This window comes from Trachurus trachurus (genome assembly GCF_905171665.1).
Source record: "Trachurus trachurus genome assembly, chromosome: 10".
Classification (NCBI taxonomy): domain Eukaryota; kingdom Metazoa; phylum Chordata; class Actinopteri; order Carangiformes; family Carangidae; genus Trachurus; species Trachurus trachurus.
In genome coordinates, this window is record NC_139894.1 from 17,227,187 (window position 1) to 17,299,275 (window position 72,089).

Genomic DNA, 72,089 nt, shown 5'->3' on the forward strand with positions numbered 1-72,089 from the left:
AGCACTCGGTGTGTGTTCTCTTCTTCTTTTTGTTTTGAAAGTGTAACCTACCATGCCTTGCCACACGAAATAAATAATTAGAATTAAAAGTGAAGACAAATGTTACATGTTGTGGGAGATAACACCATTTTGCGAAAAACTATCAAACATCTTCTAGGTTTCATTGCACAGATTTACAGAGACAGTGTCTGTATCACAAAATAGCATTTTCCAAGGATGTTAGTGTTCCCTTGTCGAGGGGAAATGCAGCATGAAATAGCCAGTGCAGATCTTTTCATCTCTGGTGGTCCATCTTGTTTACAAGCTGTAACCAGAATGAGTTTTTCTTTTCTTTCTTTTCTTTCTAATGGTTACATAGTTGAGGACTTTGCTGAGGCACTGGGCTTAGTGTTGGTCACTCTATATTTGGTCTTGAACGAGGAGAGCAAAAAAGAAAAAGAATATCTTTCCCATGCGTCTCATAGCAGGCGTAAATGGAATTCAGATTCTTATGTAAGACAGGCAGCCATTTCATTTTTGACTTGTCACGCACTGGAAGTGCAGTTCCCTCCTATATTTGATTACACTACTGAGAGCAGAAGCCAGGGGAAGATTTGATGGTTTAGCATCAAGTTTCTTCCCCTTGTTTTCTTCTTTCAGTTCAATCAGTTCAATCCCTCCCAAAAGACTTAAGAACCATGCATTGCTTAATATCTTATTTGTGTCCAACTGCTTTTGGAAAGATGTTTTTTTTTTTTTTTTTTCATCATTATGGATGTTTTAAAATGGAATACAGTCATCCATTCAAAACAGACCTGCACTCAGTCAGTTGAACTCTAGACACAAACTGTTTTGGGGATGGGCATTCAAATCGGTTGCCTCCGTGAAGCCAATCAGAATTCAGCATGTGGTGTGGCCAAGCCTGTGTTGCATAACCTCCGAGGCAGACAGAGCCTACAGCAGAGACCGTCTCGCTCTGCAGACTCAACAGTCTTCACACGCAACACTCCCCAACCAAGTGTGTGTGCTTAAGTCTTGCTTACTTTGCTTTGTTTGCATTGATTCCCAGATTTAACTGTGCCAGAACATAACGTCTCTGGGACACACTCGACCTAAATTTTACTTAGCTGTGTTGAGAATGTGCTGGCGTCCTGCAAAAAATGAAATCAACATGCTTTTCGTGTTAAAGTCTGCAGGAAAAGAAGTGTCAGTGGTGATTATCATACCGCTAGATCACAAAAACTACAAAGCCAAGAACCTTGTGTGCAGATCAAGAAAACTGCGACACAATTTCTGCATGAACAAACACTGACAGACAAAGAAAGCAAATAAACACCTAACAATTTAACCAATTTTGCCACTGTAAGTATATAATAGATATGTTTTTGTATTGTATTGTAACTTTGTTCTTTCCAATTCCTTTGAATGTGTTATTTACAGACACACACAGTGCAAACATACAGTGTGTTATGTTTATATTCTTGGTGAAAGGACAAAGTTCTAAGAATATTCTTTAGGGAAATTGTATTAAAATGTATCCCTAACTGATTCTTTCTGCTAAATACATGTGATACAGACAAGTTTGTTCAAATGAGACTGAGTTAATCAGTCCCACTCTCCGCTCCATTTTCTCTGCTTCTGCTGGTCAGGACAAAGAGCCACTAGATTCTGCATGTGTCCAATTCATTTACGTGCTTCACCTAATGCTGGGACTCGATCCATGATCTCCCTGTGACTAAAGGAATAAGCAGATAAAGACAAATTAATATAGGATAAATTGTACCACCAATGTAATTGTGCACCATGGCTGACCTAATTCTTGGACCTTGAAGGAAAAGAACTAATGGTGACACTAAAAGAATGAACACAGTTAAGTTTTATCCCAAAATGGCAGGAAAGGAAATTTCCATTCACAATCAATGCACTGAACAGTAATGATGTTTTCATTGGAGGAGACAGTGTGAGGCATCCTTTTTTTGTGATTTCCTGGAGGCGACATTGTGGGTCTAAACTGCTTTTCACACGAAAAATAGAACTTAGGAAAGTCAGGCTGACATTGTTTGTTTGGCATTAAAAACAGAGGAAGCGGTTGGCTGTGCAGCAAAGAAACAATACACGGAAAAATACAACGGCAGTTCATATTCCCTGAGGCACAGTGTTTGTCTGGCCAGAGTCAAGGAAAAGACACTCTTTTTTTTGTCCCAGTGACCACACATACTCTAGTGCACTTCATAGAGGATGGAAGGAGCAAGCACCCAGGAGCAAGGACCTATTTCTTTTGTAGGCTATAGTGATGAATTGAATTTCGGGACCCATGTGCTTGGTGAATGTTAGCACCAGTGGCCTTGATCAGAGCAGTAACAGTGAGGAAAGTATATCATTGTCGCTCTGGTTTAATTATAAATTGGGGTTTTTACTGAATGAATCTACTTGTGTGTCATGGGTAGAGCAATTACACAAGGACAGCTTTCTTTGGGCTACTTGATCCACTTTAATGTCTCTACCAACAGTTACACACAAGTTAAGTGGATGATGTAGTTTTATATCCAAGGCGACTGAATTTCTATATTTTGATTCAATTCTAACAAATATATACAATATATCACTGTACATTATGTTGTGAGTGAAAGAACCAGGACGAATAGCACGCGACTGAAACCTCAGTGCAAGACAATCAGGTTTCACTTGCTCAATAGTGGTATTTCCTGCTATCTGAGCTCTCTATTAACAATAGGTTCTCACAGTGTCACATAGATGAAAATAAACCAAGGAAAGATTCAAAGTCTTCCTGGGTTTTCCTGGTGCTGCCTCAGCAGCGGTGTGGGACTCACAAAGTCCAGTTCAGGTCTGACTTTGCGTTTTCAAGAGGAGTTTCCTCAGGGAAAGCTATTCTGGCTCGGTGACAACACAAACACGCTCTTTCCCTCTCTCTCTCTCTCTTTTCTGCAGCCACGGGGACATGTGGGCTGTGAGCTGGACAGGAAGGATCACCAGCCCACTCCAGAATCATTTCCCCTCAGCTGTCAAAGCACCGGTGGCCACTGAGGAGTGGGTTATCTCCCTTATAGTGAAGAGGATCTGTGCAACTTCTGCCTCTGGGAGTGACATCACCTCTCTTCAGTAGATATGAAGAGCCTTGCTGACAGTGCAAACATTCAAACAATTATAGAAAAAAAAAGCTTTTAGTTACTTCATATCTTTGAAGAAAACCTTTGTTTATTCAAGGCAAATTGTATCGTTTTCGACAGATTCAGAATATAACATTTTCGGATTATATGATGTAGGTGGGTTGTTTTATTTTAAATTTCAGACAACTTGGAATCATGGATTTTTTGGCTTATATTTAGCTGCATTTCATATACAGCCTCTCTTGAGGTATTGTTTTAAAATCCTAAGTAGATATAAAGGAACACTTCAGCATATTGACAGAATGCTTTTATACGCTTTTACACTTGCTGAGAGTTAGATGAAAAGATTGATTCCCTCTCATGTCTGTCTGTTAAATATGAGAGCACAGCCGGAAGGAAGCTCACTTTGCTTGACATAAATAATGGAAAGAGGCAGAAACAACTCGTCTGACTGTTTAAAGTGAAAAGGAAATCTCTTGAGGTCCCTCAATTACAATGTTACGGAGTTGCCCTCTGCCCTTACTGTTGTGTCACCTACCAACATTATTTTAACATTATTCTACAAAATCTTAAAAATCTATAAATGCTGTGCAGTTAGCTGTGGAAAGGAGCTGGAACCTAGTATGTTCATTTAAAAGAGTGGTTCTCTGACTCTTTGTTGGTGTTGTTTTCTACTGTGCAATGAATCTTGGGATACCTTGGGACCACAAAGGACCCCCTAGTTAGCACAGAAAAAGTAGGCCTAATTTGGGTCTTCAAAATAGGACAGCCCATAGGCGCTATCTGCTGTGATGCAATGGGTCTTCCAGTGCGCCCCCCCCCCCCCCCCCCCCCCCCCCCCCCGAGATGGGACACAGGTCACCTCTTGACCGTAAGGAACAACCTCCTGGAGTTTGCACTGGATTCCTGGAGACCTCTAGATTATAATGCATTTATAATGTTTAATGGAATATTAAATGCTTCCATATTTTCTTTTGCCTTTTTCTGACACTACTGTATGTGAAAAGGAGAAGAGAGCCATGACATGCAACTAAAGGTTTTCCAACTCTGAAGTGTCTATCTCCCTCTTTCCATGTTTAAAATAATACATCATTCAACCACAGTTGTTTAAATGCTCTATCAGCGTTTGTTTTTCTTTTTTTCTTTGTCTTGCCCAGTTTGACGTGTTGTTTTCCTCTAGCTGGAGTGTCACAACACAATCCATCAATCAGGGCGATTGTGAACTTGTCCATGTGAGCTACATACCAGCTAGATGTTAATTCTGGAAAGCATGAATCCAGACAGGAGCCCATGATAAACTTTTACCCTCCCACTTAAAGGTTTGGCATGTGATCAACTGACCTACATCCATTCACACATTGCATACTAACCTACAAACTAATCTCTGGCTCAGTTGCTTTGTTTTTGGGTCATGTGGATTCAGAGATGAGAGAACATTCCTGCTGACCATCGCTGGGTCAAACGTGTCAAACGAAAGGCGCCAATGCAGGGTCGACTGTGTGAGTGTATTTCTTCTGTATAGCACAAATACAATAGACAGATTAAGGTCATGGTTTTATAACTTTTTGTCTTCCTCCAGTGTCTCTGCACTAGTTCTTCACCCCGTGGCTCTGGTCAAACTTTATCAGTAATTGGATTTAGAATTGGTGCTTGTTCACTATTGGCCCCTAGACTATAATAATCCATTTACTGGAGCAGAGGTCAGTTTATCTGGTATCACTACACTTTATGTGAAGACTTTAGCGTGGCTGGACAACTCTCTCACTCACGAGTCATACAGAAAGCCGTGTAACTCACGTCTGTCATGTGTCATCAGATTTACTGGCCTTTCCATGCTTGAAACAACTTTATATAAGTCACCTTGTTCTGCCAATACAACACAGTTATACGGGTCATAGATATCGCGCATTGCTGCAACAAACTGAGAACAGGATTTGACTAGAATTATAGATAATCAAGTAAAGCAAACATTTTGACTACAGATTTGGGCTTCTCTGCTACAGGGCACCAGTAGTACGGTACATGTTGCCATACTAAAGAGTTCATCCCTGATATTCTGTGCTCCTGTGCATAATCTGATCCAAAACTTGAAAGCGGATCACCTCTTTCTAAGATGCTCAAATGCTTATGACCATAAATATGTGCATTTGTAAATAACTCTGAAACTTTCCCAGGGTGCTGAAGGATAAGTCCTACACAGCTCTTATTAGTCTTTGTAGTGCACTTCAAACATTCAAGCATTCAAACCTGAATTGACATGAACACATACGTATATACTGCATTAATGTGTACACTGATTACTATGGTTGAGTACTTGGCTCTGTATATATTTATATCTTGGTTGTTTTGTTTTTAAGGATTAGTAAAAAAAAAAAAAAAAAAAAAAAAAAAACATCCTGATGGTAGCTGTGCTGTAAATGTTTCTTTTAAAAGCATGTCCCGAAGACTGCTGCAGTTAATGGACTCTGGTTATATGCATACCAAATGTCATAATGAAAGGGAGAGACATTATAGTTTAATTTGGCATAGAATGCATGGGGAGTTTTATACCTCCATTAAAAACATTTTGTTGTTGGTGGAGAGTAACACAACAGATGTTAGAAGATGACGCCATGCCTCCTGGATTGAACTCAAACAACCTCAAAGTTTGAAAGTTCTAAAGACACTGACATGCATCGCATTTATATTCCTATAAAGCCAGTCAATGAAAGCAACTGCTGAACTGGCAAAAAAGCTTATTTCCCTCCCTTTTTTTTAATGGGTCTTTGATTCAACACGTGCACAGTAAAGTGTATGTGTGCAACCTGAGTCTGAGCAGTAGTGAAATTGTAATTTCTCATCAACTTTACAGCTCTTTTACTATCCACCATATAACTAATTGCCAAATCTAAACTAAGATGCAGAATCTAACACTCGGAGCTGCGGTGAAAACAATGCCCATGAAAACTGCTCTGCTTGTGACCTACATCGAAGATGCTGATGGGATTTGATACAAGCTTGTCACGCTACAGACCAAACATGTTCACATTGCGTATAGATGGAGAATGTCATCCTTGTTGAAAATGACATTGCATGTTGTTGAGACTCTTCCCATGTAGGAGTCCCTTCATACCCCAACAGTGGAAGTTCTTGTTCTCTACTGACTGCGACTACATCATTGGGAGGTACTGCTGGTTGTCTGATAATGTCAAACACTGGCTAAAGACTCCCATTGCGTAAGTGTCGATGAGTCACTGGCTGACTACGCATGAAATGCAGCTTTGTCCCACGAACAAATAAACAAACAAACAAAAAGGCAACAAATTGAACAAGTGGAGCATTTGCTTTGGTCACAACATCAACAAATAAGATTTTGTCGCAAGAATGCTGTGGGTATCTAACTGGTCAGAGAAAGTGGGAGATAAACAAATGTTACTCAGCTGCCCTTGTGGCCTGACTGAAACACTGAAATGCCATTTTGTAGCATTCTTTTTTACATTCATGTGAAAAATCATCTGTACAAACTGCATACCCTATTTCGCAATGATGTTTCACATAAAAATGGCTTCAATTTCCTTAAAAATAGAATTGAATCGTAGATTTTAATTTCCCCCTCACAAATGAAGTCAGTTTGTGCAGGTATGTTTTAGTTTGAAATGTGTCTCAGTGCAGTGTTTAACCTTGTTTGATTATATAATAGCTTCTATTTCTACCCCTGAAGCTGTAAGGATTAGTCAAATGAACAAGTCTTTTGGCTTCCATACTAAGCAGGGTGCTTGTCACAGACTGGTGGTGTGGGGGTTTTAGTGTTAGTTGGTCTATAGCCACTGAAAGTACAACTTGCACCACTACCAGCTGTGGATAAGCTTAACCTGCGTGGCACAAAGGTGTGAGCGCCAGTGTGAAGATTACATGACTGTTTGTTTGTCTTGAGTAAATGATGTCAAACCAGAAACGTGAAGTGAAAGCATACAAAAGATTATGATAATTTAAAGAAATATGTTAATGCAACAGAACACTACTTTTCCAGGCTGTGGCCTCTGCACCATAGACCTTTAAAATAACCTCAGGTAACACTTTGTCTTGAAAGCTCATGTTGCGTGTCGGGTTGCAAACTTCATAGTACTCTTAAACTATTATGACTGAAACCCAAACAAACACAATATAAATTTCAGAGCTCTCGTGGTTTTCTCAACTATTTTCACTCCAGGAGGCTTCAGGAGTCAGAATGAGTAGAGAAAATCAACAACTATGAAGGGGGAAAGACGAAACCTTGCCTCTGTAGCTCTGCTGATCTTTTCATATGTACGCCACAGCATGGCAACGTGTTATTTTTGGTTCATGTGTTCCCAAACAAAATCTTTTCAAAACAATTATACAGTGCCGTGTGCCATCGCATCCCCACACCACAAAGAGCACAGTCGACACACGTCTGCCGCTGATGTAACATCTGGTGGCCTGGCGCTGAGGGAAATCCCATAATTCCACGGAGGAGAGCATCCAGTGCTTCTTCCTCCAGGGCTTTGGTATGTTGATCTATCAAGGATTAATGTTCACTTAAGAGAGGCAGTGATCTGTAATTTAGAAAATGCTATAGGTTAATTTTAGACCCGACTGGTGTTTTGCATGTTGGTGGCCCAAAAACAAGAGTGGCAGGTTAATTGTTTGAAATTTAAGGCCTCTAAAACCCCAAAATCATGTACTGTGACACCAGTACAGTAAATTACACACTGCACACTCATGTTTACCAACCTGCTAGTCTTTGATCATTGTATTCCAGGACACCACGGTGATGTAACACCCTAAAATTCAGCTTTCCCCCGGACATAGCTCTCACTCCTTTTCGGGAAGCGAGTTTTATGATCAAGTTTTAATTTCTCACAGACTCCAGGAAACGGACATACCTGGCACACGAGCTTTGTTTATGCTAATGTGGAAAACTGTGGCATCTTAATTACTGTTTTCTTGTGCAGTTGTATAACACAAAAGCGGAGCTCAATGATGCACCCAAGGGATTTGCGGTCGTATCGTCGTGTGTGGATTTTATTTATGGTCGATGGTTGATGGTGTGGGCTTCTTACTGCAGAAAGGGTGTTACATTTAAGTTCAGTCCTGTTACGTATCTTTTTTCCCATGGACTGCAGCTTTGTAGATCCTCCTGGTGTGGCACACAGAGGGAGACTGCCCTCCCTCACTGCTTGGAGGCCTCGCTTGCTATTTAGACAGCTGCACACATCAGCCTGGTCTTAACTATACTCTAAGGTTATGGTAGATAAATCCACTTCAACTGCATAGCTTATTGCATAACAGGCACCTGATCGTGAACACAAATTGCCAGGTTTTATTTATCGTAGGTTCATTGCAGTAATGGAGATAATCCATCTGCTTGTTCCAATGAGCCTAAGTGGAATTCAACTGGTTTCTGGCCACCAGCACAGGGCTCACCGACACACTTTGGACAATAGCCACCAGGCACTGAGTGTGTATCAACTTTGTCCAGCTTTCCTATTGAAAGAAGCCGTGCCAGAACTCCTGGTGACACACATCTGTGCTGAGTTAGATTTCCACAGCTGACCAGGGCGTGACCCACTTCCCTCTCTCTCTCTTTTTTTTTTTTTTTTTTTTTACTTCTCCCTCTGTTCAAGGCCTGGGGAAAAAAGTATTTGATAGAATTACATCCATGTTACTGTTAAGTACAGTTGACAACAGCTCAACACTTCCCCTTTCCCTTTTCTCAATTCAATTCAATTCAATTCAATTCAATTCAATTCAATTCAATTCAATTCAATTCAATTCAATTCAATTCAATTCAATTCAATTCAATTCATAACGTGGGAGCGAGAAACCGTTCTCCCTGTCATGTTGTTTGCAAAATAATAAGGAGTTACATTTAAAACAAGACAATAGTTATAAAGAAGAGACAGCAGCAGTTTTGTTAATTAAAATAAAATAAAAGAATAGATAAGATTACATTGAAAAATAAAGTGGGCCAGTTGCAGTTAGTTGGAGAAAGTGCATAGAACATTCAGTGTGTTATCCCATGGTGTTGTTGTTGTTGGGGGTGGGGGGCATTCAGTGATTCAGTACATGAGAGAACAAACCAAACCTTGGGGCTCAACAAATTCTATTCTTAAAATGCTGCTGCTCTTTGCAGTCGTGAGCTGTGGAGGAATTTCTGAGTCAGATTTGGTCCGTTGATTATGGTTCTCCCTCCACCGCAGTTACCATGGAGATGAACGCAATTTGAGACACACAAACACAGTTGGTGACAGAGAGATGTGACAAATGAAAGGAAACAAGGACTCATCCCCCAGTTTCAGTCATTAGTCTTAAAATAGCCCGCTCCCAGAACCAGTTACGTTTTTGATGTCGCACGGCATAGTGAGGCGTGGATTGTGCAAAGGAATCCAAACACTGGGATACTTGTTAGTGCTTGTCGTCCCTGGATGATTCCTCTTTTCCCGGGGTGTGAGTCATCCACAACTGGGCGCTGTTTTGCTTCACCTTTTTTGCATTAAAGTGCAGAGTCATGTGGAGATGGGCTATTGGGTGACATCTACTCACATTCTGTACCGAGCACCCGCTGAAAATACCACAGATGTCCTTACATTGTACACTCTTAGATGTACAGACTCTATTTTAACAGCCCAAAGCATATGGGCTGAAGGGCAGGGCAAAGTACATTTAGCACATACTGTATCTTCTTTTGGTATTTTAACAGTGAAAAAATGGGCAGGTGTTTCGAGAGGGTTGTAGGCTACTAGATCTCTTAATTATTCATGGGGATGTTTGAGTGTAACATAGAGTAAATTACCTTTTAAAAGTCAGGCATGCTTGCATCTTGCCAAATGTATGTTTTAATTAGTAGTATCTATTATAATTGTGTAGTATTTCCCTAGGAATTACATATTCTGACTGACCAGTGAACATCATCCTGTGGGCACCGGACGCAAAAATGACAACTGGGTTAGTTTGAAACAAGTAAAGACACTTGTTTTTGTTTCCCATTGTGTCACTTTGTGCAGGGTGTAGAATTGGGCCCATAAATTCAGAATAACATTTCACCAGAAGTCTGACATGCAACTAATTGGTCAGGTTCAAGCACAGACCCACTCTATAAATAGCATTAAGTCATGAAACTGCATTGAGCAAAAAACTACAAGCTCTGCTTCTCTGTCTATAAAAGTCACCTCACGCCATTGGGTCATGGATAAAAGAAACAAGGCAGAGTATCAGTTTCACGTGGGAAATGAACAGTGATCTCCCGTGCGAAGGTCCTGTGTTTTGTCGACACATCCCTTCACCTCAATCTCCTCCGCTTAATGTGGACTTTGTCACTCTATACACTACATAACTTCCTCATTTGCTCTACTAGAAATCGTCTGTGGAGGTCATGACCACTGGCACAGATGACCTATGGGTTACTTTTCCTTCTACAAAAGGACAGTGTCTTGTTGGCACACACACACACACACACACACACACACACACACACACACACACACACACACACACACACACACACACACACACACACACACACACACACACACACACACACACACACACACACACACACACACACACACACACACACACACACACACAACAGAGGACAGAATGTTTCAAATGAAATTGCGTCCATGCCTCAAAACATAATTTGAATGTACAAACCACCACATGCAGTAACTTCCAGGAATCACAATTCAGGTCACTTACTTCCTCAAGCCTCCACATCCAATGATCAACATTCAAAGCGCTGTGCTCTTCAACAACCAAATTAGTGCAACAATAAAGCTAATTCTGCTGTCTGTGGAGTCTGAGTGCATGTTTACTGTCTGCACTTGGCAGTTTTTTTTTTTTTTTTTGACAAGGCAGCAGCAGTAATATCATGGTATGGGACTGACCCACATATCAAAGCTATTAGTAACATGATGCTTTATGTCTACTCAGGCAGAATACAGCTGTTCTAAAGTTACCAGGAAGTCAGGCATCACTGGGAATTGCAGGATGTCTCCCTGTGTGTGTTTTTCTCAGAAAATAACATTTTATATAACATTCCCCACTAAGACTAAAGGTTATGTTCGGAATCATTGAGGATATATCTCCCCTTTTATCAGTTGACCATCATGTTGTCAGGTTTCTGTCTGTGTATGGTCCTGATAAGAGACAATAAACAATTAGACTCAACTCCATACTGTTTTCTTCCCTTGTGTATCAACTTACACAGGTTGTCACATTACCTTACATTTGCAGTGTGCAGGCAACAGCACAAAAGACCTTAAATGATGCAGAAAGGCATTTTCTTAACTGAATACACCTGCTGCAGTAAGATGATCATGAATGTGTGTGACAGCTTCTTGGCATACCATTTAGTTATGCAACAGACAGACTTGACAAAGTGCATGGCCTTGAGCAGTCCTGAGTCTGAGTGTGGCGTGCCTGACTGCAAACAGATGGGAATGTAAACACACAAGGTTAATGTCTGGCGCTAAACACACAATGGGATTAGTGTATCTGGCTTGAAAAAAACACAGGTAGGAATAATGGTTGCAATTGCAGTCTTTGCACTTTCAGAGGAATGGATGGGTAATTAGGTAATGACACAAACACATAGCTGCATAGCCTGCGGTCACTAAGGTGGATCCTGTGCATGTCCCACCCTGTCAACCAAGATAGAACTGTATTTTTTTCCTCTTCTTCTGTTTCATTCATCAAACTCCATTTCCTGTTTCAGTTGTGCTGAACCTTTCCTTGGCCTTCCAAAACCAGCAGTTTCCTGACAGTAAAGAGGACCAATAGAAGGGCAAATACCCCATGCCAAAAGCATAATGAACTACAGAGACAGTTCCAAAATGTAAATTGAATTTGACAAATGCAAACATACATGGCGCAGATACAGTGTTATGTAACTGCTCCAGATAGTAAATAGTTCAGTTTCTTCTGTGGTCTGTGAGACAGAATTAAAGATTTCTTTCCATTTGTGGTTTACTCGACAACATAAGCACTGGATTTGTTTTTCTCTTCTTTGACTATACAGCTGCTTATGTAAGCTTGCCACATTGTGGCTCAGCAGACCACAACCTAGAAGCACTCCACCAAGCTTGAAGTGAGCAGGTTGTGTAACAGATATTGTGGATATTCTGTTATACACCTCGAGGGTGTGATTGCAAGTATTATAGGTGTGACTGCACCATATGGCTCCTCATTTCTACATGATGCATGATGCCTCTCCTGACTGATTCCCACTAAACAGACTCCTGGAAGAAAAGAGGACACATTCTGGCCGAGCTTAGCAGCATGTGTTGAAGTCTTGTGGATGCAGCTTTGCAGCAGCAGTAACACAGTGTGACAAGTTGACCTATGCGTTTAAGAGCCTGTTTCCCGGTCACGTCTCATTTTGTTTTGAGTGTTCTCGGTGCAAGTCGCTGCCCATGGCCGTGGTGTGTTGTCAGTGCCATCTGGCCCTGTTTACTCTTTTCAGCATTGGTGGCTGACATTTACAAGTGTGTTATGTTTTGTCGACCTTTCATAAGTGTCTATTCCTGTTTGATTGTGCAGCTTCAAGTTTGACAAATTGCTTTGAGTAATAAGAGGTAAAGTGTGTTGTTGACTCATTTCAGATGTTGCTTGTTGGTCAGTTGTTTGATCACTTGTAAATTAGGTTTAAGGCAGGTTTACGCATGATTACTCATTATGGAATTCGTACAGTTAGTCAAGACATTGTGATGCTTTGAACAAACCACAAAATTTCCATATCGAACCACAATGTTGTAATTGCAACGGTTACTATGGCAACCCTGGCTTTATGTCACAGTAGAAATTGTGATGTGCACACTAATACGAGGAATTGTGCATCATTTCATCATCCCTACCGTCGGTCGTCAACCTACAGGCGGTGAAGGAGGGGCAGGCCGCTTTGTTTCTGAGTCATATAGCCTGTGTTGTGGTCTCCTCTCCATGCTTGGTTACCATTACTAACACAACAGCACCATGCTGCTCCATAGCAACTGTGTGTGCCAAGGGTGGGTTGAGTTTACAATGCAAATGAACTGAGTTTCTATTGTTTCTGAGAACTCAGACACGGAACATTGGCGGGATCATCCACTTATCGTCCTCCACTCTGTATCCTCAGACTAAATTCTCAGGGCTCTCATCCTAACACTTATCTCTCTCCCACAACTCCACCCTTCTTCAACTCATCCCCCCCCCAGCCCCCCCGCCCCCTCACTTGCCCTGATTGTTTGTTTTTCAAGTGCGTTCTCGCGAGCCCCACTCCTCCCTGCTCTCAGCCTCTCTAGTAATTTCTGAATTTCTCCAACATGTTCCATGTAATCTTTCTAAATGTCTTTAATTAAAATTGAATTCTGATTTTTTTGCCGACAGCAAGTCCTGATTACTTATCACTCCAACACAACGGGAGAACACTTTCAAATAGAGAAGGTGACTTGAATTCAAAAGATGCTTGCAGGGATGAGCAGCAGACGCTTCACTGATCGATCAATGATTTTGAAAGTTCATCAGAAGCTAAACCTACTACTACTACTACTTTTACTACATTTAGTAACAGTGCTACTCCTATGACAGTGACACAATGACAATCCTTTTATCTTTCATCTGGAAGATCTTTAAGTAAAAGCCACATATCTGGTTTTGACGTCACAAAATAAACTAACATGAATGTAAGGCATCCCTCTGGAGGGTTATCAGCTGTCTGTGATGTTGCCATTGTTACGCCCCGTTGCCGGGGAAAAGATAATGTAAAAAAGGTGGGAAAACTACACAAGCACGACACGTTAACAGCCAGTGTGTATTCTCATCAGTCAGCCATACTGCTTCTTCGACAACACGGAAACAGGCATCAACAATCGATCACTGTGCAGCACATTCGCCACAGACTTGATAAAGAAAATAAATACAATTTAAGTTCCAAAAATATAACTTATGCAAGTGAATTTTGATAAAAGGTAAGTAAAATGTTGTAAACAAAATGTGATATAAAATAAACTATTTTTATCTGTAAGTGCTGTTACTGTCTCTGTTGTCGTCTTCCATACCTGCCAGGCAAAAGCAGTTGAACACCGAATAGATGATCAATCATCATTTTAACCTTTTTAACTCAAGACACATGAAAACAATGAATTCTTCTTCTTCTTTAACTCACTCTTTGTAATGAATTGCTATTTTAACATATGAAAATCATGAACTATCTTATTAATCAGGTCTTTCCATGAATTATTATTATTAATATTTTCTATGCTTATATCCTGTTTTAAACAACATTCAACATTATAATCATGACACAGTCCTTTTAACCACATTTTACCATGAACTATTATTATTCTTCTCAGCCATTAGCTCTTGTTTTAAACTTAGCTTTTTATCCTGTTCACTATTATGTTCACTATTATAACCATGACACCATCACATCTAGGTCGTTCTCTTTCACGTGAGAAGGTCAAATCCTCTGTGTGGATTCTCCATTTATTACATTAGATTAGGACCTCCTTTCATCCTCTTTACTTTGCACGCCGTGCTACCTTGAGGTAAGAGATGAAAGATAATTAAGAGGAATCAAGGGATTTCCCAGCGGCTCTTACACTTGGATATCTGGCAATATTCATTACATGGTGAGACACATGTGCCTGGTTCAGATGAGTCTAGGTCTGACTCTAATCTCTTCATAGAGGTTCCACTCCCTATTATTCCAATGGAAACAGTATTTCTGTATACAATTTCCTTTTTTTAAATGCTCAAAACTCAAATTGCAGGTCAGCACGAACACCAGCGATAATCCAAACAGACGCATTAAATGTAGTTTTGCTTCAGGGAAATATTGCATTATAAATATCTTACTTCTTAATCTTACTTTTTAATGCTTTAATTGGCTCTATAAGGGCTTCTTAAACAAAGTGAACTGAAACTAAAGAGATATAGCTGAGATGGAGAGAAAGAGAAACTCCTTTCCCTAATGTAGCTTTAAGTCACTATTCTGGAAGAATTTATTAGACAGTTTCCCTCCTCAGCACCTAATGGAAATCTGAGGAATGTAGCTTTGCAGAGTTAGGCCGGACAAAAATGGTAGCATCCCATCCAGCCTGAGAAAATGCCAGATTTTTTTGATTCCAGTCTAAAGTTCTTTGAAGATGAATAGCTACAGAGACACAAAGTCAAAGAAAAAAAAAGCAAGGGTGAGACCACTGAGTTGAAAACCACAGAGGCATCACAGGCCCATTCTGCAGAGCGAGACAACTTTTTTTTGTTTAACAAGCGTCTTCCTCCAGACTGCTGCAAAAGAGGAAACATCTCCAAACCCCCATTAACTTTAGAAAAGAGTTGAAAAAACAGATGATGATGTCAGGCCCGGGAGCGCAGCAACATTTTTTTTTTATCTTCTTCCTGTTTACCTTCTTCTGTGTCTGTGTCTGTCAGCGGGAGCATCGGGAAGCACCCACAGCTCATGCTCCCTAGGAGAGGCAGGGCACAGGAGGCCTATTGTCACCAGACCCCATTACCAGGCCAAATAAGGACAGACCCCTGTTGGCTCTGATGTGCGAGTGAAACCAGAGGGAGGACGGCCACAGAGGGTTGGAGGAAGAGAAAAAAATAGAAACTGAAAGGCTAGTGATGAAAGGGTTAAAGAATGACAGAAGAAAGTAACATAAAGGGGGGAAATCAACAACATAGAGGGTAGACTGGGGAAACCCCACCCCCACCCCCCCACCCCCCAGTCTAGTCTGAGTCACCATCAGGAAGAGAGCCAGACCCAAACAGTCTTCCCACCTACAATCCAGCAGGCCCCCTCCCCCTCACTCCTAAAACTGCTACTGCTGTCTGGCCTACAAAAAAAAAATAAAAAATCAAACTACCTTTTGTTTCTTAGAAGAGACAAACAACTGTATTAAACATTCTTCCACTTTCTGTAGGGATAGTGGTTTGCATGAGTTGGGATATTTCTACTCTTTACGCCATTATTTGTTGTAATTTCTGGTTTGTTTTTGTTCTTTACGTTGTTGTTACATGGTTACTATGGCAGCAGCCAAAGGTTACAAACAATGATATGAGAAGAGGAAGTGAAACAGCACTCTGGGAACATTGTGTACCCTTGTGGACCGCAGGCAAACCAGATGGCACTTGTTAAGAAAAAAAAGAACTGATTAAAAGAGTAGAATTATATTATTTGTGTTGATTTCTGTTATGTAATGTAATGTAACAGCTTATATTTGTAGCTACAGTGTTGAGTTGACATCGCCACCAAGTGATCTGTTTTTTTGCAAGAATTGTGGCGGGTTGCTAAGGCGACAAAGTTCCCCTTTCCACCATTGACTGTGTTTATGAAATCTGCTGAAACAGTAGTGCAGTGATATCATCAGTTTCTCAGCCCTTCCCCTCGTGTTCACCACTGGCCATATTGGGTAAGAAAAAAAAGAGCCCATAGAAAATAATTGGCTGTGGAAGATGTCATACCACCATGACGTCACAGGCGTAAGCTCACGCTGCAGTTTTCTAAAGCGGGTACATTACATAGTGCACCGCTTCTATATTTGGAGTTAAGATCAACACAACTGGTTGTCAATGATGCTGTTGATACAGAGGTGGTGGTGGTACAAGAGATTCATTCATCCGCTCACACTCCTGTACCCCGCCTCTCTCAACCAAAATGGCCATTTCATCGTCATTGGGTGTGTGTGTGTGTATTAGTCTAAACACGCAGAGTGGATGTTAGCTGATAAACTTTCCCTGCAGAGGAGTTCACCTCCATGTTTGCTTTTAGACTCTAATTATAGTGATGCCAGGTCCACAAAATGCCCCCTTATGTGAGTGTGAAATATTATGTCACACATGGCTCTTTAAGCAAAAAGTCTATAATGATTAAGCAGCATATCTTTATACTCTAATAAAGGAAATATTAAAGAAAGGTTGCGTGATGCCGTTTGAAACCAAAGCAATCCGGGCACAGGACGACGTCTCTCTTTCTCTCTCATTAAAATGATTCTCATCTCCAGCAGCAGCTGTTGGTTTTCCTTCAGGGAGGGGAAGAAGCACCCATTATTTGCCTCGCAAGAGGTTTGGGGGCCCCATAATTTCTTTTTCCAGTATTGACCTCACCTCAACAATATGGCCCTTTCCTGGCCTCAACCCCAACTTTTCCCCAGTATCTGAGTCAGCCACTTCTCAGATTCATGTGCTTCTATTTTGGGGCTCTAATTTCCATCATTCCACTGGTAGTCAGACATATATAACTGTGTTTTTTTAATATGGAAAAGGAAAATGTCTGGACCTTAAGTGCAACAGTTTTGGTGCTCCAGTTGGACTAAAGTACAGTTGACCTAAGGAGATCTGATGCTGTGACACCAGGATTAAGTGCACAAAGATGTTAGAAGTGTCACCAGGTCAGCAGCTTGGGCTCAAGTCACCTAGTGTAGCTGGCAGGGTGTTTAGGAGACAAGCCTTGACTGAAAATGTGGGTCAGACCCAACACCTTATAAATCCACTTGCCTGAAAATGGACTGAGAGGAACAGTGAACACACACACACACACACAGACACGTATAATGATCCTGACTAGTTTTTAAAAGAGCATTAGTGGCTGTGTAATTGCATATAATGTATGCAATGCATTAATATGTTTCACTGAATCAACATTTTTGTCACTGACTCAGAAAAAGAAAAGTGCAATTTATTCTACCCTTGGGTCTGGCTGACTTATTGATTCCTGACCAGTGAGGCAATGAAACAAGATGACCAGTGTCCCCCTCCATGAAGCCAGCTCCAAGGTTCCAGAGTTTTTGCTTGACATGACAGCCTGGCAGGTAAAAAGTCCGGCCCTTGACAGATGGTTGCTAACAGCCAAAACAAGAGCTGGACGAGTCCCAATCCCATTAACAAGCCATGAATGGATGCTGCACAATATAAATAGAGCAGTTGTTTTTTTTCCAGAACAGGCACGGACGTTCAGAATTACAGACAAACACATTAACTCATATCCTTATTTTAGAGGAATGGAGGGGTGGTGCAGACATACAGCGCTTATGACAATACACACCTGCTCCCTGAAAGCATTACCTATGGATTTTTCCCAGCTTATAAAAGACGGCTCTGAAAGTTATGTTTATATCACATTTAAGCTGGGAGCACAGATAAAGTTGGCCCAGGAAGAACACTACAGTATGTGGGGTTTGAGAGGCCATATGGGTTCAATTATTGTTGCTCTGTGTTTTCAAGGAAGCCTCATAAACCAGTGTTGTTTTAATTTTGTTCACATATAGGTCACATATAGAGAGTTTGCTTCAAAGCATTTCTTTTTCTTTGAGATTGAACTAGACTCATTCCAAGAAAGCAAACGTCACAGTTAGGTAAACTGTGGGGAAAAAATGAATTGAATTAGCTGATTGCTTGCCAACGTGTGCAGTCAATTAACTGCTCAAGTGGTAAATTAAATGCAATTTATCTAAATTAAAGTCTTACTCATTCATATAAAAAAAGAGCACCCCGCGCTTCCTCTTAGCTTTGAATTAGCTGTCAAATTTGATTCTACGCCACAGACGGTACTAAACGCCCTAAATGGATTACTTGGGATCAGTGTCCCACACTGGTGTCTGTCAACACAGTTTCACGTGAAGCTCCTCCAAGTGATGCACCAGTGTAATGTTCAGTGTTGTAAATAAAGTCTAAAATAGCAACTAATACACACAGAGACACAAACACATCACATCAGGAATTAATGGCAGATTGAAGAACATGGCCTAACTGAAGGAATGTTGACATTTGACGAGTATTAAATTGTAACTCGCATGACTAGGTCATCAATCTGTGCCATCAGTTATTATGTTAAACATCATGCTAAGCTTTACCACTAAATTAGATTATGAAAACTTTTATGTCTGCGCTCCCACCCCCCAAACACCGAACAGGAGACATTTATATCACCCAAGATAGCATCCTAGCATGTAATTTAACTACGCCTTGATTTGTACTTGTATCTTCATATAGTGCCATCTTGTGCTTGGATAACAAGTTAATGATAAGTGGAAATGCTACCACCACCCTCCTAGCCACCAAACGCTCTTCCTTTAACTTCAAGGGTTAAACTCCACTCCACATACACTGAAGCTATATGTAAGCGTGCGATGATAAAAAAAAACAAAAAAAACCCCAACAACAACCAAAAGACGGATGGCCACAGTTGTCCACCTTTTCATGACTAATCTACAAAAGTCAAATGATTCAATGTCTATGGGTGAGCTCAATTATGTCAGTCAGTGTTTTCATCGATGAGCCTTCAACTTTCATGACAAGGCTGTGAAACAAAGCCTGTGAATATCACAGCAGTCCACCGCTTCCATCCTCTGTTGGTCTGATCAAAAGGGCTTTGATCCTGCAGCAGGACCTCTATTCTTTTACTGTGGCCCTTCTATAATAAGTTCAATAGAAAGCTTGTAACATCTCACATTAGCAGCCTTTGGTGGAAGAATGGGCATAAGGCCTCTTACTTCTCCTTAAATAAATGGCAAATGCAGCTGTGCATGGCTGTGGCGCCTCCCTCTGCCTGACTCAGCGAGATTTTAAGCACAAAACAGGCGGTGAGCAACACGTAAGCGTGGCGGGAGGAGAGGAAAGCTGTTGTCTATTAGTGACGGTCTTTTTCGGGGGTAAAAGCAAAAAGCTATTATTAGAACAAGAGCCTGGGAGAAACGACAACAACAAAAAAACAACAGCGTGTTTTACAGGCACACAACAAAAACAGGCATAAACATGACATAACGCCCTCTATAAATATTGTGCGGGTGCTTCCGCTCTTTCCCTTGCAGTTATTTTTGTTGTGTATTGTTCCCATTTGTACTGTTAAGGATGACTATCTTCTCTCTTTTGTGTTTATATCCTAGAAACAGCTGATTGGAAGATGGGCGCTGTGATGCCCTTGAGACTGACAAGAAAAAGCAGCTTAATAAGGCAAATATGAACGGGAATGGGAGAGTGAATAAAAATAAAGAGGAAGCAGAGAAGAGGGAAGACTAAGAGAAAGAGGTGGGGCAGAGGATATCCAAACATTTCCAGCACTAGCATTACAGAAAGTGGCCACCCTGCCGGCTGCTCTTTGGAAATACCTGTAAGTGGAGTGTGTGGGGAACCAGTGAGTCACTCCTGCAAGAGAAAAACCACAACATGGATGTTTTAGAGAGGAGTTCAAAGGAAACTCTGAAATGATTGACAGACCAATTTTGCCCGCGGTGACTGGTCAGAGTCTGGAATCGGTGTTGGTTTAATACTAAGAAATTAGGTCACTGTGTTTGGCAGGGTGGCATCACAGGTCTGTGTGTCCGAGAGATGAAAAGCTGCTGGAAAAAGGAAGGCGTTTACCATTGTTTCTTCTTCTTCGTCCTTATTTTATCTTTTTTTTGTGGGGCGTGGGGATGGGGGGTTAGGTGTCCTGGCAGAGGTAGTTCAGTGACATGGGAAGAGGATGCAAGGAAGGCGAAGGAGTTTGATGAGTGGTGAGAGACAGACAGAGACAAACAGAGAGAGAGAGAGAGAGGCTGGTCTTTGCTTCTCTGTTCCAGCTAGCCATCTATCTTTGGCTTTGCTCACGCCCCAGCTGCTGCTGGTTCAAAGTACGGTCATTGGCAGGGAACCAGCCACAAGGCTGCGAAAAACACCCACACAGCCACTTCACATACAGAGGGAAGCAAAAGAAACAGAATGTCTTTGGAACAAATGAAGTCTCAAACTCCAGCCCACTGTCACGTAACTTTTGCAGCAAAATCACCAGAACCTCAGACTTTGGAAGGATGAATTTTGCATGTGTGCATGTGTTCAATAAGTTAATGATTGATCAGCCGGTTAAATAGCACACTTAAAAATGCCAGAGATATCCAATGTAACACTTTATATTTGTCCAGTCCTGCAGCGATGGGTGCAGGATTGGCACTAAAACATAAACTATGAGTCACATTTGCAGCAAATCCAGGCAAAGGTTTAACAGCATGGTTTGCACTAGTGCATAAGGTTATTGAGAAACATGGTGTGGATTAAAGTGAGGTTAATCAAAGTGGGAAGCTTATATGCAGAAGTCATGCTTCAGTAAATTTACTTAAGTTAATTCAGTTAGGCAATGGTGAGCTGGGGCATGGGGATTTAAACGATCTCTTCTGTCTTTAAACTACTCGAAATAATATGTGATAAACAATCCTGCAGTGATTGAGGAAAAAAAAGTGACTCTAATATATATTTTTATCATTTTGTAGTCATAAACGTTCAATCTGACTTTATATTTGTTGTTGGATCCTCTGCTGCAGTCCTTGTCCCGTGCCAAACTATCTGGGCCAAGGTTAAGTAAATGTGCAGTGGAGTCGGGTGTGCAACGGTGAGTGTGAAGATGAGTGTGTGCTTATTCTACAGAAGTGTGACACTGTATTCGTATTACTGTACATGTGCAAGTGCCCTTGGTGTGTGTGTGTGTGTGTTGCCTCATGCACGTGGTCCAACCAAGGCAGGTGAGCAGACTTGTTCATCAGCCATCCAGAACCTTATACTGACAGGTCAGACAGCTAGTTCAATGATATAAACACACACACATACACACGCACCCACGTGCACACACACAGTCGGATGATTTCCTTGTATGGTCCGACTTGTTCTTGGAGTATGAACGTGACTGTGCCAAGGTTTCTACAGCTATTGTTTGGACTCGCCTGACGTGTCTGGGTCACTGCTGATACAATGTTCTGTTTTGTTCTTCTTTGGCAATATGGCTGGGTGAGGTGCAGAGCCTGAAACGTGAAAGCTGGTCGGTGCCAGTTTTTTGGGGTGCAGCAATCAGCAGATTGAGACTAATGAGAGCAGATTCAGCCAAAAAGAGACAGGGTGCTGGAGCTTTACCAAGAGGAGGGGGGGTAGTGAGAGGCTTGTTTCCTGCAGCACCCATTTCTGGTGTGATTAATAGCTGACTACCAGGGAAGCAAGACTGTGTCTGTTAATTACACCAAACCCAAACGGGTGGAGGAGGGTATGTTCCTACTGTCCATTTGTTTAGTCTTTGCCCAACAGGAGGGGTTACATTTGATGAAAGATGTTGAAATGTTCAAAAGGAAAATATACAATTTGGAGGATTTCCAAAACCCTTTTGATTCTCACATGTGCCAAATTGTTATGCGTCTCATCACATTCACTTGTTTTTGTACAATGTTGCAGTCAATGACTGATTTCTTGACACCAGGGATGGAAAATCTAGGTCACATTATGAAGGTTAAATTAAAGGGACAACGAGGAGTTTTGGAAAAGCGAAGCGTTTTCACACTACATTTATGAGCCTCCGCGCGCACCGTAAAATCATTTGACCGGCGCAAGACGGACTCATGTTTTCATTCATCAGTAATTAAAGTCAGAGGTTTGAAGACGATCACATACCATCGTAGTTCCGACCATAAACGGCGATTCGGCTGCGTTATTCTCATGACTCGCCGCGAAACCGAAAGTAAGGAAACGCTGGTCGGCTTGACCAGCATTTCCACCACCACTAATATTAACAAAATAACGATAGAGACAAAACGATATATTTATCGAAAATGGGCCCATTAACAAGTGTGGGTAGCGGAGATTCATCCACATTAACTGCTCCAATAATATTTAATCACCATAGAGATGAGTTTTTCTCGCATAGAATGATCATGTTGTTACATGAACTTTCTGAAGTAACAGTGTAAAACAAAAATGAAACCCATGCTGTTTGGCTGATTTTCTCACAGAACACCATGACCTTATTTGAACCCAGGGTAAACTTTCATCATAATACACATGCAAATGAGACACTAGCGTGCACCTATACTGACTAACAGTTCAAAGACATTATGCAATGTAATGTGTTTGATGAATTACTGTCAGTAAGCCTCCATCTAGATGCTTAATTTCCTGAAAACTTTACATCCCAAGGGCAACAACACCCTCTGATTGAATGCCAATTCTCTTTCATTAGATATGAGATCATCTCTCATTTAACTGATTTCAACAGTGTTACACACGTCTTATTAGTTCAGATTGCAAAATCCACGCAATAAAAACTTCAGGCAAAATATGCACCTCTTTCTCATTGGTGGGAAAAATGCTGACAGATAAAACTCAGCTGAGTCATACCATACATGAGGTTGATGTTCACAATTCTTGAATTTATCATGATTGATTAATAGTATTTTTTTTTTTAAAAAGGTATGCACATCGAATATACAGTACTTTAGCTCTATATTTTGAAGGAACACAAGCCATAATAAACTTTTAATCAAATCAAGAGCTTAAGTGTTATCTAATATTCTTCCACTGAACATGTCAGAGAAGAAAGAAATGTTCTTTCTAACAGGAAACAGTAAGTGAACCCAGCCCTTTCACTTCCTGGAATAGGCCAGATTTATTGATAGCATTACAAATATCAGGCAGCCACTGCTCACAGACTGGATTACGTAGGGGCACAAGTGAGGTAGTAGTAGTTGCAATACACAATTCAGCTACAGTTGTGTCACATCTCTTTTTAACTACAACAACAAGCACAGAATAGGCTCAAAATCATGCATCACCAACACTCAACCTGAACAATAAGGTGTGAAAGACGTTAAGCAATGGCAGCAGGGGAGTGGAATGAGCACATAGTTTAGTTTATCCTAGCTACGCCACCATGTTCATTTATCTACAATAACACAAAGCTGAGGGATGAAAATATTTGCCTTGTATTGTGTTTTTTTCAGCACTTTCTAATGCCACTACCTATCACAGATCACAGATCAGATTCCCAAATTTTTGTAAAGTAAAGAAATTACAAATGTGTGCTGAACCTATCTGGAGTGTTATGAAAAAGCAAACCTAGAGTTGGAACTGGGACATAAATCTTGCACAGGGCAGCTGAAAACATATTTTGTGGTGTGCAGTCAGTGTTTACAGCCAAGCAGGCTTCACTGCAGGAAAATGCAAAGGTTTCTAACTGTGTGTGACGCAAGCAATTTCCCAGCCAGGCCATGGGCAGCCGGACAGGTACAGGGAGCCATATTCCCACTGATGAGATTAGTAGTATCATGCTGCGGCATGTATGTGTATGTGTGTGTGTGTGTGTAAGTGTGTGTTTGCAGTGTACAGTATGCATTTGTGTGCGTGCACTCTGTTCGGCTGTATCCGTGCTCGCGGCCTCAGGAAGGAGTTGTTTCCAATCCAAGCCTTTTCCTGCTGACGCTGATGCCTTGGTAAACTCGACATCTGACTTCCTGTCCTCAGGGATGGGTGATCGGATACCCGGGGCAGGGCAGTTATACGCCCTCCAGAGGTTCACTGGGCAGGACATGTTCATGGAAGACAGAATAGGAAAATTACACACACCTATTATCACCTCTCTGTGAGGTGCTCACTCAGGATGGAGGCATGGGATGGGTTGCATATGATTAACATGATGATGCATGATGAGGTAACTTACGTAACAGGAAACACAATGAAGAGGTGGAGGTGACAAGTCTTTTCCTCAACTGAGTCTATTTACAGTACATGAACCCTTATTGCAATCAAGTCCAGTACTGTTATGGTTACCTAGAGTTACATTGCTCAGAATGGTGAAGCTGAGGATAATCAAAGCCCACTACATTCATAGCTCGATAGAAATTTGTGTTTCAGTGCATGGTTGCTATGCTGCACACAGGATGTGCAGTCATACAGTTGTACACACGTGTTCCAGAGCAGAAGGACTCCTGAGTGCCACATCAACCCAACCAGGACGTTCAAGCTCTGCCTAAACAGACAGTATCCCGCCTCTAAACCCTTATTAACTCCTACCAGTGCACGGATTAAGTCCTGGGATCCAGACAGCTAACAACCCTGTATGTGTCTGGTACAAGCTGCTCACCCATTCACAATACTTTATGACTGGCTACAACTCACAGCCCTCTTCCACGGCCTCCCGCGGAGGGACATTTGCAAAACAAGTGCTTAGTTGAAGGGGACAGAAGTGGAGAGAGAGGGGAGTTAGGGGTGTATTTCAAAGATTAGTGAAAGACGAGGAAGGAGGAGGGAATAACAGAGACATTTGGACTGATATGGGCTTTTAATAGCTTATGTAGCTTTGAGTGTGTACCCAGAATTAACTGGCTTTAAAAGTTTGTATATGGGCACTGCAGCCCGGATCTATTCAGTATTCAAAATTCTGGGTTGTATTACTACATTTTAAATAGAGTTATACAAAATATATTATATATTTGCAGCGATAATGTGGTTGATATGTGATGTAAGAAATAGCTTCTTTATATCACTTAAGTGAAATATTGTTTTAACCTGGATGACACTGAGAACACAGAGGGCATTAGGGGAGAGAGGCATTGAGGCGTTATGTGCCGTGCTTCTCATGTGCGCAGACGCATGGGCCAGTCCACGTGGAGCAGACACTCCTGCAGAGTCAGTGGTCTGCCTTCTCTCCGAGTGTAAGGACAGAACATTTCTTCAAAACACTCCTGAGAACCTGAGACAGAAGTATTGCCTGTGATTTCACGCTGCACAGAATGTGACCTGTTGGTGGAGCCCGTACTAATGAATAATAACAGGGAAATAAAGATGGAAAGAACACAATGTAATAAAGTGTTCGACTGTAAATTGCATTTTTATTTTCTTCAGTATTTCACGATTTTTCTCACACTAATGGGTCTGTTTTTATCAGAGCAAGGGGATATGATGCAAGTTGTACTGTCGCTTACATATTTTGCAATATGTTTCAGGGTGTGGGAAAAGGCTTGACAGAGTTCCTTGCACAACTGTGTGCTGAGATTCCAGTCAAGAGTTGCAGAATAATTGTGTTTGGTGCACCTAAATGCTTTTCAACTTAAACTGGGTTAAAGTATTAATGGAAAACAACAAACAAACAATAAAAAAAACATGAATGTTCAGGTATGGATGCTTTTATAGCTGTTATTGGTGCAGTATAGTTCATTATTCACTTGTGGATGTTTCTCAAAGCCAGGCACAACCTATTACAGATATTTCACATATATGGGAAGCACAGTACAGTGCATTGAGTAAACACAGTGAACTAAATCTCTGAGAGAAAATCACTTTCCCACTCCCTTTATGACAACCCTGAACCACAGTTCCTTATGAAACCCATGAGTCCAACACCATATGTAGAATGAGAAATATATATCCTGTATACCTGACCTGTAGTCTATTCTATGATTAGGCAATTGCTTGTTGTAAACCAAAAATAAAGTGACCTTCTTCCTCTACCAACCTACAGAGCTGAGAACTGCTGTACTAATTATCAGAGTAATTATGGGAGTGACCATTTAAAGCTTATCAAGCTTTGTTCACAGACTCATAGAGTGTTTTGCTAAGACAACTTTGAGGTCAGAGAAAAATGCCACACTATTTGTGTTCCCTATTGACTTTTTGTTCTGCATATCTCAATGTTACAAAGCATACACACACACACACACACACACACGCACGCACGCACGCACGCACGCACGCACGCACGCACGCACGCACGCACACACACACACACACACACACTCAACAACTCATTCACACTCTTATTAGGCTTCTTAGCACTGTATAATTATACCTGGATAAATGAACCACAAGCATTGCAAAGAAACTGTTTCATAACACCATCAGAAGGTAGATTAGGGACTAATGTTTGCCCCCGTGCGAGATGGTGTACCCTTGATGCCAGTTTGCTGAGGTTACATAATGCCCCCTGTGGTGTAACATTAAAATGTGTATTGTTTTATTTTGAAATGCAAGCTTTTATTTTGATAGCAAAAGGAAGTGATGTAAAAAAAAACACATGCTAGTCCTGAGTTTATGCTAGTCCTGAGTTTATGCTAGTTCTGAGTTTATGCTAGTTCGGTGTGCATAAGGACAGAGAGTAATCCATCTTCATCCAGTATAATTTCTCTTCACGTGGCATTGGCTGTGAGTACATTTGTTTGTAGTCATAGTATTTATTTGTTAATATTAATATTGAAAGAACTTGATTTGTAGTAACATAATTATTTGATATTTTACATAACATGTTGCTACAGTTGTTAGCATAAGTTAGCATCCTTATCATGTATAAGGCTCTGTAAAGGGACATTACAACTGATTTATGTATGTATCCTTTATTGTTTCAGTTTCACCATTTCTGCATTAAAATCCTGCCAACTACAACTAAAGACTGTTCCTTGGAGGTGAAATGCTGAAGGGTTTAGCTTGCTGTTAGAAGAACAGTATAGTGAAAAGCCATCCCACTTCACAGAGAACACTGGATCAGAATCGGCTTTTACAGTTGGACAGTTTTAAACAGTAGTAACACTGTACAGCCTCAGCACCCCATATTGATCGATGCTAGCTAAAATATGGATAACAAATCAGAAACGCAACAGGAACAAGGAAGCCTGAAAACAAGGTCACGAGTTTCAGGTAGTAAATCTGCACGCTCGGGAGCATCAGGTGCTACCATAGCAGCTGCTAAAGCTCGCGCAGAGGCGGAAGCCGCCAAAGCTAGAGCGGCTTTCAGTAAAAAGGAGGTTCAAATTAAGATAGAAAAGGCACGCCTGGAAGCGGAGCTGGATGCACTACAGCAAGAAAAAGAGGCTGAAGCAGCTATGGCAAAGGCTGTTGTGATGGAAGCAGCGGCTGCTGCTGAGTCGAATAAGTCTGACTTTGAGTCGTTACCCTCACAGAAAAGTTCTCGTGAGAAAGTGAAAGAATATTTAGAAAAACACTCGCCTGATATCTGCAGGTCCCTTAAAGAAGAGCAGGTTGAGGGGCATTGGGACCCCCAGCCAATCAGCCAACCCTTGTTGAGTCCATGTAAGGAAGAGCAAAACCAGACTGTTCAAGATCAAAGTGTGCAGCAATACTCTAGCCCACATCAGCCAGGTTTGTTTCAGCCCGACTCAAACCTCTACCCTCAAGTCCACATCAATCAGCCAGCCTCCCATCAGCGTTATCAAGAACAGCCACAGACAAGTTTTGCACAACACTCACAGTATGTTCCCGCATCATTTCATGAGTCTCGTCCAGCTTCTATGGGTGTCTCAGCAAAATTACCAGCGGTCCAAGACATACAGGGTACCACATCAGATCTGGCAAAGTATTTGGTCAGGAGCCAGCTGGTTTCAGGTGGATTAACAAGATTTGACGACCAGCCAGAAAATTATCTGGGATGGAGGGCAACATTCAACAGCATAGTTGAGGGCATGGATCTTTCAGCCCATGAACAGATAGATCTTCTCATCAAGTGGTTGGGTCCGGAGTCAAGCCAACATGCACGCAGAGTCAAGGCGGTTAACATTAGACACCCATCGGTTGGCCTTAAACTGATTTGGACTCGGCTCGAGGAGTGCTACGGCTCACCAGAGGCCATCGAAAGATCTTTGTTCTCAAAGGTGGAGCACTTCCCAAGGATTGGTAACAGAGATAATCAGAAGCTTCGTGAGCTCAGTGACCTCCTGTTTGAGCTTGAAGCGGCAAAAGAGGATGGATACCTGCCTGGTTTGATGTGTCTGGATACAGCACGAGGAATCAGTCCAATCGTTGAAAAGTTACCCTTCCATCTCCAAGAAAAATGGATGACGTTTGGATCAAAATATAAGGAAGATAATAAGGTTGCATTCCCACCATTCCCAGTATTCTCTCAGTTTGTAAGAAGAGAAGCAAAGGCTAGGAATGATCCGAGCTTCAGCTTGTCCAGCTCCATAACACCAAACATAAGAAAGGAAAGGTTTGGAAACCAGACTACTAAAAACGTTGCATCCATTCACAAGACAGATGTGTTCAGCAACTCAACTACTGATACAGCAAAAGGAATGGAAGATCTGAACAAGATTTGTCCATTACACAAGAAGCCTCATGCTTTTCGGAAATGTAAAGTCTTTCGAGGAATGCTCCTTGATGACAGGAAGAAGTTTCTTCGAGACAATGGTATTTGTTTCCGCTGTTGTGCCTCAGTCTGTCATCAAGCCAGGAACTGTAGTATACCAATAAAATGCATGGAGTGTAACAGTGAGAAACATGTGGCTTCGCTCCACCCAGGCCCTGCCCCAAAAGAAACCAGACGAACAGAGACTTCCAGGGATCATGGCGGGGAGCCCAGTGATGCACCAGAAGATCCATCCGACTCAGCTTCAACCTCAATGTGTACTCATGTTTGTGGTGGAATCAAAGGGAAGTCGTGTGCAAAGATGTGTCTCGTCCATGTGTACCCTCAGGGTCATCGTCCAGAGAAAAGAAAAATGTATGTCATTTTGGACGAACAAAGTAATGTGTCACTGGCAAAAACTGCATTCTTTGACGTCTTCGAGATTAAAGGAGCAGCAGAACCATATGTGTTGAAGACGTGTGCTGGAGTTGTGACTACCAGGGGAAGAAGAGCTCATGGTTACGTCGTTGAATCACTAGATGGGAATGTGAGTATTCAGCTTCCAACCTTGATTGAATGTAATCATATGCCAGACAATAGAGAGGAAATTCCAACTCCTGAGGCAGCGTACCATCATGACCACTTGAGAGCTATAGCTTCAGAGATACCGCCTCTTGATTCTTCAGCAGATATCCTGCTTCTTTTGGGACGGGACATTCTCAGAGTCCACAAAGTGCGCCAGCAGCACAATGGGCCTCATGACGCACCATTTGCGCAGAAACTCGACTTGGGCTGGGTTATTGTTGGTGATGTGTGTCTCGGGGGAGCACACGCGCCCAATGCCGTCAGTTCATTTAAGACATGCTTTCTGGATAATGGTCGCCCAAGTCACCTGCTACCCTGTGCTAACGTTGTCAATGTCAAGGAAGACTTCAGAGGGGGATCAAAGGAAAATGGTCCTTTGGCAAGTGAGGATGTGCTGGACTCTTATGCTCTACCAGGACATCATTTGGGTGACGGTGTCTTTCAGAGGACAGAGAAAGACCACCAACTTGCACCTTCGGTTGAAGACCAGGTGTTTATGCAACTGATGGACAGGGGATTCCACAAAGAAGAAACACGTCACTGGGTTGCTCCCCTGCCTTTTCGCCTGCCAAGGAAATGCCTCCCAAACAATCGTCAGTATGCCTTCCAACGGCTGATGTCCCTGCGGCATAACTTTGATAGGAAGCCCTCCATGAAGAAGGACTTTGTGGAGTTTATGCAAGGGCTTTTAGACAACCATCATGCAGAGGTTGCACCACCTCTTCAAGAAGGGAGGGAAGTGTGGTATCTCCCTCTTTTTGGTGTGTACCACCCACAAAAGCCTGGTAAGATCCGTGTGGTGTTCGATTCCAGTGCTCGGTTTGGAGGTGTGTCCTTGAATGATGTGCTGCTACCTGGGCCAAATCTCAACAACAGTCTCTTGGCCATCCTGATCAGGTTCAGGAAGGAACCTGTCGCTGTGACAGCTGATATCCGACAGATGTTTTATTGTTTTCTTGTGAATGAGGAAAACCGAGATGTACTGCGTTTCCTGTGGTACAAAGACAACAACCTCAACAATGATGTGGTGGATTATCGGATGCGTGTCCATGTGTTCGGCAACTGCCCATCACCAGCCGTCGCGATCTATGGATTACGGAAATCAGCCCAAGAAGGTGAGAAGGAGTTTGGTGGTGATGTCCGTTGCTTCATAGAGACAGACTTCTATGTAGATGATGCGCTCAGATCATTTCCAACGGAGGCCGAAGCTGTGGACATGTTGAAGAGAGCCCAGAATTTGTTGGCATGCCACAATATCAAGCTTCACAAGATCGCCTCAAACAAGGCAGATGTCATCAACGCCTTTCCCACAGAGGACCGAGTTCAAAACACCAAATCCAGAGACTTTGTTGTTGATGACTTACCTGTCCAGCGAAGTCTAGGCATTGCTTGGAACATGACGACCGACACATTCATGTTCAACATCCCTGAAGCCCAGAAACCATTCACCCGAAGAGGGGTTCTTTCCACCATTAACAGTGTCTTTGACCCTCTGGGTTTCTTGGCCCCTGTGACAGTGCAAGGGAGGATGCTTTTAAGAGAACTGATGTCTCAAAGTACAGAGTGGGACACACCTCTGCCGTCAGAGAAGCTTGCAGAGTGGCAAAGATGGCAAACTTCCTTGCAAGAGCTCAACAGTTTGAATGTCCCACGTTGTTACACTTCTTTTTCTTTCTCAAAGGCCACAAGAGTGGAACTGTGTGTGTTTTCAGATGCATCGGTCCGAGCCATCTCAGCTGTAGCATACCTTAAAGTCACCCAGGAGGATGGTCTCGTTGAAGTCAATTTTGTCCTTGGCAAAGCCAAACTGGCACCTTCAGCCGGTCTCACTGTGCCCAGATTGGAGCTCTGTGCTGCGGTGTTAGCTACAGAAATAGCAGAGGTGGTCCAGGAGAGCATTCTGCACAAACTTGACAGGACAACATTCTTTACTGACAGCAAAGTTGTACTTGGGTACATACATAATGAGTCGCGAAGGTTTTACGTGTATGTACACAATCGTGTACAACGTATCAGGCAGTCTACCCACCCGGAGCAGTGGAGATACGTTCCCACTGGAAACAACCCAGCAGATCACGCGACGAGACCTGTATCGGCAGGGCAGCTACAGAGTATCGACTGGTTGACTGGGCCGAGTTTCTTGCTTAAGCCTGAGAGTTCAGTAACCAATGACAATCACTTCGAGCTGGTTAATGCAACCACAGATGTGGAACTCCGTCCAGAAGTCACAGCTCTGGTCACTGGAGTCTCGGAGAAGCGACTCAACACCAATCGTTTCGAACGTTTCTCTTCCTGGCATGTGTTGACTAAGGCTATAGCCTTATTGCGTCATATTGCCCAAGCTTTCCACAAGACACTAAAGGACCCAAAATGTCATGGTTGGCATTCCTGCAAAGAAGGTCTTACCTGTACTGATCTCAAGGGAGCGGAGCTCACCATCATCAAGATAGTGCAAGAAGAGGTGTATGCAGATGAGATTGACTGCATCCAAAAAGGACAAGATTTGCCGAGTAACAGTCATCTGAAAATGCTCAAGCCCTTTATTGATAGTGAGGGTCTTCTTCGGGTAGGTGGACGAATCAAGCACTCAAACCTTGGAACAGATGAGATTCACCCTATTCTCATCCCTGGGAAGCACCATGTTGCCACCCTACTCATTCGCCATCACCATGAGCAGATTAAGCACCAAGGAAGGCACATCACAGAGGGTGCGATCCGTGCAAGTGGGTTGTGGATCGTGGGTGGGAAGAGAGCTATCACTGGATTTATCTACAAGTGTGTCACATGCAGAAAACTAAGAGGAAGAGTGGAGCAACAACAGATGTCTGACTTACCCTCAGAGCGTCTACAACAAGAACCACCCTTTACTTATGTAGGGTTAGATGTGTTCGGGCCTTGGGAAGTCAGTACCCGCCGGACCAGAGGTGGCAGTGCCAACAGTAAGAGGTGGGCAATACTGTTCACGTGCATGTCCACAAGGGCTGTCCACATTGAGCTCATTGAATCCATGAGTGCTTCAAGTTGTGTAAATGCACTGTGCAGATTCTTTGCTATCAGGGGACCAGCTAAACAACTACGGTCGGACTGTGGCACCAATTTCATTGGTGCGTCCAAGGATCTGAAGTTTGTAGCAGAAGGTGATGCCACTGTGAAAAACTACCTTCTCACCCAGGGATGTACTTGGGTTTTTAACCCTCCTCACGCATCCAACATGGGAGGCAGTTGGGAGCGTATGGTCGGAACTGCGAGGCGCATTCTGGACTCCATGTTGCTCCAAGCTGGAAGGATAACACTCACTCATGAGATTCTGAGTACGCTGATGGCTGAGGTCACAGTGATAATCAACTCCAGACCGCTGATTCCAGTGTCCTCAGATCCTGAGGCCCCTTTGATCCTCACACCGTCTATGCTTCTTACGCAGAAGGTTGGGGTATCTCCAATCCCTCCCGAGGATTCAACAGGCGCTAACCTGCTCAAACATCAGTGGAAAAGAGTACAGGCTCTTGCCAACATGTTCTGGGCCCGGTGGCGTAGAGAATACTTGAGTACTCTTCAGTGCAGACGCAAGTGGCATTCGACGCGGCGAAACCTTAAAGAAGGTGACGTGGTGTTGTTAAAGGATAAACAAGCAAGACGAAATGAGTGGTCTATGGGTCGGATACTGAAGACATACCCCAGCAAGGATGGTTTGGTGAGAAAGGTGGATGTGAAGGTGACGTCTCATCACCCCCCCAAGACCTACCTTCGACCTTCTTCAGAGTTGATCTTGCTTTTAGAGTCGGATGCTGTGTAGATGAAGAGATGGCGTCCTGGGACGCCAGGCGGGGAGTGTGGTGTAACATTAAAATGTGTATTGTTTTATTTTGAAATGCAAGCTTTTATTTTGATAGCAAAAGGAAGTGATGTAAAAAAAAACACATGCTAGTCCTGAGTTTATGCTAGTCCTGAGTTTATGCTAGTTCTGAGTTTATGCTAGTTCGGTGTGCATAAGGACAGAGAGTAATCCATCTTCATCCAGTATAATTTCTCTTCACGTGGCATTGGCTGTGAGTACATTTGTTTGTAGTCATAGTATTTATTTGTTAATATTAATATTGAAAGAACTTGATTTGTAGTAACATAATTATTTGATATTTTACATAACATGTTGCTACAGTTGTTAGCATAAGTTAGCATCCTTATCATGTATAAGGCTCTGTAAAGGGACATTACAACTGATTTATGTATGTATCCTTTATTGTTTCAGTTTCACCATTTCTGCATTAAAATCCTGCCAACTACAACTAAAGACTGTTCCTTGGAGGTGAAATGCTGAAGGGTTTAGCTTGCTGTTAGAAGAACAGTATACCCCCAGACAGGTGAAAAAACAAATGACCAATTACAGTAATAGTGTCTCCCTGGGGAGCGACAACACAGACGCTGCTATGACAGTTCCAGCCAGTCCGGACCAGTGCAGCTGCAGGTGAGAACATAGTTTGTTTGCGTGTGAAGTGTGTGTATTGGAGGTGCAGATTCCTTACGTGTTTGGGTGTGCACACACAACTCCACACACATACATGGGTGTGCGTGTAGTGAGGAGCCCATAAATGGCTACATAAACCAGATCAAGTATGTAGCACACACATTTTTAATGACATTTTAAAGACATGACTTGGCACATAATGAATGCAAATTAAATTGAAGTGACTGTCTACAGCTTCAGACAACAAATGATTTAAGTACAAACCATTAATTGTCCTCATAAAACTCTTCACTCACCTAATGTATAATAATTTGTATCCTTTAAACCTCAATTGCCAGAGGAGTTATTTGTGGGTTTTTGCGTCTGTACATGGCTCAGTGTACTGTATGTGCATATGTGACCCTGTGTGTGTTTGTTTCCGTGCGGCGTGCCTCATCTGCCATCCCAGCTGAGATCACAGCAGGGCCTAGCAGAGTGAGCCAACACCCAGCTCGGGCAGGGGTAATCCTGAGGTGATGACATTTCAGTCTGAATTCACAGGTACAGCAACAGAGCAGTGCTTCAGCACAGGTCTGAGCAGAGAGGAGGTTATATAAGACAACACACAACACGTGTAGATGGCATCAGAGCTACCGATGCCTGTGAGCAATATGGGCCTGTATGAAAATGCAGTGTCAAATTTAATTTATAAATTGTATTTGAATGGATGTGGGTGTGAGCCTTTGAGCCTCTAGTAGAATAAGTAAAATGCAAAACAGAGCCTCGGTGCACTGTTACAAAACAATTTGGCAAGTAGTAGTATGCCCTTTGTAGAGATGATTCGTGCTTTGGTGGATTGTGGTCACCTTTAACATGAGCTATAAAAAAAATAACAGGAAACTTTCAGTGCTGCTGGGTAAGATGTAGCCACTTGCGTGTTATGTAACCGTGTCAGAATATGTTTCATCCACTTTCCTAATAGGGTGTCAGCAAAATAGGTTAAGATATTGCCAAGATGTTCATAACCCTTTATTTTAAAATCAAACCTTTTCGTGTTGTGGCTATGCTGTTTTAGAGTACACCATTATAAAGAACATACAGTGTGTGTGCGTGTCTGTTTTTTTCTTGAAATGGATGCCAACTGCCAAATTATACCCTTTCCACCTTTCCAGTGGTTGCTCTGGCACAAAGACAGTGGTTGTACACAGTTATACAACAGCAGAAAACTAAGGTTTCTTGATGCAGAAGTCTAAATTGGGGCCGTGGGGATTCACTTCTGTCGAGTGATAGTCAATGAGAGAAAACTCACTCTCGCTGTAATCTGCAGGAAGAACAAAAAAAAATATCAGAGAGCAGGGGACTTTTGTTCTTAGGAGTTTGCTTTCGGGTTTGTGTCTTCGGTTGAAGTCAAGAGGTTAAAGCCTATATGTTTATCTGTAATTCTGAAGGCATCATGCAGTGCTTTGCATAGAACACACAGGGATATACTGTATGGTACACACTAGCACAGGGGCACACACAAATTTATTCACATAATCATACAGATGTTACTGGTTCAAATTTGCGGGGTTTGTCCTGCACTGCAGGATCGCGTGATCGCGTGACTTTTCACCACAACTGTTTTCCTCTAGGTGGCAGCACCGTACTAAATACTGCTCAGACGTTTTGGGGACAATGCTGACAGCCTGATAGCCGCGATTAGGAGTGGCGCTGTTCATGATACAGAATACAAGAGGATGAAAGGAGAACTAGCTGCAGACAGTAAATAATATAGTAGCCTCGTTTTTCAATGACAAAATGTAACGACGGCAGCTACAGTAGACTATAGCCCACGTCTCACTCTCTTTTTTCGGTCATCTGTCTCGTCATCTCCAAAATGTGTTTTTAAAATGAGCCAACTACAGTACTGTGCAGTAGTGCCGCAGATTTCTCACTCCGCACCTTGTTTGAGAGTGCAGCTGGATGATTTCTTGTGAATGAACGGGTCTGTGTCACTTTGGGGCTGGGCGATAAAACATAGGATAAATAACTTTCCCTCGATAGAAGACGCGGCCGATACAAAGTGACACCGTCAGCCATGCAGCCGGCCTGGACTTTTTATTTTTAATTATGAAGGATCATCTACGCAAGGCAAAGATGATAGCATCAACAAAACACGGCGTAACACACGCGGCTGTATGGGACAGGCTTTTATTTAATTCAGAACAAACCGCTTAGCAAAAATGGAAAATATAGTCTATAATAATTAATTGATCTGTTGTTTGGCCACTGTTTGAAAATAACCCGAATTATGAGCAAATAATCTGATCCAGAACAGCAGTCATAATCAGACTTCTTCTAAATAAACCTAAACATTAAATAACTGGGTCAGGTCGGACCATGGGGTTATTTTTTCTCTTCTTCTTCACAGGAGAAGAGGAGGCTATGTGCAAAGTACCACATTAACATCTCTATTCATATAACGCCCATCGAAACAGCTGATTTACATGTCGGCCGTTAAGGCAAGGCAAGGCAAGGCAATTTTATTTGTATAGCCCGTTTTTACAAACAGTTTGTCTCAAAGGGCTTCACATGGCATCGTAGCAACATCCTCTGTCCTTAGACCCTCACATCGACTGAGGAAAAACTCCATGGAAACCCTTTTAACAGGGAAAAACAGGAGAAACCTCAGGGTGAGCAACAGAGGAGGGATCCCTCACCCAGGACGGACAGACGTGCAATAGATGTTGTTACAGACAAGAAAACAGTTTACAGTTTGTCACAGAATGTGCGGAATATGGAAATGTTAACACATGGCGATTGGCCATTCACGCGGCTTTGTTCTTGGTTTCGGCCAATCAGCTTATAAGCACATGGCTAATTATCAGCTTTCAACCAATCGCACTGTTTTAATGTGTGTGTGTGAAAGTTATTTTCTTTAGTTCATTTTCGTTTCTTTTGGATTTTTTTTACAACAATGTATCAATATAATATTGTTTTCGTTTCATTTCGTTATAAAAATCAATCCCTTTTCTTTGAAACAATGAGATTGAGCAGCTAAAACTCAATAAACTCAACCATGGCTTGTCTTATTGTTAATCTGAACGCACATGTATAAAGGGCAGAGTCAAGGCAGCAGATAAATCACAAAACATCAACGCGTCCGTGAGCGCAGCGCACCTCCTCTTCTCCTGTGAAGAAGAAGAGAAAAAATAACCCCATGGTCCGACCTGACCCAGTTATTTAATGTTTAGGTTTATTTAGAAGAAGTCTGATTATGACTGCTGTTCTGGATCAGATTATTTGCTCATAATTCGGGTTATTTTCAAACAGTGGCCAAACAACAGATCAATTAATTATTATAGACTATATTTTCCATTTTTGCTAAGCGGTTTGTTCTGAATTAAATAAAAGCCTGTCCCATACAGCCGCGTGTGTTACGCCGTGTTTTGTTGATGCTATCATCTTTGCCTTGCGCAGATGATCCTTCATAATTAAAAATAAAAAGTCCAGGCCGGCTGCATGGCTGACGGTGTCACTTTGTATCGGCCGCGTCTTCTATCGAGGGAAAGTTATTTATCCTATGTTTTATCGCCCAGCCCCAAAGTGACACAGACCCGTTCATTCACAAGAAATCATCCAGCTGCACTCTCAAACAAGGTGCGGAGTGAGAAATCTGCGGCACTACTGCACAGTACTGTAGTTGGCTCATTTTAAAAACACATTTTGGAGATGACGAGACAGATGACCGAAAAAAGAGAGTGAGACGTGGGCTATAGTCTACTGTAGCTGCCGTCGTTACATTTTGTCATTGAAAAACTAGGCTACTATATTATTTACTGTCTGCAGCTAGTTCTCCTTTCATCCTCTTGTATTCTGTATCATGAACAGCGCCACTCCTAATCGCGGCGATATGTGATACATAATCATCAAGTCATAAAGCAAGACAGGCTTTATCATATTACAATAGTTTCTGTGATTTAGGCAGTGTATACAGTAGTTAGTTCTAGTTTAATAGCCTAGAGTTTAAGCTGTGGATTACTGCACAGATCACTGAGTCATCCGCCTGTCGTCCTCCGTTCTCACAGATGCCACCTGGCGGTTGTTTTGGCACATTGAGGCTTTTCATTAAAACCTCTTGTCTCGCCAAAGAAAAAAAATGCATGAGTCTTGTGCCGTCTCGCGTGGACCACGCGTGAAGTCCGCAAATTTGAACCAGTAACATCTGTAGGTATAGAAGTAGACTTACACACACACACACACACACCCATGCAGTATGAGGTTGCCTCCTCTCACAAAGTCTGTGTATTTTTTCCAGGAGACTAACTAACTGCCAAGCCTTTACATTTGTAGTAGAGTATAAAAACTACTATAAATACTAACTAGTGTATTATTTTGTAATTGTATATAAATGCCAAATTAACAAAATAAAACAAACAACGTTCCTACCACATTTGTTACAACTATGTCACAAAAATCAACTGCTTATTTTGCAAGATCATGAACGACACGTACAAACATACACGTACTCAACCTGTTGATCAGCTGCGGCACAGGCACGCTGTGAGCATAAGAATAACTCTTCTGGCTTTTATACCCCAGCGTAAAGCAGAAGTGTACCACGTGGCAGTGAGGTGACATCTCAAGACGTTTTCTCATCACGCCCCGCTGATGTGATGCGCAGCGCTGACACACTGAGGTAACTTCTCTGTGACCACAAACTTCCCCAATCTGTGACAGCAATCAAGAGCAGTGGCAAAACGACCCCGGCCTAAAGGGCCCAACCCTTGGGTGTCTACGCTTCCTGTGATGAAAATACTCTGAAAGAAGTGAAAAGATCACACATCTCACACGAGTTAATGTTACCTTTAAAGCTGCGTGATGAAACATGAACACTACATGGAAGCAACCTTTAGCTACTATACATATAGTTTTGTACTGTGCAAAGACACAATGAACCACTGAGATGAAGTTTGACACATGTCAATAAGACGATAATCAAGCAGGTGTGGTGTCAAATGTGTGTGCGTGCAAGTGTGGTCTCTGTGGTAGGCTATGATACTCTGTTTATGAGTGACTGCCTCATTGTTGTAATCAACAGCTACATCTAGAGCCCCAGTGTGTGTTTACTGTGGGACTGCACAAAACAACATCCCTCTAAACAGCTTTGTGTCTCTCCTGTTCAAACAAGCCAACTACTCCTCATCCCACAAAATCTTTTAAGTATAAATGACACCCGCTTACAGTAAATGGAAGTGTGATGTGATGTAAGCCTCTGTGGTACTAATCACATGACATCCCAGGCAGACCAGCAAAGTGAAACTGAATCCATGGGGGTTTCCAGCAGCAGTTTTCCTGTACAAACCTCTCACAGCTTCAGTGCACACTTGTTTCGGGGAAAAGGTTTAGCCTCACGGTGCTCTCTTCAACCTCAACAAGCAATGTTTTCTTTGAGCAGTTTGGCTCAAACGCCAAGTAGGGGCTTATTTGTCTGCCAAGGAGAGGAGTCTCCTATGGGAACACTAAAAGCCAAACAAATTAAAAGAGATTGGGCGAGATTACCGTCCCAAAAAAGCAGCTTTATATGGAGGCAGTAAAATCACAGCCAGGCAGTGCTTGTTTGTGTGCAAGTTAAAGAGCTGCTGGCAGCTGCTGGCTAGTTGTTGTGAAGATACCAGCCAAGTTGCTGCATGAGCTCTAACATTATTGATCAATCTGTAAAACGGGTGAATGTAAGAACCAAACCCGCTGACACAATACGCAGCACACAGTTTTAAGCGGATATATTCTTCCACTGCGACCTGCGAATCTCCCCACTTGTGTCTGCATCTTTCAGAAAAAGGGTGACAAATGTTCAAAAGTTTGCTTGATCCTGAGAGGACTATCAGAGACATGGAACAGATGCAGTCGCCTGGCGCTTGAGGGGCATGGAGAGGAAGCAGTGGTAATCACATGCTGGCACAAGTCGTTTTGGCTGCCCTACTAAAGACACAAGTTACTAAAATGTCACAGCTCTCCAACACTACATTCATGTCTTCGAAATGTCCATACTTGTTTTTCCAACCTTTGCACATCCAGGAAAAACTAAATTCAGGATTCATGGTTTGCCAGCAACACTTTACTTCACATTCATTCAGTTCCAAACATTCACACTTGGGGCATTTATGAGCAGTTTTCTGCTGCTGGCCACAGGTGTAACACATATTTGACTCTAGCACTTTCTTTTTTTTTGGCCTGTCCCCATGAAGTTCAGCTCTACCACATGCAGACATGTGCTGTGTGTGCATATGATGGAGCTCATCTCAGTATTCTGCTTTAATGTGTTGTGAGATGTGTGTATGAGCAAGGAATTAGGCGAGAAGTCCAACTCTCCAACCACTGATGCAACACCTCTACAAAGTTACAGGTAGTACAGGTAGTGTTAGTGGGCCCTCTAGAGGCCTGAAGCCCCTGTCCACACCAGGCACAGCTGCCAGTCCTTACACCTACAGCTGCCCATTGAAGAGCTCAGTTATGAGTCATAATGTTTGCTCATGGTCCCACTTTTCTAACCTATATCCTTCAATCCTGAGCCCACAGCACCACTGATTTCCTCTCCTAGCATCTGCAGTCCTCCGCTGCATTCATCCAGCACCCCAGGTGTAAATCAGTCTCCTGTATACATAATGAGAACCAGCAGAACCTTGAACGCTCACAGACTGAAATAAGAATCTTTGCTTGGATTTCTTTCATATCGTGACACAGAATAATTGCATCATGAGACGCTGTCTCACGGCTGTCTGACCTATGTCACAGTCTGATACATAAGTTCAACAACCGTTGGAGTCACTTATAGATGCTCAGTTGTTCCCTCCTGCAAAGCATTGAGTGAGGAATTTGTGAGCCGGTGAGCCCCCTAGAGGTAGATATTTTAGTTGCACACTTGCTTATGGCTAGAGGCTGTGTCTGTTACCTGAGGACAAAACTTTGCATACCTGAGCTAAATGTGACGCACTACAATGTATCAGTCTAAGTGCGAGCATTTATGGGCACAGGTGTGTACTTACTGCAAAGTATAAGGTTATTGATTGCCTCATTATAAAGTCTTTGTCATATTATCCTGCAACACATTTGGTTACACCTCAACCTGCCTTTTACATAATGAACAGAACAACATTTCCTTTCTCTTATTTAACCCTAACATGCCGCATTTGCTTGTTTGGGGTAGTTCTGCAGGAATTTCAAACTTGCAATGTGGTGTCCTTAGAGGACACCACATTGCACACTGCCACAAGTACAGATAAGAGTAAGTATAGCAACTGTTCAGCAGTTTTCTAACAGAGCAAGGTGCAACTGCAACAACGTTTTTTCAATTCTTCTTCCTTTTTCTGTAGCAGAAGCCACAGCTGAATGAAACTTAAACTCCAGACTAAACACCTTAAGATTTAATTCCACATGTTCTTATTGTTTCTGTTTTGTTTCTTTTTCAAACCTCACATGCATCTTTTTTTTTCTCTCCCTCTCATGCCTATTAAAAGTGCTGAGTAGAAAAAACAGCATGACCTCGCCTGTCCCTAGCACACTGTGTCTCCCTTTCACAGACTGGCACAGCGCCCAGACGGCTGCTGCTTGCGTGCCACCACTGTTTGGGTAGATTTGCATCTGGGCTCTAGAGAAAACTGGGATGATTCACCAGTCATGCTCTCTCTCTCTCTCTCTCTCTCTCTCTCTCTCTCTCTCTCTCTCTCTCTCTCTCTCTCTCTCTCTCTCTCTCTCTCTCTCTATGTGTGTGTGTGTTTGAGTGTGTAACTGTAGTCTGTTGTCTCTCTTTGCCTAACTTTCAATTCTCTGTGGAACTACTTGTGTCACTATCCCAAGAGCAATAAACAATAAAAAAAAAGGGGGGGGGGGGTTTACTATCAAACTGATTATAGTAACTTAAACACAGATGTGTGAGGACCTTGCAGCAAGACACAGCAACACATTAACAGAAAGGGTGCACAGGAAAACTGGATGATGTCAATAGGGAGGGGGCGGGTGGGGGGCATCCGGAATACAAGAAAAAGAAAAAAGTAAAACTAAACTTAAAAAAGGGTGGAGCTGAACTTTTCTGCTGCACTTGGAAAGTGGACTTTTCATGACAAATCTGTACACTTTTTTTTCATGTGACAGGCAGCACACCAGGAACTCCACCTTGAAAACCTGCCAAAACCATCCCCATTCATCAAAGGGGCCAATGCATGTCAGGGCCTTTTATGTAAGACACAGTATTTACAGTGCCAGTGAATGAATGTAGTTGGCAGTGGAAGAACATGTTATTGTCCCCAAAGGAGGTTTTTTTTAGTCATCATGACCCCGTTTCAGTGAGATCATTTCTAGTTTCACACATAGCACATAATTAAATGCAAAACTTTTCTGAAACCAAATGTGACACAACATAAAGTGCAATTTAGTGCACAACATAGCGGGGAAGTCATTTCCTTGCCTCGTTATTGCAATGATCATAATTTCCCCCCCTGGCAAAACTTGTTCAAAACATTTTGAGGGATGGCTGTTTCATGTAGAAAAATAACTCTCAATCTGACATTTGCTTATTAATTAAAGTTGTTTTTAATTATATTCCATCATTTTATTTCTCGTATTGTATGCCAGAGCGAAAGGGGCAGGGGAGGACAAATCTCCAATGTTTATTTTATAATCACTTTCAGGTTTTTGGGAACAACTCTCAAATAATTGTCTACTGAAGTTGCACCAATGCCCCTTATCTCTTTCATCTCTCTCTCTGGCTTCCTCTGTGACCTTGGTTTTTTTTCAAAAGGTCAAAGAAGATTTGCTTGAAGGGCAGTAAAACATCACAACAGAGCTAAGCCACCCTGAATAAAGTCTGCTGCTGCCAAAACATCAATCTACTACTATCTAATCTAACTAATGTCTGTAGTAGATTGAATTTCTTCTGGACAACTGAGGACACACCATTTGATTCTGAGTTATGGTATATGAAATATGATTCTGTTGTCAAGATAAAATTGTTGAATACTGAAGACAGCAGCAGGCCAAAGTGTCATTCTTTAGAACCTCAAGTTTTGCTATTGCTACAAAGCCGCCGTGTTAACAGCTGTTTGCTGTCTTGTTGAGAGCTTGAGCCATCGTTGTGTTTACAAGACAAGATAGGATACAATACATCTTCTAAGCGGCGCTACTCCTTCAGGGAAGCCTAGATGCTGCAATGAGTCAGCATCAAAAAACTAACAAGACAGTCCAAATTGAGCTGCTGGGGCAAGCTGGTTAGCACGCTAACTTCAGTAGAACAACAATGATGGAAATTGAAGCAAAACAGAAGTCCACCACAGGAGACAGCTGAGTTTGAAGAGTCAACAACATTCATGTTCATCTTTGTGGGGTCCATTCAGGCCCTGCAACAGCCTGCATGTACCTATATATCAGTGTATAGCCATTTGTCCTGTAACTGTTTTACTCAATTTTGTACAGAAAAACATCTTTTGGCTGCTTTAGGAAGTGAGCTGTTTTCCTTTGTGTAACCTGTCAGAGGGGAGGGAAGTAACAAAGGTGATCTCTCCATATAAAATGCAGCAGAAATGGTGGTGCCAGATTTTCATGTCCTCCTCCAACTTCATGTTGGACGTGAGCATTTACAGGCTGTTTTTCTTAGGTGCAAGGCAGAGATTTTCTTTTGCCCGTTGTTGAAAATGTTGTGTTTTTCCCTTTGTCCTTAACTTTCAATGGGCTGTAGATGTGCGATGACAGTGCAGCTGGCAAAGCATTATTTCCCATGATTGCCTCTATAAGGGATTTAAGGTCAAGGTGGCATTGATGCAGCCCCGGTGTGAGAAAATACAATATAAACAGCCTTCCGACAGCACTAACATGGCAAACAAGCGGGGAGTGCACTCAAACAAATGCATTCACATGCTTATATGTATGTATGGTCTGCTTTAGAGCGTGCCCTCTCACCTTGCTCAGAATCGACTACAGTTGTTAATGTAGACTTTCCTATTTATAAGGTTAGGCACTCAGAGTGAAACTTACTTTATCTTTATACTCTGAATTTAATACATAAAAAAAACATGTGCATGTGTGATCACGTGCAGCTACACCAATAAAAGTTTACTTTCACAATACAGTTTGAATACTTGATATTTCAAAGTCATTGCACAATTCAAACTCTCTGCTTGGTTTCACATGATGGTGCACCTGAAGTAACTCAAAATGAATGGAGGATCCTTGCAGCATTTCATTGTATTGGCTTGTCTATTGAAATATAAAGTTCTACTTTGTCTCTTTAGAAATATAACTTGTGAAGTATTTTAGTTGATGTTTTATGACTTATCGGCAGAATTCTTAAAATGTAGCTGAGCTTTAGAAAACATGAAACCTTTTTTTGATAATGAAAAAAATAAATTCTTTTCAGCTTAGATTCTTTTCACTGTCAACAAATACACAACATCCTTTAGTTAATGATAACTTTCTGTATGTGAGGGCTGGTATGTGTGTCTATAGGCGGTTTTCAGCCACTTCCTTTTGTAAAAAAAAAAAAAACAACCAAGGACAGCATGTTCTGAACATGACTGCTTTCACTTTGCAGAAGCCACAGAGAGGATGATGACGAATGTGCAAACGACATGTTTTCTGTGACTGAGACAAAGGAATAAATAGCTTCACGCCGATATAAGACAATTACGCGATGACCTCCAAGGACCACAGACCAAAACAATTACATAGAAACTGTGTCTTCAATCGATGGAGAAGTCTGCAGAACAAAAACATCAGCTCAGAAAATACAAGTAGAGGTATTGACAAAAACACAAGGACTTCCCTGTCTAAATGTGGTTTGTCATTTGGCATTGTTAACATAGACTAGTTAATTTCACAACATTTTATTCTGCAGCTCATTTCCCTGTATGTCACTAATCTGCATTGTCACCACAAGGGTGGTAAGCACAATATGCCTCATCCTAACATTTTGTAGAAGATTAGTGATAGAGTGAACAAAGGCTGCTGTTTTGGCTGAGTGGCAAGGCCTTTCATGGGTTTAGTGGTGGCTGCTCTGTACATTTTGTTCAGCTGTGGGATATGTCTGCCGCAGCTTTGTCTGCCTCATGGGTAGGTATCATGGAGCCACTCTCTGAGCTGCACGGATATACCGCCGGAGATTTTTCTAAGCCTAAAGATCTTCCCTGGAGAGGAATTTTGACAAACAGGCATTTGCTTAAAGGAGCATCCACATGACATGTTCACTGTTGTGGTAACTGGTAACCTCTATCACTACATTCTATCAGCTACATCAAAAGACTTTTGCATGACGTTGTCTCCCTTTGATGAAGAACTGGTTGGGTTCAAAATGTTGGTTTCAAAACCAGTTTGCCAATGAAAGTAAAGATGAGAACATCGATAACAACACAGAAAGAGTGGTGGAATCCCGGTATGAGCCTAAATCTCATATCCTTGATTGGTTGTATGGACATCATTACGAAGAGACACAAGGAAGTAAACAAAACAAATGCGTCCATCCATGAATGTTTTGATACACAGTATGGGATCGTACGTCACTACTAACTGAGCTTTGTGATGCTTCAGTTGCATGCTCATGCCAGCAGGGCACATCCAGATCGACTGCAAAACCAGTTTACCCTTGGGTATCAATAAAGTATCCTGAACCTGAACCTGAGATCTATTGTTAAGTGACAGCTCCAAACTCACGTAAGCAACCCCCTCTCCACGTAGACACCCACATGATCCCACTCATGCGCAATCGCTGTTTGATCGGCAACACTGATGAAAGATACCTACAGTATAAGCACACACACACACACAGTCACACACTTTTACATAACATAATCCTATTAGTGTTGAAATTTTTTACAAACTTTCAGTCTGTTTACTTTCATTGCATGGGGCTGCACAGCGACAAAGCAGCATATTTGCTCCATATCATATGGTGAGACGTTCATGTGTTTCCACAACAAATAACTGTGTGTGGGTGTGTGTGTGTGGGTGAGCCAGCACACAACAATGTTTTCTCTCTTTCCTCATCACGTCTTCCACTAGTACTGATAAGTGTTGTCATGAGTCCTACACACCACACACACCATAGGCATACACACACAAACAAACAAACAAACAGTAAACACAGACGTGGGCTAGTTTTGCTGAATTAGCAGGGGCCACTGGAAAACTGAAGGGCTCCAAATCCTTTAAGTATAGAAAATTATATGGAATCCTGGTTAAATGCATCTTAAGAGTTGACAGAGGAAAACATTTGATTTACACTACACATCTAAGGAGGCCGTAGAGAACAGCCCACCACAAGGCATGGCTTTTGCTTGGTAGACATTTTTCTCAAGTTCATTAAATGTTCAGCTCATAAATCCTGAGTAACACTGCACTGCACACAGATCCAGTGTTTACACGGAGTGGACAAGTGGACATTCCTTTCATGAGCTGGACACTGTGAATGTGAAACATGTCCTCTCTCAGTCGCCTGAGTGGTTGGCCTGTAAGCTACTTAAAACGGTTGACCTCATGTGAGAAAATGAGGAACGATGGATGAGACGAGAACAAAATGTTCTAGACACTCGGAGTTGAAACTAGGTCAGGAAGTTTGGAGGTAGAGCATGTGCCTCCTCCTACTGGTCGTTATATGAAGTGTAGGTGGCCATCATGGCTATCGTCATTCAACTTTTGTTTTATTACTGCTACATAAACTCTATAAAACTGTATGTGTGTGAGAATAAAGGAAATGAACAGGATACTGATCTGAGGGTAGTTTTACCTTTTTTATCGGCTCAGATATTTTAAATGGAGCTATTCAATTTGTTAATAGTCTTTCCTTCATAGGAAACTGACAAAAATTGGCTGTTTTGTAATTTTTTGCTGAAGTATGAGATCATAAAATATGGAACTTGTAGCATTTTTGGGAGGAGTATTACACTGCAGATGAATCCCAATTAAATATTAAGGTGAGTAAATAAAATGCACTGATGGGAGCATTGAACCAAACCTTCTCCACAAAACATCTTAGCCAACGGGGATCTATGTATGTGCACAGTCTTTTCCTACTTGGCAGACGTGGTTTTGATAAATGTAAAAATGAGAATACTTACAACTTCAGTTCACTTGATTTCAAGTTAAACTTTTAATATAGTATTTATAAGTTAAATAGTTTCAACATAGCTGCTTCCAGATTCATAAAGTATTATTGAATGATGTAAAATCTGTCTGAGAGTTTAATGTGAATGTACTATTTAGTGTATATTGATTTTTGGTTCCATATTTTCTAACCCCAGGTACTAGTCTTACCTTCAGCACTGTCTGAATATGTTAGGAATATTCCGACTGAGCAGCAACCTCAAAATGTTTCTCACTTTCTGACTTCCTGACATTAGTATCCTAACCGATGCCTCTTCACCTGGTGCAGGTGCAGCTTTAGTCGATCCACATCTGGGTTTTCCAGGCTGTTAGATGCCTTTCTGCACACAGTTGCACTGAGGCTCTCCTAGGCCTTACTGTTTGCCACTGACTGCACTGCCTCACAAGTGAAGGTTAGTTTGGTTTCTGGAAGCTCTGGATGTATGTTGCTTGAAATGCTAAAAAAAAAAAAATGTACCGAGCCTAAACCTCAGGAGAGCAACTGTGCTTGAGCTGGAGTCACTGGCACCACCATTATACCACATTTAAGCTCCTTTAGATCACTTAGCTTGGCCATTATAAACTCAAGTTGGAGCAGCCGATAACCCTCCGGACTGTGTTGTTATGTACATAATGCATGGGACTGTGCACTGTGTAGGACATCGTTTGACCGCCAGCGTCACCACAACATTGATTTTGTTACATCATTATTTATAACAAATGATAGATGCGTCAAAACAGCTAAACTTCACAGGCACCATCTTGGAATACAGCAGCATGTAACTGTAATCCAGTAAAGTGTGTGTAAGCATAAAGCATCCACGTGAAATTTAATGTGCAGCCACCGTGAAATCCCACACAATGCAGAAAATGTATACAAACTTCATAACATTTGCTTTAATATCGGAAAATAACCTTTTGACTTGAGTCTCATTCACCACAGTGCAAATACTGCAGAACATGTTATCTTCCTGCTACTGGATGTGTTTGCAAACCATGTCCTTCAGTGTGGGAAGGCCAGTGTGTACCTTTTTGCCTATGTGTGTATGTGTATGTGTGTGTGTTCTTTATCGTGCTATCTTATTGATAACACTTTTATCTCTGAAAACATCCTCCATCAAAAAGCTTCGGACACAGTGTTCCAGAAAGAAAGAAAAAACATTTTTTTGGGGAGCATTCCACTTGGATTTCAACATGAAATACAAACTAAATGTATTACAGTGTGCTTATGTTATAAACTGAGAACATTTTTCATCCCGATGACACCCAGAAACAACATGGTACAGTGGTTTGTTGAGTCAGCAGCATGCTGTGGGAGGCTGTGTTGACTGGGTCAGATGAAAATATAGACAGCACAATACAAGCATCAGAGGTAATCTGACAAACTAAATAGGCACATTTAACCCCTGGAGCTCACTGCACGTTGGCTGCATCACTACTGCTTTACATTTGGCTGTGGCGTACTGTAATTCTTTCCATGTTCAGCTATCAGAAGGTGAAAAAATAGATTGACTTTACAAAACGTGCGCTCCGCTATATCAAAAATATTTGAAAGCCCAAAATAGTTTCATGGCAGCTGTTATTCAAATAACCTGTAGTCTTTCTCCTGTGATCATTATCTTCAAGGGAGAAGGGCGGCGTGTGGTTCTGCAGGGAAAGTTTTCATCTGGGGAAGAGACAGGCGAAGGAGAAACTGACAGCGGAAAGAATCTATTGTGGAGGGAGAGATACGCGGGGTAGTCGGATTAAACTGTCCCCGGCCTCTTCATCCAGATACTTTGTAGTGCTGACCTGCACACGAACCAGACGTAGGGTTGCTGAGAGGGGTTAACAAGGGGAGTAATTAAGGAATAAAACTATCTGCCAGCACTTTCTTTCTGCCTCTGACTTTTCCCTCTCTACCCCTCCACTGCTACTACTCCATCAACTCTACTTCCCCTCTCCCAGAGCCCTTTTGTTGGCTCCGTGCTCTTCTCTAATCTGGCATGCCGTTCTCCTCCTAATTTGGGGACTCATTACGAGAGTGATTATCTCACTGCGCACTATGCAAGCTTTAGAGAGAAGGTGGTGATGGTGGAAGGTTGCTGAGCTATCTGACTGTGCAGAAATATATGAATATTCCTGTGATTTTCCTGCACAAAGGTTCTCTATAAATGAGTAATGATGATATGATAACATGTGAATAAGTGAGCCTCACAGAGCTGTGTCCATTTGCGTGCATGGCGCCTTGTAAACATCTCTCATGCCAGGTCCGTGTGACTTAAAGGATTTGCAATATAAACAATAAGAAAAGGAGCATGACTTAACTCATGATTCCACATGATTGGTTCATAAAGCTTACATAGATTACATTCTTGTATGACCAAGGATGAAAGGCCATTATTCAATTTTCTTCACGCATTTTGGAGCAGTCTGGATTTTAACAAGTTATAGTTTATAATGCAATTACAGTAACAAATTCAAAGTGAACTGCGGATTCAAATCACAGCTCGATTGATTAGATTAGAATTGATTCTTGATTAAGTCAGAATCTGCAGAACTCCTTATGAAATACATCCTTCTCTTTTTAGATTCGATAAAATGACAAACTGCTACAACCTCCTATTCATTTAAACACACTTCAACCATGACGATGAGCTTCAGTGGAGGAGGGGACTGGTTAAAATCACTAATGTTGACAGATGACAAAACACATTTTCACGTAGTGATCGATGAGGTGTGGGCAAACTTAAACTTGCCTGTTTTAAAAGGCAAACAAGTGAAGTGTAGCATTTAGAGCAACCACAAATATGAATATGATCATGGAAGTGAGTAATTGTTATTGACTGGACCTCCTATAGGTCTCACTGCCCCTGATCCAGGACAGTTCCACACCTCAATGATCCATGCTAAGATATGGTGGAGAAGTAAAAATAAATGAAATACTGTACAGAGTGTTCTGTTCAGACATATTATGAGCGCAGAGAGGTTGCATTTCATATTTCCACATGGTGGCAGTAGAGAGCAGTCTTTATGCCCCACTCCATGATTTCATTGCTCCAGTCATCAGAGCCATGTTCACCTCCAAGACAACCACATTGATGTCTGCTCACTGGTTCAGGTTGCCAATTTACTGCAATCGCTTGAGCTGTGCAGAGTGAATAGAGACTTATTCACTCAATAACTAATCCAACCACCATTGTGAAATAAATAAAATCAGAAAAAAAGACTGCAAAAGCACTGATTTGGGAATAACTGCTACTGTTAGACCCTTAAAGTACAAGGATTTTATCATGATTTTATATTCACAAAAATTGAGATCTGGTGCTGGTAGAGATACAAAGAAACCAGTTGATTTGAAATTCATGTGTGGGCATGAAAGATTAAATAACTCATATTAATTTAGTGCCCCTGGATTTCAGTAACAAAATGGCAAATTAAATAGCAGGAAAAGAAAAGAAAAAAACACCACCTATATAACATTGTGTTTTTCATGCTTACATAGGTGAAGTACAATATGTTCAAAGATGTTCAACGTGTTGTGTCAAGCTCAGTTGCAGGTTTAAAGTTAATCCCTGATGTGATCATTGTGTGAAGCTGCCGAGGCAGTGATACAACATGACAACGAGGCTAAATGTTCAGCTCTATTGTTGCTGAGGTAGTTCAATTATCCTGCCTCTGATAGCAGACACTCATGAAAGAGATGAGTGTGGGAGGATATTGTGTCAGAGTGTTGGAAGAAGCAGTCCACCGGTTACGGATGAATTTAACTAATTATTCAAATGCCCCATTAAAAGCAAGTTGTTGCTCTCAGTGTGACCTGAATTAAAATGTGTGGAGATGTTCATGCCCAAAGGGTTTTTTTTTTATTATGGAAACTTTTCTTTATTTCAAATATCAAACATCAATTTGTGATAATAGAGCTTTTTTTGTGCTTTTTTTCTTGCACACTCAGGAATTCCATCCTTTGGCATTCACTGTCAGCGACTTCGACATAAGGTGGCAATCAATTGCTAATTCACATACAAGTGGACAGGAGTCTTCAGTCAGACCGCCAACTCAAAGGCACTAATTCAACAACCGCGCAGCCTATTTGTATCCCAAGCGGCTGTTTGTAAAGATCCATGGTGACCGCACGAATCCCGAGCAATGTGATTAATGTTCCCCTTACGCCGAGTTGCGAATAAAGACACGCAGATCGATAGCTACTTTATTGATAGGGCCCACCAAATAAAGATGACATTTGCTTGCTTTGAGGGATCTTTTAATTTGTCATGCTAAGTGAAAATGTAATTCATTCTCAGCAATGGCAAACCTTCAAATAAAACCTCAAAAAGGTCATAGGAGGTGTGTGAATAGGAGGGAAAGACAAACAGGAGGGATACAAGACAGCAAGAAAAAGAAAGACAAGTTGACCAAATAAAACGCTGCTTTGCATATAATATATTCTGAGTCTACCCATCGTTTTCCCTCCCTCTCTCTGTCTCTCCCTCTCTCTGTCTCTGTCACACACACACACACACACACACACACACACACACACACACACACACACACACACACACACACACACACACACACACACACACACACACACACACACACACACACACGCGCACCATTCTGTATTTAGAAGAAAAGCCTTGGTGTTTGAACAGCTTTGGTATCAAGTTTGAGTTGAATAAAAGCGCAGACCTCCCTTTGAGGCAGTACATGTCATACAGGGAACATTGAGCCATCAAGCCAGGCGGCCAGAAGCATTGTTGAGAAATTACACATGGGGGCTTGTGATTTGGCCTTGGTTTAACAAGGGAGAAAGGGGAGGGGAGGCGAGAGCATTTGGATTTTCAAAGCTCTAGAAAAAAAAAAGAAAGACGAAGAAGAAACAAAGATTCACACATCCGGGGGAGGCTTCTGTCTGTGTCTGCAAACAATTTGTAGTTCATACAGACGATAATGCCCACTTCCCCATTTCCTCTCCGCCATCCCTTCCCATTTCATCCCTGTTCCTCTGCTGTGCCCACCTATCTCTGGCCCTCTCACCCCCCTCCTTCTCCTTCCCCTTCCCCTCCCTACCTTCCGTTATCAAATGTTTTGTGATCTGGGCGCAGTGTGGGAGCCTCCCAACCAGCCAGCATGATGCGATGCGAGCAGCTTGCCGCCGAGGACGTGCTAGTCGGTGGCCGGATCAATAGGCAAGGATTCCGCACATAAAGCTGAGGTGACAGGCAGAAACTGTGAGAAAGGGGAGCGTGACCTTTGGAGAATACAATTTAAAACATCTCTCCGACTCTGGCTAAGTTAACTCTGGCACCATGCTGTGCCTGCACTTGCAGATCGTTTATTTTCCTGGACAATACCAATTGAGAGAGTGGAGGGGAAGAAGGGTTACGATTGGGATGGAGGTGAGAATAGCAGAGAGGCGGGGTCATGGTGGGAGGGGATCCAGAGACGAGCACCAATTTCGGCATGTTTTGCAAGCAAATTTACTTGTTTTTTCTTCTTTTCTTTTTTCCTTTTACCCTGTCTCTCCCTCCACTCTCACCTCGTCGTGTTTTATCAGTCGTCCTGTAAAGGTTGTTTAAGGAGGCAGCTTGAATGCAGTCTTTCAAGACTTGAAAATAGCCTCAACACACATCCTGAAGACAAGGGTTTCTTGAGGTTCATTTACATCCTGTATACCAAAGAGATGGTGCAAGTCTGTACAATTACAATGAAGCCCTGACAGAAAATCTATATTTGTCTGGCTTAATGATTTAGTTGCTTCTTTCCTTCTTTGTCTCTCTCTCACATCTGTGCAACCATCCCTCTGTCTTTTACTCATTGTCTATCTGTGTGCTGTGGACAGTGTAACCTCCTCTTTACAAATACTTCAAAAGGCCATGTACATGAGCCAGTTAAAAAGATATGAATGTAATTCTAAACCCATCAATCTGGTAACTGCTCATGACTAACAATTTATATACTGTTGCACCGGAGGATTTAACATTTTGACATGCAGCATTGCTCTGTGGGGCTGTATTTTTCATGTTAGAACGACTGGCATTTTAAAAGCATGTAATGTATTGTATTCATGAAGCATTTCATGAATAAGTTGGTGTTAGGATGGATAGAGAAGGTGAAGTGTAGGGTTGCAATCTGCTTCTCTCTCTCTCGTTCTCTCTCCCTTGCTCTCTGCACTGCTCTTGCTGTTTACAAACAGCAGGGGGCAGTGTTAAACGAGGTATCTCTTGCATTGGTGAATTTTTGTCCTCAGACTGATGGGGCTGCTGCAGTTGTCTGGAGAAAGAAGGAGAGAGTAACAGGATAGAGGGAGAGAGAGGGGGGGAGTGAGAGAGAGAGAGAGAGAGAGAGAGAGAGAGAGACAGACAAAGAGGAGGAGGGGGTGAGGGCTACTGCATTGCACAACACAACAGTGTATCAAAAGGTGGTGGTGGTGGAGGTGGAGGGTTCGGAAAGGAAGCCAATTGGATTTACATTTGCGGCCTTCTCCCCTTGTTTTACATCTCAATTGTGTTTGGACAAGCCCCACTCTACATGTGTAATTACCACTGACACTGTTACTTTTTCCAGACACAAGTTCAGGCCTCGCCTGGGTGATTAGTATGCTTTGTGTCTCCAGGGCACTCGTAAATACAAAAACCGTGGGCCCTCAGTGTGTTAGCCATATATTTGCTTTGTTTCTCTTTTTCTCTCTGTCCCCATTAATGTGAACTTACGCTTTATTAATAGCTCTCAAGGACAAAAGGGGATTCATATGAAAGTCTTATTCTCTCTCTCTTGAAATTGCCAAGTGGTGAGCATATCATTAGATTTATGAATAATTCTAGGGGATTTGCTGTCTGCATTTCCTGGTTCCGGCATTTTTGGGATTGAAAATAACACCATATCGCTGTAATCACAAATCATTTGATCTCCCATTCAGCTGGGACAAAAGGGAAATGATAACAGCCATATTCCCTTCAAGAGAGGGTTTTACACTAATGTGTATAACAAACCATTCATTGCAAAGATTACATCTTCTAGGAAAATTAACATTCAATGCCACACATTTGAAGATTAAAATCAATTTCCCTGCTTCTGTCATGTCCCGTTATCAGCCTTGAGATGGTAAACAGGCAGTAAGTGCCATCTTCCTTGAGGTCCGCAGGCATTCTAGTACACATCATGATGGGCCCTATCTATATGATGTTTACAACATCAGCCACATACCACAAAGCAATACACAGAGGAGCCTGATGGATGTATTCACATGCTGAACATGCACATGGCTGAATTTATTGCATCAGCGTGGGCACACATCCTAATTTCACTAGCAGTTTGTAGCTGCCAGATGAGAATCATCTGATAACAGCAAATTATGATTTGCCTTTTCAATTGCTCTATGACCACACACACAGAAGAAAAAATAAATGAAACAGTCCAATGCAAATCAAAGCCAGTTTGTTCCATGCACATAAAATTTCTTAAAAATTAAAGGATGGCACACAGTTTTTTTGGAACATTTAAGCCACAAAGTGACCCTTATTTTGCAGAGCACTTCCTCCTAACAACAAGAAACCCTGAGGGAAACAACATATTCTTCCCTCCTTCTCTGGCCCTGAGTCGACTGGTCGCTAAACCGGTGACACATATGGTGACAAGAACAGTCTGAATCAACACACCCCAGAGAGGTCTTACATTTCCTTCCCTTCCATGAGCACTCCATTCGGCCCCCACCACAAAAAGCCATCCTGCTATTTGATGTTCCACGAAAAGCAATTAGCTGGTCACATTTCCGCATGTAAATGAAATGACTTGTTTCCATGGAACCTGCAGGACCTCAAAGACATATTCCTGCTGCCGGCGTGTGTGACGTGAGGTCTGCCAGCATTAACATTTGATAAGAAGGGTCGTTTACAACTCTCAGCTGCTTGCCAGCACCAGACAGTGACCTTTCAAACAACAGTAAATTTCACAGACCTTTAAAAAAATGCACCCTGCCTTGCCCATGCTCAGTCTCATCATCTCCTAATGATTTCCTTATTTTGACCATGGCATGTAAGTGTTTCCTCTCCCTTTACATAGCCTCACCCACACAAAGATATTCCTCCATACCACCTGCTTGATATTTCAATTCACCACCCCCACTGTCTGGATTATTACTCATGAGGATCTTATTTATTTATTCTTTTTTTTTTTATTTATTTCAGCACACATTCTTCACCAAGCTCTATTGGGTTACATAGTGAGGTGAATTTTTCCACTCGCTTCTCTTCTCACAGATCGCCTGTCTGCCTCCATCGTTGTCAAAACACAACCTCTGTACACACCTTTTCCAAGCACAGAATTAGAAGGATTATGGTAGTTTATCATCCCTGTAGTAAATCCTTCTTAACACAATTTTGCCATGTGAATTGCAAAATGTGGTGCCAAATGATGCTTGATAAAAAAAACAAAAACAAAACAAAAAAAAGGAGTAGATTAGCCTTGGAGGGCGACCAGTACATGGACTCATTCAAAAGCCTTGGTGAACAATACATAAATACTGCACCACTGCAGAGTCTGCTGAAAAGGAGGTGGATGGACAGCAGCACATATCTGCAATGATACAAAAACCTTGAGAGGTACAATACTCTTAATGTGCGTTAAAAAAAGAAAAAAAAATCAAAAGGAGCCATTGCAATTCATTCTATTATGTTTTCCACTTGCCATGGCAACAGCATGATCAGTCTTTCACAATCTGTCAGTATTCGCACTCGGCTGATTATCAGCTAAAAGTTTCTAGTGGCTTTAAATTAGTGTCATAAAAAGTAAAACATAAATCTGTCTAGCGCTGATGTCATGTCATGATTGTGATAAACTGTCACCCGAACAGATGGAATATGGCATAAACATAATGAACTGCTCGTCTGATCTCAACCAGATACTGTGCTTTTTTGCCACTGATTATATTTAAGTGTACATAGAAATGAAATCTACTGATTTTATTGATTATTTTATTTCCAATGTGTGGAGATCTAATCCAAAAAGAACATTCTAAACAATGACCATCACAAGGTCGGAGAGGCCAAACTGTCACGGTTTGAGTCTCTTTCCCCTTTACTTCCTGTTTTATTTTGAAGTTCAGTGTCCTGTGTTCCTGTGTTTGCCCTCTTGTGATTACATCATGTGTCTCACCTGTGTTGATTTCCCTACCTGTGCCTCTTCTCGTGTATTTTACCCCTGTGTTTTCCCATTGTCCTTTGCCACGGAGCGTGCCTATTTTACAGCTACCCTGTTCCTTCTGTGTCTTTGTAAGCGTCTTTGGGTTATTGAAAAGCGCTATATAAATTAAATGAATTATTATTATTATTATGTTCCCACAGCCCTATGTTTCCACAGCCCTATGTTCCCTCAGCCTTATGTTCCCCCATTTCTAAGGGTTTTTTTTTCTTTCCAAAATTAGGCCCTATATGTTCCCACATTTGGCTCAAGGTCATAGTGCAAAGGCCCCTAGGTTGAAATTACTCTGAATCATCCCTTTAAATGCAGTATAAAAATAAAAAAAGACTTGACTTAGAGTTTCATTTTGAGAAAATTCTTAGAAATAAGAAAAATCTTAGAAATGAGGAAACATAGGCCTGAGGGAACATATAGGACTGTGGGAACATAGGGCCTAATTTTAAAAGATTTCTGTGAAAAAAAAATTCTTAGAAATGAGGGAACATAGGGCTGTGGGATCATTGGGCTGTGGGAACATAGGGCTGACCCCCTTTGCCAGATCATCTGCGTTGTTCGCCCTGTGGTTCCTGTGTTTTTAAACTCTGAGTTTAATAAATTTAGATTGAAGAAGTCTAGTTGGTTAAAGTAATAAATGGAGCGCTCAGAGAGAGACAGTTTCCTGGCTGTTTCAACAGCATTTCGCCATTGCCAACCGTCAATGATGAAAACATATCTCAGTGCATCAACTATGATTTCTAGATTTCAATAGATTAGATTTGAACTTGTACTGTGCATAATTAATTTCAATCGACCATGAATCTCCTGTAGAGTTCTTTTTTAAAACATCATAATTGTCTCCGACTGGATTTCAGATAAAGTAGCCTATTATCTGACGGAGCACAGAAAACCCTTTCAGTGGTTTCACAATGTACAGATACAGTGAAGCAAGGACAACTCTTGAGCATATTGATGTACTTTCTACTTTAAACACCTTGCAGCACTCACTGCCATGTGTATAGCCAGAGGTCAATCAATCTTTTTGACTCTACCTTACCTTTTGTCGCAGCAAGAGGGATTTGAAAAATCTTTGTAAAAACACAAGAAGACCTTTCTGTCAGATTTATCAGCCTTCCCTATTACAAAGTACTCCTACATTCAGCTTTATCTCACAGGGAACTTGAGAAGTCTCATTGTAGATGTAATATGTTTTCTCTTGGAGCGCATCATCAGTGTGAAATGCAGAATAAATGGCATTAATGAGACCTGGGAGTGTTGGGTGAACGGTTGAAAGGTGCATGGCAAGGATTAAAGCCAAAGGTTTAACTTCCATGGGTCTGACACCAACAATCAACTACATCACGTACACAATGAAAATACACTGTTTCATGTAGAACACATTTTTTCCCCCACAGTGTAAGGAATCGTAAGCTGTCAACATCAGACACACCTACCTTGCGGTATGTGCAGATAACTACACTAAACTATTGGCTGCTGGGGCCTAGATGGTCAATGTGAAGCACAGAGTATGGAGGTATGAGGTTCTTCGTCAGGATGCTGAAGTGCCCTAAAGACAGAAAAGACCATGCCTAAGGCTGTGCCTGAGGGTTTTTACACTGGTTACACATGTACGAATGTGTACTGTGTAACAAGTGTGCCCTGTGAACTCAAAGAATTAAAAATGAGATAAATCTTCATGTTTTCTTTTTGGCAGTTTTGTTTTTTTCAACACAAAAAACAGAGGAGTAGATTTGACGCAGCCCATTAAAACCAGTTTCTTTCCGCATTAGTGAGTAGGCATGGGTGCGGTAAAGTCTGTGTGACAAATTTAATCAAATTTCAGACAATTCGGACCTCTGTATACACATCAAATGATATGTGATATGTCCATGCAGCCACTTTGCTACAAGACTACTGTCTGTGCATGAGCTGAAAAACAAACATGGATGTTGAATTTAATGAGAGGTTGTGTGAGGAAGTCCCTCACCCTCACCTCTACAATTCCAGTCAAGAAGACAAATCAACCCTTCCTCTTGCATGCAGGGGGTCATATTGATTCACAGAGTTCACAAGTGTAACGCTATACATAGATGACGATCCGCTGTGCATGTATAGAGGATATCTTCAAGCAGACTGTGAAGGGACATAGCTGCCTTTCTGTTATCTGCAGGAGTCCATGCACATGTCCACAACTGAGGCCTAACCCACTGAGACTTGCGTGCATGATCCCAAGTGTAGCGTGGAATAAGTTACACCTCCACTAGCCAGCTGTGGTACAAGGTGGCCTTATAATAAGACCAATGAGCGTTAGTGTACCACACTGCAAATGGCTTGATAAGTGTGATGTAGAGGGATTTGGAAGGGATTTGGATAGATGTGAGGACTGTATGTAATCTTTCTCACCCTCCTTCAAATGAATCCTTTATTCCTTTAAGCCACATCTGATGGGACCTCCACGAGCACTCAATCAAAACCTCCCTCTTTCTCCTTCACTCTCCCTGGGTATGGAAAATCGCCCAAACCCCCTCCTCACAATACTGTTTGTAAATTAACCTGCGCAGACTTGGCGTATAAATATGCCTGCCATGGGTGCCCTTTATTTATTTATTTTTTTTCACTTTCACATACATACATAAACCACATGTCACAGTCTACAAACAGCCAGGTCATCATTTCCCTTCAGGTCTGGCCCTGATAACAAATGCAGTAGATTCCACCTCCCCCCTCCCCCCTGCTGTCCCTCCTCCTATAACCTATAACACAGTAGCTTAACACTTAAAGAGACTGACCTAATGTCAAGCTAAGGTAGAGAACATCCACAACAACCACAACAGGACGTGCAGTGAGTGCTAAGGAGATGACTCTTAGTTTACAAAGTCTTTCATAGCAGGTTTTGCATTCATTGTGGTCTGATTTCTAAATCCTGGGTTCTGTTTATGATTCATGAAGTTGGGCGTGAGGCAAAAGGTGGGATCTTTTCTATTTATGCTGCATCCATGTTTTTGTACATATGTGATTGCAAAAGGACATTTAAACTACATACAGCTTATTGCTTAGGGAGGACTTCTGCCATTTCAGATGCACATGAAGAGCTAACAGAGCTGGTATTAATGACATTTCAGTGACATGCTTTCCACAGTATATTATTTGTATAACCCTTGCATCCATTTCAAGTACATATAGGTTTTTGTTTGTCTATGGGCTTTCAGATTTGAGGGATTGTGGTGATGTTTGCTCCTCACATCCTTTCAGCTCCCTCCCCTCTGTAACATGTATGCCTTTATCTGGTCAATGCTGCCTCAGGAAGAGCTTTAGCTTGAAAAGCTCCATCTCTGTGGACCGCATATGTTTAGACAGCAGCAGTAGCCTTGTGTTCCATGCCCCTATTGCACATCTTTGTTTTGCATTTTACCTACTGTACTGAGCAGACACATTGTATTTATTGAATTCATTTTTGCCTGTCTTATTTTGAATGCTCAAACCTGATTACTGAGGTAATGAGGAGTCAGAGCAAACTCCAATGCACGACATTTTATTTCAATTTTCAGTTCTGAGGCACCCTCATCAGAGCTGCTCTTTGTATGTCCTTGACAAAGTCCTTTTGATATTCTATATGCAGGTAATCAAATGCAGACACTATAAGTCTATAATTTCCATTTCAGTAAGAGCATCCACAAATTCCAGGTCTTAAATGCACTACACTGCTCCTTTGCACCTGTGGCAGCTTTTAAAAAATGTAGTCATTAGGACATACACAATCAGAGAGATGTCAAATATAATGTGGAACACAAACATTGCTTCAAACCCATTCAGTAAACCCACTGCATTGGAGGAAGAACAGCAACAGACTAATCAGTGTTTCCCTTTTTTTTTTTTGACAGTGCAGCACACAAAACAGCGTGTTGATGATAAAAGCTGTCGTCTTTGTATGTGACAAGTTTAATGGCTTTGGTTGATTCGCAAGGAGAATAATTATGAAATTAAGTTTGTTTACTGTTTACATTATTTTCCCACCAATTGTACCTATAGTTTGAATCCAGTTTAGGACTTGTTGCACATCATCCCCTCCGTCTCTCTCCCCTTATTTCCTGTCACCTCTTATTAGGACATCCCAAATGACGTTGAGATAATCTGAGAAATTAAGTTAAGGAATTAAACAAAGGCACACCAAACGCTTTCTCATCACAGCAGGCGAGGGGAAGACAAGACTTCATAAGAGACTCTGATATGAAAAGTGTAATGAGGAGGCCTAAAACTGGAAAACTTCAAATTCAGACTTTGTCCAAAATTTCCCTCAACAACCTGGGAGCTGTCCCTGAGAGCCTCCTGTCTAGAGTCCATGCCACAGATTCAAAGAACAAACCTTGACCCCCAACCATGTCCAACAGAATCGGGTGGTTATATTCTTCCGTGTGTCTGCAAGATGCTGTAACTATGATTTAGCACCCCACAGTTAATGGTAAGCTTTCTAAATGGAGAAAAGGCCCATCAAAGAGGAAGTTACGTCTATGTTTTGCACCAGTGGCTATCTGCTCTTGGTGTGCAGTTAAACATTCAAATAGAAATTACATGGTGCCATTTGAACATTTTTCAAAGAAAAGAGCATGTGTGGGTATTGGAGAAGGATTTTCTACATAACTCTTTCGTCAATAGAATGTATCATGAACCCTATCAACCTCCTGCAGATATATTATCAGTTTGTATAATAGGAGCTTGAAACAGTACTGCCCCTTTAATTATATTGTCTATTCAAGGTAGGATTTGATGTGTATGTTTGCCACTCTATTAAGGCCTGAGAATCATCGCTGATACACAGCCAGTCTGTTTTGCTAAGCTTTTTCTCTATCCCAAAAACCAAATAAAATTCAAGTTGTATTCTGTTTTGAAGAGTCTGAGGGCAAAATGAATCACCACTTAACCTTCTAAAAAACCTATAAAAGCAAAAGTCTGGAGAATTTGCTCAAAATATATAATACAGTATGAACCAAGCTGTTTGAGGTATGAGCAACAGTGAAGAAAAATCAGCATGTCTGTGTCTGGGTGTGTCTGCCTGTGTGCTTTTAGTCTGTGTACTGTTGTGCCCATGTGTCTGTGAAATATCTTGTGGTTGAAGAGCAGCTCCATGACTACTGCTCCCAGGGCAACAGAGGTGCAGAGAAGGTAGAGAAGACTCAACCAACACCTACACTCACCCTCACGAACACACACACACACACACACACACACACACACACACACACACACACACACACACACACACACACACACACACACACACACACACACACACACACACACACACACACACACACACACACTCACGCACGCACTCAGCTATGTGCTGGAGAATTTTTTCTCTCCCTCTCTGTCTCCTCTTCTAACTCTCTCCTGCTCTTTCTCCCAGTCTTTCTCTCACTTGTCTCCTCTCCAAGTTCCCCTCAACAACAGCCAGGCCAATTAAGAAATGGCTCTTGAAAGGGTAGCAATTATTCTTTTGCAAGACATACATGGCTCCTGCTTGCCTCCACACATTATTATCTCTCAGGTATCCTACAGTGCGGTGCCCGGCCAACCATTCACTGCAACCCCTTACACCTCTGCCAGCCTCGCTGCTTCTTCTCTCTATCTGGCTGTCTGCACTGATGAGGGACAGATTGCATAGCGTGGCAATCTGAGGCCCAATGGTGAGCAGAGAAACACAAGATAATGGGTGGATTATTAAGGGAAGCCCTGTTGAGAGAAAAGATTTTTTCGATATCTTTGCCACCACCCACGCAACCTACATTCCATCTTTTTACTTGCATCCCCCAGCTTTTTCCATCTCTCCCCCTTCTTTCGTGGCTCTTATCATTTTTTTCCCCCCAGTGATGATCCCTGGCTGCCGCATGCAAATGAAAGACACTGCTGTGGGTTTAATGCTAATCAATACTGTGCAAATATTCATTTAAGGAGACGGCTGCATGGCAAGAGAGGGACCTGACCTACTTGAAATGCAAGGAGCTCTACGTCTTGTGCTGAGCATTGTCGTGGAAATACACATGCATACATGCAATACACCACACACATTTGTCTGTCTCTAAAAATGCCTCCGTAAATCAACTGCCAAAGAAATAGAGAATGAGATGGTAAAAACAGCAGAGGTAACAACTGAGGACACAAAAAGTGGAGAGGGGTTGGGTGCTTAATAACCATTCCACCTGTATAAATAATAGAAACCTCTCTCACTGTCATTACATAAGGCTTTTGTGTGAAAATTGTGTATTGCTGTACCCAAGAAGGAAGTGCAAATGGAAAAAAAAAGGCAAAGGCTGTAGGTGCCACGGGCGTGGGCTCAACGTTGGCTCCATCATCCATAAAAGCACATAAGTAGACACCTAAAGGGCTGGATTAAGAGCCCCGTTGTGAGGAGAGCAACATGGGACATGTAAAACAGCCTGTTAATATTACTTCAATCTCTGTGAGTCAATCATTCTGGACATTTGGGAGTGAGAATACTAATAGTACATTAACTCAAGCTGCTTAAATCAGATAGCAAGTGATTAATTAAGAAGGCAGAACCCATATGTAAATATAAACAGAAGCGTTTGCTCACCATCAAAACAATTTGTAAAATTTGAATTTCACTTTAAAATAAACAAAAACAACTTTAAAATAAGTACACACTATTAAGCATTAGTTAAGCATTAAGAAATACTGAATTCTTCATTTATAGCGTATGAATTAGTAGTTTATAAATACAGTGCTTATCAATGATGAGTAAAACATTTTAACTGTTTATAAACTACATACTAATTTTAAATGATGAATTCAGTATTTAATGCTTAACTAATGCTTAATAGTGTGTACTTATTAAGTGTTACCGACAGGTCTTTTAAACACTTAACAACTGAAACTAATTTTCTGATGCCATTACATACAATTTATATATCTAAAATTCAAAGATCCTCATTGAGGGTTTAACTGTGAGTTGTGCAGTAAAATAGGTAATTGCACCTTTAATCATTATATTCTGGCCTTGATTTGTATTCATTATTTACTTTAGTTTCAAATGAGCATTTGCTGCAATTTCCTTTGATGGGAAACTGGTTCTGAGAGAATATTGTGATATACAGTACTGAAAGGCCGATTATGCGTGAAGAATGACTCGATAAATAATGAGCTTAATAGACATGTTAAGAAGACAAGAATCTAGAGCTAGAAGAGGCTTAAGCACAGCAGCGCTTTAGCATCAGTGTTAAAATTAGGATGCTAACTGGCATGTATAGTGTTCATATTTGTCAGTATTCTCACATTTGCTGCTATGAAACAAACTCCTTGGTTGAGGCCTCAGGAAACGCAATACGTTTTGAAGATATCTGGAGGCTCAAAAAAGCCATAATATCAGACAAATTGAAATTCTGACCTTCTGAGAGATTAGTGATGGCACTGGATGAAAATTCAGCAGAATCACTAATGTTATCACAATTTGGATGAATGAATGTCTGTACCAATTACATGTGTATTGCTACACAAATTTGGCAGGAAACAGGCGAAGCTGCAATTCTGAGACTTTAATACAGAGTCAAACAGCAAATTGGGGGTTGATGTAAAAAGGCAAAGTCTTTACTGAAGCTTAAGCAGTTCATACACAGGTAAGCAGTCCAAGCAGGGCAAACAGCAGTAGACAGGCCACACACAGGAATACAAAAACCCAGAGTCAAAAACCATGGAATCAAATGCTGAGAGAGCAATGCACAAGAGGCAACAAAGACAGTCAGGGGAAGGGGAAATAGGGGAATATAAATACACAGGGTTGACAGACAGGAACACCAGGGGCAGGTAAGTAATTGGAGGCAGGTGTGGATGATGAAAGGCAGGTGCTCCACAAGGGCAGGAGCAGAAATGACAAGACAGGTAAGTAGCCTATTTTAAAATAAAACATGAAATAATCGATGAAACAGACAAACGCAATTAAAACATCAATTAAGTCGGTTATGTCTTCTGAGGATTGTGAAAAATGTTGTGTCCATTTATCCAGTTGATATTGAAACATTCATCGAGTTTCATAGTGCTCCATCCAATATAGTAGTTAAGGTATTTCAGGCTGAACCAATGTGGTGGACAGGCTGACGGACATCGCTATCCCAAATTGTCATGCTGTGGCTAAAAATGAAACACCTAACTTGCCATTTTGAAAAAAAAATGTGCTGGGCGACTTCATAGGGATATAGACACATTTTCACAGTATTAGCACAAAGAAATTAGCCTTACAAAAAGAAAAAAAAGTCCAAAACCCATCCAAATTCACTGTCTATGAATTAGTTGCATACTGTACATCACCTTTCTACCTGAAGTGCCACATTACATTGTCAATTCTACCTGCAGCAGTTTCACACAATCAGCTCCCTATTTTACCAGATATTCAGACATGTAAATCTATCTCAGTTTAAGCTATTTAAAATGTGTTATCTCATTAAGTGAAAATAAACAAAGCAGTTATGAATTCAGTGTCAGTCATGATTATTGGCTGCTTTCAAGTTATTTCCTGTGATGTGCAAAGGCTGCTGGAGTTGACAAGGTGTTAGTGTGTGGGTGGTGGAGGCCAGCTGAAGGGGAGGGCTTGGAGTGTGAGTGAATAACTCTCACTCCATTTTATTTCAACTCTGGCAATTTTGCCTTTTTCTTTCAAGTTCCCTCCTCAGCAGACGCTTGTTTGGCCGAATCATCAATGTCCCTGAGAGACATTGTCAGATTTCCAGTCCACTGTGGGTGCCAACCCCCACATACACACACACCTTATAAAAACACATACGTATACCAGCCTGCCTGCATATACCTCCCTGACCTGTCTACAGCCGGGCTCTATTGAGATGCTTTTCCTCTAAAGTAGGCCGGTGTGGTTACAGGCTCTGACCCTGAAATAGAATCATTGAAAATAAAATAACAGTCAAACATTATTTGTGCTGTCATTTACAATAGCCACACAGCTTGGCAGGACCTTGTTTTACAGTTCACTCCAACCAATCAATACATGGCTTTCATCGTTACAGTGCTGCCATGGGTTGTACTGGAGACATATTTTGCACTCTTGCACTTTGTCTCTCCCTCTTAATCCTTCTCTTTCCTCCTCTCTCTCTCACACCATCCCTCACACACACTGTCTATCTTTTTTGTTCTCATTTTCTCTTTCCCTCACTGTCTCAGGGGGTAGCCTTCTCAAATAAACTGATTTTCTTCTTTCTGTCATTGGATAATACGAAGGCCATGGAGGAATTGGCCGCAAGATACTCAATCTATCAATGTTCTCTACAACCCTAGTTATCCCTCCCAGAAGTTGCTTTCCCACATGCACGTTCCACTCAGATAATTGTTTATTATGGAGCCTAATGTGGGGATTGAAAGCTGCCTGGCAGCACGGCCACTTCTGCCTCAGGATGAAGACAGTTATCTGCAAAAAGTACACAATGGCAGTTTCTACTTGTACCACTATAAAGGTCAGATCCAACTACACACAGGCACAGGCGCACACACAGAACAGAACTGAACAGAAATACAAAAGGCAGCTGTGAGCAGCTGTCACCCAGCAGTTTAAATAAATGGGTGCCACCTGCCCTGTCCAACGAGCCTGCTAATTGTATTTTCTCTTACTTGGTGGCGTTTGTAAGGCTCCATCAGTCTTCTGTGGCATGTATAAAATGACAGTCCACCTAGTTGACATTGTGAATAGTAGTCAGGTCAGGCCCCTTCTCTCCTTAGGGCCAAGAGGTTTTTCAAACGTTTTGCTTTGCCTCATTAATCCTCCCAAAAGAGGAAGGTGAGACTTGGTCCTCCATTGTTTTTGGATTGCTTCCATACGCTTTTCATTATGTGAGGATGGACAAGACGTTTGTTCTTATGATTTAGCCCTTGCATATACAGTATATGGAAGGTGTCAGAAACTGCAGTTGTGATCGTTCCAACTGAAGCCCCTTTATTTTTTAAATGAAACATTTTAGCGAGGTCTTACAATGTCAGCAGAAAGCCAGTCTGAATGTTAAGTACAGAATCATACAGAGTTGTGTTGAATATCAAGTCGAACAGGATGAAACAAAATAACCCTTTGACTAATTTACAAGAAATCCACGTTGCATAACAGATTGGAGCATGACTATGGAAATGTTTGTAAAGGTGTTTTCTGCTATGGCTGATTATTAAGCAGAATATTGAATGAACGTCTTCAGTTTGTAGAGGCTGGTGAAACATTTTCCCTCTCAGCACTGAAAATGACATTTTTTAATCAATAGATAACCAAGATACCAAACATTTCCCCGACAGTTGTCGGTGGTATTGAGCAAAGAGAAAATAAGTCTTTGGACACCTGGATGTTAGTGTGTTCACAAATTATGTAATGGTGCAGAAAATCACCAGGCTACACTCTCACATCCTCTTCTCAAATATCAGTGTAACACCATGTGAATATAGATGCTTAACATTTAGGGGCAAATAATGGAATGTGGACAAGGCATTTGTAGCGCTGACATTTTAGATCAGTGCTCATAATGCGTTCTGGTGAAGCTGTAAAACAGCTAATGTCTTAGAGGGTCTCTGAGGCTTAGAGTGCTGCTAAGTTTGAGAGATAAGCAGAGAGGGGAGTAAGGGAGTTGGAAAGCAGCTGAAGGAGTCGAAGAGTGAGAAGAAGAGATGAATGTTTCTTTAAAAAAAAAAAAAACTCAGCTAAGAGAGCCACGAAGAGAATTACACAGGAAGAAAAATAGCCATTGTCACAGACAGAGACAGTGGTAAATGGCGCGTCATTTTGCAGTAATTTACAAATCGCGGAGTGGAAACAAAATTAGATTAAGTGGGTCCATTGAAATGGACCTGCTAAACATCACTATTAATTATGTGGCTGTCAAGGGTAAAGATTATTTATTTTCATGGCAGCGAGTGAAACCATGTCGTAGGTGACTGCTTTGGGGTTTTTAGGGGAGTCATTTTTCATGTGCACATGCACCTCTAAACAGAGCAACAGGGAAACATGGGCATTCAATCAAAGGCCACTAATGTCTACATTATCGTTCAGGGCAATAAATGACTTAACCTGATTTATGAGGAATAATCTGTGGAACCAAAGTTGCAGTGTCACCGCTGACATTAATGAGGGAGGAATTGTTTGCCATGCTCTGAATGGCCAGATGAATGTTGTGTACTAAACAAAAGCTTGAGCGGTGCACCTGAATAAATGCTGCTCCTAATGTTCAGTGACATGATATAACTCAGACTCCAGGGTACATGTGGCAGTTACAAGAAGGACAAAGAAAAACACAAAAATAACAGAATATCAACACTTGCTGAAGCTGTGAATGCACCCACACACCATTAATTGAAGGTGAATGCTGCGCTGCATGTAGTACTTGTTCTGACTAAAATAATGTAAAACCAGAGATGTTTACTGGAAACTCCGCACCTCTTCATGTGTGCTCGTCCTCTCCCCTAGCTAGCAATTGTGAGATCAGAACTGTGTCACAGAATACAATAGTCGTAATCACAGTGCTGAATTCTGCAAATGGAGAGTTCAGCTATGGACATAGACTGGTGAGTTAATACTAGCATTCTATGGAGCTAGAACAGTCTCACAATGAATAAATGCACACAGAAATTAATTAAAGCAGAAGTAAGCGGAATATTTGTGTTAATATAAGTCTTAAATAGTTATATCTTCCGACAGCAATCACTTACAGTGTTTGGTCCGAAACATGGGTCTGTCAGTCACTCTGCTCTGCTGTAAGCCGAGGAGAAAACTTCTTGTATACTTCCTTGTATCCTGCAACCTTTATCCAATGAGAAGAGAGAACGGCATTGTCGTGGTGTGTCGTGTGAATAAGTGACTGGTCCGTACTTTAAATCAACCTCGGTGCTTTATTTAAGATCTGCAGCAACCACACAGAACATGCACTCACAAACCGGGAAGCCAGTACCGCCGAGAATGTAAACAACAACTAACACGTACTGCGCATGCGCACTTCATCAGACTACGGTGTCTGTGAGGTTCATACAGAACACCAGAATGGTCTACATCCTCCCTCTTTAGTTACTGCTTCCATGAGGAGACAAAATTAATGATTAAACATTGATACACAATTGATAACATGACTGCTTTAACTGGAGGCATTTCTGTAACCAAGGAAAAACAGCAGTAATTTCAACAACAGTAATTTCAACAACAATCTGGATACAAACTCGACCAGCCAAATTATATTTGCATATTGTAGAATGTTCACTTCCTGTATGCATAACATGTCAATAAACATAAAATGGATTTAATACATCAGTTGTGGCTGTGAATATTTCGATTCAAGAATGATAGTGAAAACTATTTCCCCAGTGATTTTTTTTTTCTTTTTTTTTTTTTTAAGTACACATGAAAACAATAGTTACACATAAGAGTCCCTTAGAGTACAGTGTACTGTTCTGTCTCTCCTCCTATAAAGAGTGTCACAGGTGCGTGGGCTAAACACCCAGAGTTCATTGTCCATACTTTGGATTCGGCTTGCAGATCCGACCTGCCCGTGTCACATATGGCGTGTTAGTGTGTGTTACCTGGGCAGGAGAGCTAGCTGCAGGTGACTGCTGCTCGCTGGTAGAGTGCTGAAGTATCACCTGAGGTAGACGCGGCGTCTGCAGCGTCTGCGGCGTGGAAGGGGGAATGTCTGGATGAGCTGCGTCAGCTGACTGGTGATGAGAGTCTGCAGGGTCGATCTCTGGTGTTGGTGGCGGCTCAGCAACCGGAAGGATGTGGCGGCGATTTCTCCTGTAGACACCCCCATCAGATTGGATGATGTAGGAGCGTGGTTCTCTGCACACTTCCTTCACGATGCCCAGGCGGTCGTGTCCCTTGGCTGTCTGCATCCTGATGACCTGTCCTTCTGCCAGCGGCTGGAGTGGGTGACTTGAGGCATCGTAGTACTGCTTTTGAATGAGCCTTTTCTTTTGGAGCTGGGCAGTGACCTGCTCTGTGTTCTTTGGGGCTGGCGCTAGTAGTCTGTTATTGACAGGAATAGTTGAACGTGTCTGTCGTGACATCAGACGCTCCACAGGCGAGCCCAGTGTTTTGTCGCGGGGGATGTTCCTGATGTTCAGCAGGTTGAGAAAAACATCAGTCCCGTCTCGATGAGATCTCTCCATCAGCTGTTTTGCGCTGCGGACTGCCCGTTCAGCTAGCCCGTTTGACTGTGGGTACTCGGGGCTGCTGGTAACATGAACAAAGTCCCACTGTTCGGCAAACTCCTTGAAGTGTTGGCTTGTGTAATATCTTGCATTATCAGTTATCAGGGTGTGAGGTGATCCATGAACAGAGAAGTGACGCTTGAGCTTTGTGATTACAGCTGCTGAAGATGTATTACTAAGGAGGTCAATTTCAAACCACCCTGAGTATGAGTCTACCAGCACCATATGTTGTTGTCCATGCCACTCAAACACATCAGTAGCAACTGTGGACCAGGGCAAAACTGGAACTGGGTGTGGCTGCAGGGGTTCTTTTTGTTGGTGTGCGCGGGTGCTGTTGCAGACTGAGCATGACAGCAACTTCTCTGTGATGTCTCTGTTCATTGTTGGCCAAAAGACTGTCATCCTGGCCCTGCACTTGGTTGACTCTAAGCCTGGGTGACCTCTGTGCATGATGTTGATGTATTCCTTCTGTAAGGAGTGTGGAATGACAGTTCTGTGACTCTTAACAACAATGCCATCCTCCATTGCTAACTCGTCTCTGTAGTGGAAGAACGGACGAATGGAGAGGGGAAGCTGGCGCTCTTTGTCAGGCCAACCGTGTTGAATGACAGTGCTCAGAGTCTGTAAGACTTGGTCTTGTGCTGTGTGGGCTCGTAGCTCCTCTAGCCTGGCAGTTGAAATGTAGCTGACTGACATCACTTCAAATGTGTCATTTGTAACTGATGCTTGGGAAGCACTTGTGTCTGGGGACCGTGACAGGGTGTCGGCTATGTACATGTGCTTACCCTTCTTGTAGATCAGTGTGATGTCATAGGCTTGTAACTGCAGCAGCATTCTTTGTAGTCGAGCAGGAGCTGTGTGGATCGGTTTCTTTAAGATTGTGACGAGGGGCTGGTGATCAGTTTCAATGACCGTTGCTTTCCCGTAGATGTAGTCTCTGAACTTGGTGCAAGCAAACACCACCGCCAGCAGCTCCTTTTCGATCTGAGCGTAACGGGTTTCTGTGTCTGTGAGCGTTCGAGACGCATAAGCTACCGGCTTCTCATCCTGTAGACACGCAGCTCCAAGGCCATAACGTGATGCATCACAGGTCAGTCTGACTGCTTTTCTCACGTCATAGTAGGATAAAACAGGAGGGCTGGATAAACATGATTTGAGGTGGTCAAACGCTTGCTGGTGCTGTGGGAGCCAGCTCCAGGCAGTGTCTCTGTGTGTGAGCTGTCTCAGAGGTGCAGCAAGCTCGCTTAGTCTTGGGATGAACTTCCCTAGATAGTTCACCATGCCGAGGAATCGCTGTATGGCGGGGACATCCTCTGGGACTGGCATTTTTGTGATCGCCTCTGTCTTTGTGGGATCAGCCTTCAGGCCCTCTTTTGTGAACACATGACCCACATAGCAGACCTGGTCGAGGCGAAACTTGCACTTGAGACGGTTTAGTCTGAGTCCTATCTCTCGTGCTCGGTCAAGCACTTTTTTTAAGTTAGCATCATGCTCTGCAGCATCACGACCCCCGACGATGATGTCATCTACTATGATGGCGCATGGATAACCTGCGAACAGCTGCTCCATTGAGCGTTGGAAAACTTCACTTGCTGAACTTATACCAAATGGCATGCGGAGGAATCGATAGCGACCGAAGGGTGTGCTGAATGTGGTAAGGATGGATGACTCTTGATCAAGCTTTATCTGCCAGAATGAGCTCTTTGCATCAAGCACTGAGAATAGTGCTGCACCTGACATCTGGGTGGCAACTTCTTCGACACTGCGCATTGGGTAGTGGGGTCTCTTTAAGGCAGTGTTTAGATCTTTAGGGTTAATGCACAACCTTATTTCCTGTTTGTCCTTTTTGTGTGCGACGACCATGGACGAAACCCAGTCTGTAGGCTCGGACACTGTGGTTATGACACCTTTGTGTGTCATGCTGTCAAGCTCTGCTTTGACTCGTGCTTGCATCGCCAGGGGGATGCGGTGTGCTGGACGGACGACAGGCTGTACAGCCGGATGAAGGGTCATGGAGTATGTGATTGGGAGTTCTCCAAGCTCATCACTGAACACGTCTTTATACTGTTCAAAAATGTCTTTGGTGAAGTCATCATTGGTTTCTGTGCTGATCTGGTGGACATGTGGGCTCAGTGTGACAAGTCCCAGGCGCACACATGCACGAAATCCCAGCAGTGGTGATACATCACGCTCCACCAGGAAAAAAGGAAGCATGTGTTGCTGTCCATCTAGACGACAAGGCAGTGTGACTAAACCAGCAGTCTGTATTCTGCTGCCTCCATAGGCCACTAGGTTGGTGGTTTTGCTGCATTTTGCTATTTGCCCCTTTGAGAGTTGTTTGAAAGTGTCTTTTGATATTACATTGCATTTTGCTCCTGTGTCTACTTTCATCTCGATGGGCTTGTTGTGTACTTGCAATGTAACAAATCCTTCATCTCGTTCCTCTGCCCGAGGATTGACAGTGTCCACACACACATCAATTAACTCGACACCATCCACGTAGAAAGTGTCATCAGTGGCACTGTATTCTGGCTCTTCTAGCTCTAACTGGTGCACTGATTGTCTGTATTGGTTTCTCTTTGCATAGCTTTTCATTTCATGACCTTGACCATGTGGCGGAGACTTGCAGCATTTCTTGTAGTGATTCCATTTGTTGCAGTTATGGCAT